The following is a 72,089-nucleotide window of genomic DNA, read 5'->3' on the forward strand; positions in this document are numbered from 1 at the left end:
TATGCTTTGTTTTATTATGCTTTGTTTTGTGTGTGGTTTTGTTTGGAATTATGCTTTATTTTGTGTGTGGTTTTTTTTTTGGAATTATGCTTTTTATTATTATGCTTTTATGTATGGTTTGTTTTGTGTGTTGTTTGCAATGAATGAAGGTTTTTTTAAATTAATATTTGTTTTGATGCTCAAATGTTTTTAATAAATAGTCATTTAATTTAATGCTTTTTTGATTGAATAAAAAGGGAACAATACAACAAATTAAAGGATAAGGGAACAATACAACAAATTAAAGGATAAGGAAACAATACAACAAAGTAAAGGATAATACAACAATACAACAACTTAAAGGATAATACAACAATACAACAATACAACAACCTAATGGTTTTCATCATTTAACCAATTCATATTGCTAGGTCCGTCGTCATTGAAAAGTTTTTTCCTCATCACATCTCTTCGTCGTAGCTTCCAATAAGCCTTTGTTTCGGGAGACATATGGCTCGTATCCATAGCCATGATTTTCATCTCTCTATCCTCTATGTCTTTTTCTTGTGCCATTTGTTGTTGGAGAGCAAATGCTTCCTCTCGTGCCTTGTCCATTTCATCTCTTTTCAAGTCTCTCTCGATTCTTAGTGTGGCGCTCTTAGCTATTTGCTCCAATAATTGTACACAATCATTGCTCGAAGTGGCCCCTCTCTTGGCCTTTGCCGCCTTTCTCCCAATAGGTCTTGGCGGACGTGGCACAAATGGTGACTCGCTTCCATTGGGGAGTCCAATGGAGAATCGGTTGATGTTGAATCGTGGAGTGGCGTCTCATTCATCACAACCGCGGACCGGTGGGAATAATTTTGAACCTCGAACAATCCTTCACAATTTCCCAACATTGGAAATGCACGAAACTTTTTTTGCCTTGCCCCATGGCACCGAACCACATTTGTGCTTGTACCATCTATTAAAAATAAATAATTGGAAGTGCAAGAAACAAAAATTATTATGCAAGAAAATATAAACTATTTTGAAATGCAAAAATAAAATTGATTATGCAAGAAAATATAGACAAATTAAAGGTGCACCAAGAAAAAAAAATTATGCAAGAAAAACAAATAGAATATGCAATTAAAAAAAAAGTGACATTGAATTGATTAAAATGGCAATTATAAATATTTTACCTCATCGGTCAAATTTTGACCGCTTTGAATGTTCGCCTTTGCTTTTGTCAAGGCATTCCTCCATTTCCCTAACTCTTTATTAAGAAGTTTCCATCTACTAGACAACGCCATTTCGGTCCGAATCGAACCCGATCTTTGACAAAATTCTCCATGGATTTTGCTCCACATGTGATGAAACTTCATTTCATTACCCGTGATAGGGTCATGACTAATGTTCACCCAAGATTGACACAACGCAATATCTTCATTCGTTGACCACGAGCCTCCGACTTCAATACAAGATGCCATTTGTTTTTTTTTTTATACAAATGGAAAGTAGTAGAAAGAGAGTAAAAAATATTGGAAGGAGAAGAGTTTGTATGGAGCATTGGTGTGGAAGTGAAAATGTGAGTGGAGATGAACAAAAAATTGGAAGGAGAAAAGTTTGTATGAAGAATTGGTGTGGAAAGTGAATAATGTGAGTAAAGAGTAAAAATATGGGATGGAGAAGAAATTGTATGAAGATTTTAGTGTGGAAAGTAAATAAAATGGTTAGGTATTTATAGAGAAAAAATACTGAATTTTTGGGTATTTTTTAAAAAATTCAGATTTTTTCGATTTTTTGCAATTTTTTAGCCAAAAACGAGGATCGTCGGATTTCTAGAAAAATTCCATCGAGAGTCCCCGTCGCGCCACGTGCACCGCACCCGCCGCTGGACGCCGACGCCACCAACTCGGCTTCAGCCCGGCAAGACTTGCCCTTGGGCTTCTCGGCTCAGAGGGACCCGCCACCAAAAACCTCACTGAGTGAACTTGCGTCGGCAGCCTTTCCCTAGCCCGACTGCTACTGGAGATGCTCTAAGGGAAGGGAAAAGTAAAAGATAAATGAGTGGACTATATATATGCGTATTGTTGAAACCTTCCACTTGGCAGAGCCCACTATAACAAATCCCAAAACTTTTCATCTCAAATGTGTGAAACTGTAATTTCGTTTGTCATATTTGAGCTTCTCATATTTTCTTGAATAACAAGGGTTATAAATTTTAAAATTCTTTGACATACGCTTTTCTTTTGAATAAAAATGTAAATATGTATCCCTCAATTGAAAATTGAAAGTTGAAATGAGAATGTCAACATATTTTAGCCTAAGGCCTTGACTTGTAGACAAATAGTGTCAAGTTCGAACTCCAATAGGACCTTAGAGCACTTTCATCGTAGAACTCACCTTGGCAAACCACCCCCTCCCCTCTCACCAAATTAAAGAAACCCACTCCATCTCACAAATTCAGCCCGAGCATATGGTGGGCTCCAGGAAGACTGAGCAAGGCCGAAGGCAAGAATAGCTCAAGCTGTTGCCTAAGGGCGCTGATGTCAAAGAATTTTTTTAAATTTTATAAAAAATCTGAAAAATTACCAAATAATTTAGAATAATTTTTTATACATACCTAGCAATTTTTATTATTATTAATCTCATATATAAAAATAAAATTAATCCCATGTGAATAGTAATTATCTTTGGATTGCCATGACAATGGGTGGAAAAAGCAAACAAAAATATTTCTAGGGCGGGCACTATTCACATGAATAGTGCATGCCCTTACTTGTCCTTCCCCTTTGCCATGGCACGATGGGTGGAAGTGCTCTTAATAGTGTGAGAAATCCTCCTCTTGGTTTTAGTTTAGACTATCGCTTGTATTCAAAAGAAAATTGGAATGAAAATAAAAAAAATACTGAATCAATGAGAATCTTTTATTAATCTCAAGTGAAATATTGAAAAATTGCACTGTGCACATCTATTAGTATTACCAAAGAAAACGACTTTGATTCATGTGTTGCTATCACTATTGTTTCTTGGTATTATTGTTTGAATGAACATTGCCAACGATAGAGGTGATGGCTGCTACCAGAGCCGCTGTGAAGTTAGGGTCAGCTGTGATGGCCGCTGTTGCTGCATTGACTTTGTCAGCCAAGGAGTGTGTAGAGCTATCCAATCCCTGGAAGCTAATGAACGGGTTGACACTACCTATTTAATAAACAGTTGAAATAGGTGTTCTAGTGGATTGGCGGGTTGACGCAAAATCTATCTGTTTATAAATGAGTCAGCAGTGGGTTGACCCGAAAATGACCTGTTTTTTAATCATACTAGTTCGTGTCATGTTTTTACCGTATGGGTTTCAAGTTGTGTAACGGGTCATATCGGAAATTGTCACCCCTAGTTTTACCTAGCCTTGATGTGCAGGATTAGTGGGAGCAGTTTAAGTTTTTATTTTTAAGTAGTTGGCTAGTTTTTAATTCAGTTTTTGGCTGTTACACTCATAACCTTTTACTAAAGTTAAGTGTTTTCAATTTATAACATTATACATTGTTTAATTTTCTTCAGTTGATGAGTGATTACAGTTGCTTGTTCTCACACAGTTTTGCTAGCTTTACAGTTGTTGTTTGAACAAAGTTCGCAAAAGAGTCATTTTAATTGTGAGATTTTGAAAATCTCTTATGGAGGGCATAAGAAAGCTCTTAAAACCACATGTAACTGCCGTCAAGATTATGTAACAACGAAACTGCGTTTGCAAGATTACATACATTCTTATGCCCTAGATGTGACTGCCGTCAAGATTGAAAATCATAATGAATGTAACAACTAAACAGTGTTTGCAAGATTACATTTATCCTTTAACATATCCCTGAATGCTTTTAAATTCTTGATTCTCAACATTCTTACTTCTTCATGATTTACAGAAACTTGGGGGTCTTCAAAACTGCTTTGAACGTTAATGATCTTGATTTTTTGGGAAACAAGAACATAATTCCACGTGCTATCCAAACTCTTGTGAAAAAACTTATGAGCATGTATATGCTTTAGTGTTTGTAAAAGATACCTACACAACAGATTACAAAACAATATGTTGGGGGAAAAAAAGACATGAATATATTATACCAAATTTGATCGCAGCACCAAGAAAATGCATCCACATGGACATTTATCATCAATCTTACAATATCCTCCTCATCCATCAGCAGTTCATCTAGAAGCTGATCGAACCAATCATAACATAAAATTCAGAATTTTTGTGGTTCATAATAAGTCATGAATAAGCTTTCAAGACTTCCACATGATCTATCTTGGAAGTATGGGAAAACAGGTTCTTGGTTGAGTCTTCAGCAGTTCATCTAGAAGCTGATCGAACCAATCATAACATAAAATTCAGAATTTTTGTGGTTCATAATAAGTCATGAATAAGCTTTCAAGACTTCCACATGATCTATCTTGGAAGTATGGGAAAACAGGTTCTTGGCTGAGTCTTCTTCCAATTGATATGTGTCAAGCTCAATGTGACTTGATAGTTCCATGTCAGTCTCTCCTTTAATTGATAGTGACCTGTGTAGAATATGTGATTGTGTAAACTCTATATAGGCCTTACAGTGGTTTTTTTCAAGCTTCAATGATTATTGGACCAAGTAGGAGAATGTAAGACAATTATATATGTCTTGGCTCATTGGGTGTGGTATCATGATCATTATATGGATCTAGAAGATTGGCATTGATCAAGAGGTTTACATCAATCTAACATGTGGCTTAGATATAATTTAGTGTTTAAGATAAACAAAAGAGCTAAGGGGTATTCTACTTAATTGTGGATTGAAAGACCTTAACTTAATGCAACAAGGAAAGCTAGAGAGTTTCTTGATGGGCAAGACTCTCTAGCCGATACATATAAATAGAGGCCCCTACTCATGAAGAATGTCAGTTTAATTTCCTCCAAATTCTTATTCAATATTTGTAATTATGTTCCACTATATGTATTTTTTGTCGAACTTTCCATTATATTCTCTAGAAGAACCAAACCTAAGATTCTAAGAAGAAGAAAAATTAGGTTATGGATGTGAGAAATATGATAATAGCCACTTTCTTTAATTTGGTTTGCCAACCATGTATGAAAATTTCATGAAACAAGGCAAGATTTGGATTCTTTAAATCATGCATGCCAACATGATTGATATGATACGAAATTGTATTGGTATGACTGATCTATGAGAGACTCACAAACAATTGCATGATTTGGGTTCGTTAGTATCATGCTACCTCAATTGGGGACTTGGTTTTTTTGTATACAATACTTAGCAATTGGCGTAATCGGAAGTTATGTATTTTATGAGAAAATTGTTTGACTTCTATAAGGGAAGGGAAAAGTAAAAGATAAATTAGTGGACTATATATACATATATATATATATATATATATATATAACTAAGCAACTCTTCGAACACAATTTCACAATGTTTACAAAGATGATTCTTCTAAGAGTGATTAGAGAGAATCTCTAAAAAACTGAAAGTGTAAATTGTATTCTGCTTACAACTGAGGCCGAAGCCAACTTATAAAGAGGGAAGCAACTATGGTTACCAAGAAAGTAACTTGGGTAACCGAAAGTAACTCGGGTGGTGAAGGCAATAATGAGAGCATGGGAATAACCCAATTCAGCTGTCAATTTTGTCTTCATGCGACTTTTACTTCTGCTTTCGGCAACTTTTACTTGGGGTGAAATGTCGGGCAACTTTTGCTTTTACTCTGCCGGCAACTTTTGTTTTAGCTTGGGTGAACTGTCGGGAATCTGGACCGAGCGCCACGGGAAAGCAAGGCGGCTGCTTTACAAGATGCTTCAATCATTTCCACCAGGGCAATTATTGTGTCGGCAACTAGCTTGTGTCGGCAATCGCTTAGTCGACCCTAAGTCATAGGCATCATAGGGCTGCCGATCGCCTTCGTCAGGCTGTCTTCATACCAAGATTTTTTCTTGGGCTTGGGCTTCTCTGGTTCGGGCTCTTGCATGGGCTGGCAACTAGATGACGAGGAGAATCATTGTCCTCATCATCATCCATTTGAGAGGCTTGATGTAGCAATCAAGGGCCATTTCTCGATATCGCTTTAGATTTTCCTTCGACTGAAAATGCAGAAGTGATCGATCCAAAGAGGAGAGACCGGAATCGAACAGGCGTGGAACTCGGGTCAATCGGAAGATCATTGTAGACGATCGCAATTTCACAACTTCAAATTTATCCTACCATTTGACCAATATTGGCGGGCAAGAACTCGTATCAATAGTAACCCTGTAAGATCATTTGAGTATCCAGGAACCTTGTACCGCAAGAAACAACATCTGCTTTGGAAAGAATAGGTCAACTTTGGTGATCTTGGCTTTATCGTGATGTGGCGGATGAGCGCCAAAACTGCAATCGAGAATTTCTTCAATCGAGCCGTGCTTGTCCCACCAATGGAGGAACCAGAAGGGAAAAGGACTTTTAAACTTATTGTCGAAATTAATGAACCAGAATGGCTAAAATCCTCGGACTGGTGGAGGAAGATAGTGTACTGCTTCAATATAATCAGAATAATTATATTGTAATTTAGACGATCAAGGGTTTTCAATCTGGTAGGGATGACTACCTGAAAGACTCTTGGCTTATAACTCTGTGTATGTAAAGGGAATGATAAAGGATGATCTCAGGGTGATCTCGATCCTTTATCGGCTTAATTTCAACTGACTGGGTCTCAAGCAGTATGTCTCTATAATACTTGAGGGTCTTATATGGGCTAGGAGGCATATAATGAAAACCAGGAGGAAAATAGTGCCTGGCAATGGCAACTGGGTCATAATGGATATCATAATTTGACTCAATGACAAATAAATGGGAATTACTCTTAGGCAGATAAGGAGACGACTTCTTGAAAGGAATTGAAGGGCCTGCAAATGGATCATAACTGGAGACTAATGTTGACTTATAATCTGGGACCGACTTGGCCGATCTGTTGAGCCCAAGGCGGAGAACTTATTGGCAATCTGAGATTGGCGAGGCAACTTGGATTGGGGTGCAACCAAGGAAAGGAACTATTTGCTGGGGAGACTCAGGCTTAGGCTGGCTTATGGAGGCGGGAAGGATTCGAGCGATCGGGACGATCGGGATGGCTTTTGTTGGGCAACTAATGGCTTTTGGGCTGACTCTTTCTGTTTGTCTTTTTTGGGTGCCATTGTGTATCCTGCAAAAACTCTCTTGTAAGAAAATCAGGAATGGAGTTCTCACTCCCTCTCAAATATTCAATATCAAAATCAAATATGCTCAAAATACTTTGCCATCGTACAAAAATCTGTTTAGATGCAATGTTCTGGACATCTTTTTCTAAAACATGTTTTGCAGACTTACAATCAACTCGAATAAAAAACTTTTGATTTAGTAAATCATCTTGAAATTTACTGATGCATAATACAATAGCTAATATTTCTTTCTTAATAGTACTATAATTATATTGCGACTGAGTCCATACACCAGAATGGAAACGAACGATCTGTTCTGGAGAATTTGGACAGGCTCTTTGCTTAAGAATGCCACCATAACCTATGTCAGAGGCATCAGTTTCAACTATTTTGAAGAATTCAACTGAGGGTATACCAAGACAGGGAAGTGTCTTGACATGAGCTTTTATTTGTTTGACGATTTCTGTATGGGTGTTTGACCATGGCGGAGGATTACTCTGCAACCTATCAAACAAGGACTTACACTGTTTTCTCAAATTCTGGTAGAAGTCGGAAACATAATTAAGAGATCCTAAGAATCTCTGGAGTTGACTTTTGTCAAGAATTTGATTTGGGAACTTATCAGCAAATTGGATGACTCGATTAATTGGAGAAATTTGCGACTGACAGATATTGAAACCAAGGAATCGAATGTTGGTTTGAAACAACTTGGTTTTCTTGGCAGAGACAACTAGACCATTTTGTTTGACAATCTGGAAGAACTTATTTAAGTGTTTCCAATGCTGCTCAACTGACTCAGAAAAGATAAGAACATCATCAATATAGACAATGGAGAAATGACTATAAGGATTGAATATTTCATTCATGATGTTCTGGAATTCACTAGGAGCATTTTTTAAACCAAACAGCATAACATTCCATTCATAATGACCGAAAGGAGTAACAAATGCAGTCTTATACCTATCTGACTCATCTATTTGGATTTGCCAGAAACCACTTTTAATATCAAATTTAGAATAGACAACTGCTTTTTCTAATCGATTAATTAGGTCTCGTTTATTAGATATGGGGTACCTAATCCATTCTAAGACCGAATTAAGGGGCTTATAATTGATAACTAGTCTGGGGACTCCTCTTTCTAGTTCAGCATTTTTCTGGACATAAAAAGCAGGACAGACCAAGGATTTAGGCCCGCTTGGGATTGCTTTTTTGGTTAAAAATCTGCTTAACTTTAAAGTTAAGCAGTTTAAGGTGTTTGGTAAAATTAAAATATCCGATTATTTTAAAGTGGTTTTGAAGCAGCTTTTAAAAGTCGACTGGTTGCTTTTCAAAGTCGCTTTCAAAAGAAGCAGAGATGAATATTTAATGAATTTTTTTAATTCTCAAAATATCATCATTCATTTTTTAAAAATGACACCACCTCCACTTTTACATCCAACTCCACCACTTGCACCACCACATTTACTACCTCTACAACCATCGCCACCACCACCACCACAACCACCACATCCTCCTCCTCCTCATCCTCCGCCACCACCACCTTCAACATCACCTCCTCCTCATTCACCACCACCGCGCCACCACCACCACCGCTGCCACCACCACCACCACCACCACCACCACCACCATCACCACCTCCTCCAAAACCTCTACATCCACCACCACCACCATGTTGCCACTACCACCACCACCACCACCACCACCACCTCCACCACCACAACCATCAACTTCGCCTTCATCTCCACCATCAACTCCACTCCATCACTATCACTACCACTACCACCACATGATTAGTGCATAACACTTTTAACATCATGTCTATTTTAGTCATTATTCACAGTTACAATAATTTTATATTAAAATTTACCAAACGGTTTTAACACTGCTTTTTGTACTAACAGCACTTTAAAAATAGTGTTTACCAAACATGGAGCTGCTTTACTTTACTAATTATTTTTAAAGCACAGCAGAATCAACTTTTTTTAAAAGTGACAGCAATCCCAAACTAGGCCTTACTCTTACGAATTATTTTCTTTTGAAGCAACTCATGGATTTCTTTTTTACAGAATTCCATTAACTCTTGACTCATTTGGATTGGCCTAGCTTTAGTGGGAATATTTTTCTCACTAAAGGATTTGATATAGGGGAGACTGACAACGTGCTGTTTCCTATACCAGAAAGCATTAGGCAAATCAGAACAAATTTCATTTTTCAACTGAGTTTCAAATTGTTGAATCCGCAACTGTAAAGACTCGTCTTTCAACTGTTGTTCAATTCTTTTAAACTTAATTTCTTCTTTTAGAAAATTCAACTGCTTGACTTTTCTAATGACTTGCACGGACTTAGAGACTGATTGTTTCTGCAAAGCTCTTAGATTATGCAACTCAGGCTTAGAAAGGAACTCAAACTTAATGTTTTCTCCTAGATAAGTAGACATGACACCATCATAATCTACCTGCAGAGGATACAATAGGGAGATGAAAGGCAAACCTAAAATGACTTCATCAGTGATGTTCCTAACTAAGACAAATGAGGTTTTAAAATAGACTTTGTTTTGACATACATGGGCTTTTGGTATTTCATAATTCAACTGAAGGGATTTTCCTGAGGCTGTACTTAAGGATTCCCTAGACTTCTGGTAATACTTAGTAGGAATTAGACCTTCTTGGATGCAATTAAGGTCGGCTCTGAATCAAATAAGGCAACTGTAGTGAATTCAAAATTTTGAACAAATATAGTTACTTTAGAATACCATTTCCTAAAGTTAATTTGGTGAATAAGGTTGACAGCTTGTTTACTGTCAGAAGGTTCATCATCGGAGTGATGAGGACTTTCTGACTGGCTTCTAGACTCAGAGGGTTCCTTTTCTAGGAGGCGAACTAATTCTTGTCTAATCGTATAATTTTCAGTTTGTAACTTGTGACTTATTTGTTTTAGCTCAACTATTTCCTTTTTTACCATTTTTACTTCTAACTGTAAATCTTGCAACGTAGCTTCTTTCTTTTTGGCAAATTTTTCTAAGGTATTACTTAGACTTATGGGCTGGGGGGTAGAAGGACTTGGGTTCTCCTGACTGATGACTTTTCTTAATTTTTTCAAATATTCAGATTTTAACTCAGGGTTTTCCACTCGGCTTATTAAGTCGATTAACAACTCTTCATGTTCTTCTGTTTAGTAAGAACTGAAATAGACTTCAACCTACTACAACACTTATCTGTGCAACCAATTTGAACTGTGGGTGAGCTCAACTGTGAATCAAAGTGATCAAACCTGACTCAACTAGCAACTAGTGACTCAGTGTAGCTTGCTTCAGAGTCTCGCAACTCCAAAACTTTGATTAACTTTTCTTTATCTTCATCTGTGATTTTCAACTGCTTAATAGTGTCTTTGACTTTACATTCGTACGCATAATGACCGAACTTTTGACATTTAAAACATTTAACTTTGCTTTTATCTTTATCTTTACTTTTACTAGTGCGACTATTCTTTTGCTTATTCGGCTTTTTAGACCAACTTTTCTTAGGAGCGTATTTCTTTCGTCTGTAAAAATCACGTGAATCATCATTATGTCGAGAAAACTGTTTTCTACGAGAATAATGGCGACTCTTACGAAGATGACTAGGCTTGTTCTTTCTAGACGGGGGAAGGCTGGTAAAACCATACTGTTCGCAGAAATTTCCTAACTCATACTTAGCAGATTTCCTGTTGGACTGTATCTGTTTACCGATTTTAAAGTCTATACACATTTTCATGCCAACTTGATTAATTGTGCTTATAATATTACCATATGTTAAACTATCCCAATCTATATGACCTTGTTCATTACTGAGGGTGGTTCGAATCTTATGGGCAAATAGGTTTGGGAGACCGTTAACAAATTTTTCTTTCCAGAATGGTTGATTACTATCATCCCTAAGCATGACTCTAGAGATGAAGACATCTTTATACCACCTGAAATCAGACAACTTGGGGCATCTAAGGTTACTTAACTGATCATGGATTCTAGAAGTGGTGTTGCTAGGGGTTCCAATGAAGTGCTCAACAATCGTGTAAAACAGAGTGTTGACTCCGTCTTCTATACCTTGACCTATTTGTTCATCAAAGATAGGGAGACCGTCTTCATTAAGTTTTATAGCATGTATGATTAAATTTTTAGACTCAGGGGTAAAGTGCTTATCCCACCAATACCTGAGAGTACCAGTGAATCCGGTAACTAACAGGGGTACAATTTCATCGCTCAAATCTGTGATTGGTGATGTAACTATTGGCGACCATGGACATGTGTTGCAACTTATTAAGGATTTCCTGTTCAGACAGACCATCAATATTCCATTCATATAATTTGTCGGAAGAAACTGAAAACTGGGTTTGAAAGTTTCTTTCTTCAAATTGAATGTCTGGAGGAGTTGGTCTGGGATACCAATTCTTAGTTAAACTGGTAGGACTTATATGTCGTTCTACTTTCTTAAGTCTGGGTTCAACTTGGACTTCTAAGTTTCTAAAGGCTTGCTCTATTTTGGAAATGTTACTGGTTTCGGAATCTATTGACATAGGCTCAGATTCAGAAGGGTTGACAAAAGAATCTAGTGTTTTAAGACCAGATTTTTCGGCTATTGGGGTCAACTGTTCTAACATTTCTTCTATTTTCTTCATTGTGGGTTTGATCTTAAGAGTGGGACTCGACTTAAGATCCTGGAATTGTACTAACGGCTTTTCAACTTTTAGCTTAGACTTGACTTCTGGGGAACTAACAATTTTATCAATTTTTGTTTCAATTGTGTCCAATTGTTTCCCTATGACAAATAGACTCTGGTTGGTGTAATTGTTTTGCTCAATTAACCTTCTACTTTCATCGTTATTCTCGACCGCTTTAAAGGAACTGGCAGGTATGAGGCTATTCCTATGACTGATAACTATGGCATCGACTGGTGGATGACTAGACTCAACTACCGTTCTGTCTAACAATTTCCATTTTTCCTTAGTTAAGGTTTTTAACTCATTAGACATATATCGGCTTTCAATAAAATAAAGGTAGAAAATTTCAACTTTGGCTGACCGCATGTAATCTTTCCATTCACTAAAGATTTTGTCGCGGACTTCTCTAGCAGGGTAGGCTTGGTGATAACTATCTCGTCTATGCTGATTTTCTGGGGACTTAAGGTGCTGATTAAGACGTTTCCAATCAATTAAATTTTTTTTATTAAAGGTTCTTAATTGATTATCAACTATAAAATCGGACTGTGTGGGTGACTCGGGTGAGTCAGACTTATCATCTTGGTCAACTGGTGCCTTGCCGTAACAAGGTTGGTTTACTTGAGAGGATTTTCTCAGGGACTCAAGCTTAAACTCAATCATGGCCTTTTCTAACTCTAGGTCTCGTTCTAGAGTGGAGGACGAGGCAGTAAAGGAATGCCGAGCTGGGGCATGCCTTTGCATCGATCGGGTTGGCAATGTTGTAACTGGACATTAGACTTTTTTAAAGGCTGATTTTCAAATTTAATTTTAATTGTGCCATCTAGGTATTGTTGGATGTAGTCTAAATTGCTTAGACTACGTTGGATGGGAGCTGGTTGGCTCTCGGTGACTAGGGTCCAATCTTTTGGAAGGATGACCTCTGACCATTTAATGGTCTGAGGGACTTGGATATGGGCATCTGCAGTGTGACTCTGGATTAGAACTGTTTGGTCTTTTGGGCTTTTATTTAGGGCTTGAAAATTCATATTAGTGCCTGTAACCTTATAGTAAATTCTGTATACTAAGGCTAAAGGTTGAGTGCCTGGAAGGACATCATAACCTTCGGTCTTAATATTCAGAGTGAGGGCTTTTAGGATGTGTGGATCACTAAGACTTACAGTGAAATCTGGGTAACAATCGAAGTGAACCGGACCATTACACAGACTAGACTCAATGACTCCTAGAGTACTATCACTGAACTTGGTGAATCTGGCATCACGTAAGCAGAGAAGGATTGAGGCTTGTAATCCTAATCTGGTTAGTGGTTTGACTGCCACTTGAACTAGACCTATATGCAAGAAATTATTACCATCAGACTTATGTTTTCTTACAGACTCAAGATTAAGCAACTGACAGGTTTCATGTTCTTTGCTTAAGGCGTATACTTGTTCAACTATTTTGACATGTGTGGTACTATTAAAACTGGAAGGCAACCAATGTTTCTTATAAATTTTTTGACTTGGGACTTTAGGGATATTCCAATCTCTAAAATCTAATTGTTCTTTGCTATTAGACTCAAATTCAAATTGTTCTTCATTAACTATCTCAGGAAGTCGGCTTATATTGGTTTTAGAACTGCTTGAACTACAGGAATTTGTTCTAAATAGACGACTCATGACTACTCAAATAACTCGCTTTAGACTCTGAGGAAGAAGATGAACAGTGGCTTCCTAGACTTAACCGTTTTCTCAACAAGAAACTTATTAACCTTTCTCAATTTTCTGTCTCCTGCCCACCAACGCTGCCCACTACCCTGGGGACTTACAGTAGGAAAAAGGACTCACGGGTCAGACCTTAGAGAAGGATCAACAAATGACTCAAAAAGAAAAAGGGAAGAAGAAGAAGACAATCTGTAGAAATTCTACTCAGAAGCTTAAACCAGCCACTTGGCGGGGATGAGTAGCAGACTTAGACAAACGATCAGTAACTCTTACGGCTCTGATACCAAAAAGAAAGGACCAGAGATAGAAGAAGAACAGAGAAGAAATGCAATGCAAGCAACTGATTCAGTTACAATGCAAGCAACTGATGCAGTTAAAATAATGCTTATAAAGATAACTGAAAATAGCAATTTTATTTATATACTCACAAAGTACTCACAACAGCAACTAAGCAACTCTTCGAACACAATCTCACAGTGTTTACAAAGATGATTCTTCTAAGAGTGATTAGAGAGAATCTCTAAAAAACTGAAAGTGTAAATTGTATTCTGCTTACAACTGAGGCCGAAGCCAACTTATAAAGAGGGAAGCAACTATGGTTACCAAGAAAATAACTATGGTTATTTGAGGGACACCCCTTATAGGGCCCACTCCGGATTGTATTTCACCAATTCAAACCGTCTATTTTGTAGATACACATTCAAAGATCATCTCTACAAAAAATCACTTGAATTCGATATCATTTGATCATTCAATTGAGTTATTGAAATTTTAGTACTTTCTTGAAACACTGTGTTCATTGATTTTGTAGGACACAATTGGATGTCGAAACAGTTTCCAAATTGTCTAATTTTTTGTAAGGATGATCTATGAATGAAGACCTAAAAAATAGATGGTTTTGATCATTGGAAAAAAAATTGTAGGGTACCTAAAGCGTCCCTCAAATAAAATTATTTGAGGGATCCCTCAATAGAAGGGGACTGTATATATATATATATGTGTGTGTGTGTGTGTGTGTGTGTGTGTGTATTGTTGAAACCTTCCACATATACCACAAATCCCAAAATTTTTCATCTCAAATATGTGAAACTGTAATTTCGTTTGTCATATTTGATCTTCCCATAATTTCTTGAATAACAAGGGCTATAAATTTTAAAATTCTTTGACATACGCTTTTCTTTTGACTGAAAATGTAAATATGTATCCCTCAATTGAAAATTGAAAATTGAAATGAGAATGTCAACATGTTCTAGCCCAGGGCTTTGACTTGTAGACAAATGGTCTCAAGTTCGAACTCTAATAGCGCCTTAGAGCACTTTCACCGCAGAGCCAAGCCTAGGCAAAAGGCCCTCTCATGTTGAAGAAACCCACTCTATCGCACCAATCCAGCCCAGGTAGATGGTGGTCTCCACGAAGACTAGGCAAGCCTAAAGGTAAGAACAACCCAGGCTGTTGCTTGAGGGTGCTACATTCAGTGAAGGAAAAAAATTATTAAAAAAAAAACTGAAAAAGCACCAAAAAATTTAGAATCTGTTTTTTCGTACATACCTAGCAATTTTTATTTATTTATTAATCTCATACATAAAAATAAAATTAATCCCATGTGAATAGTAATTGCCTTCTGGATTGTCATGACAATTGGTATAAAAGCAAACAAAAATATTTCTAGGGCATGCACTATTCAATTGAATAGTGCCTGCCCTTACTTGTCCTTGCCCTTTGCCATGGCACGATGGGTGGAAGTGCTCTTAACAGTGTGAGAAATCCCTCTCCCGACTCTAGTTTAGACTATCGCTTGTATTCAAAAGAAAATTGGAATGAAAATAAAAAAAATACTGAATCAATGAGAATCTTTTATTAATCTCAAGTGAAATATTGAAAAATTGTACTGTGCACATCTATTATTATTACCAAAGAAAACGACTTTAATTTCATGTGTTGCTATCACTATTGTTTCTTGTTGTAATATTGTTGTTGGTATTATTGTTTGAATGAACATTGCCAACGATAGAGGTGATGGCTGCTACCAGAGCCGCTGTGAAGTTAGGGTCAGCTGTGATGGCCGCTGTTGCTGCATTGACTTTGTCAGCCAATGAGTGTGTAGCGCTATCCAATCCCTGAAAGCTATCGAGAACCGAGAATTTCGATTGGCTGGAAAGGGCTTGACCTAGAATTTGTGGCACAGACATCATGTTTTGAGGAAAACTTGGAGGCAGCTGGTTTGGCTGACCAAGTGGCATCTCTGAGGAAGTTGGAGTTCGAGTGAGGTCCAATGTGACAGTGGGAAATGGGGCTGAAGCTGAGAGTGTTGCCAAACTTGGTGGGCAGTTTGGTAGGGCACTTCTTGCCAGGAAGCTGTTTGAGCTTATTAGGCCATCAGCACTAGGCATTGAGCCTGATAGTAGCATTGATGCTGCTGCTGATGTTGTAGACGCCATTGCCATTGCCGCAGGAGGGAGTGGATGGTTGTGGTGGCCTTCGTAGGTCGTTACCAGTATCGTTCGGTCTTCTGCACATCTTTGTACCTGTCAATTACGATTCCAATTAGGTCCAGTTATTAACATGTTATGCTGTCAAACTGTTAATCTAAAAACAAGAAAGAGGTATGTACTTGTTAACCTAAGAACAAGAAAGAGAGTATGTACCTGTTTGCGAACTGCGCAACCAGTTCCCATGGTACAACGATAATAAGCTCGAGGGCATGGGTTTCCTTTAGCCATTTTTTGACCATACTTTCTCCATTGGCATCCATCAGATATCTGCAAGAGAATTTGATATTAGGATGATGAAATCCATATTTCTCTGTCGTTGAATTATACTCCAACAGAAGCATGTGTGTTTTAATTTCCTGTTTTCTGTTTGGGTTATTGAGGTGTGGTTTGAAATGATCAGAAAAGAACTTGCTTCTGAATATATATGTACTGCATAATTTGTCCACACCCATCTCATTAAGAAGACATTTCTTTCAGAGTTTTCCAATTAATGTTATAATACGTTTACTAATATTGAAGATTGTAATCTGTATCACACATTCAGATGAGAATCAACATCATCGATCAATGGTCTATGTATACAGTTTGACAAACAAATCTCAACTATAGGATAGTTTCTTACCATGGACGCTTCAGATCGTGCCCGAACGGAAACGCGGGCTTTCTTAATCATGGACATAGTTTCTGATGAGGCTTGATCCACGTCCCTGGGACTCATCATCTTGGAGACTTTCTTAGGAACCCACCCTTGAAACTCTTGGTCAGGGCTATCTTCTCCCCCATTAGTAGTACTAATTCTTCCACTAAGATCCCTGTGAAGTACATGACTAGTATTCTTGCAGCACTCCATTGACTCAACGATGTCGTTTCGTGGAGGCGACCCGGAACAATCTTGGGATCTGCAGCCTTCCAAAGAACACTGTGAACGCTCATCTTTCTCAGCCCTGCCCATATCCATAAATTGCCTTGGAACAATATGGTTGAACCCGTTCATCATCTGCTTCTCTTCTACCACGACTGATCCATTATTGATCATCTAAGCAAACCCATGAAGTTGCGGATATTAGTGAAATTAAAGAAATATATATTATGTAGTCAAGGAATCAGATTACTATATATATACCTTGTGTTGTTCTGGAGTTTGATGATCAGCCTTCTGATTTTGCTGGCGTTGCATCAATGTCACAATTTGCACCTGTAATGCCTGGTAATTGTTGTTCACCTGGCTAATCATAACTCTCAATCGCTGATTTTCTACGTTCATACGGCCTAATTCAGCCTGAAGAACTGCCAACTGCATGAAAACCCAAAATTAATCTCTCACATGAATATATATTAATTCATCTAAATTAATGAACCAACAAAATTAATAGAAATTCAAGCTCCTATAGTTTGTAATTATTTTAAACCACTAGTCCCAGAAAGAAAAAAAAAAAAAAACTGTCCAAATATTCCATTTATATATATGTGCCTACCTCATTTGTTCTATGCTTGTCTTCCATATTATGGGACGATGAAGTTCCATCATCCATGGATGATTTGTCGCTACTGGTGTATGTTGTGAGAAGATTTAAACCAGTCTATAATAATCAAAACCATGACAAAAAAGAAAAACAATTAGCACTGATTCAGGTGGTATAAGAAATTCAAAGGAAAAAAAAAAAGAAGACTCGGTAAATATATTGGACGAACTATACGACTAGAACTTTTCATACATTTACGTCTGGTAGTTGCTTTTCTTGACCAACGCCGCGATGATCATGTGCGCCTTCTTCTTTAACCTCAACCGTCTGATCTCTCATTTCCATCAGACGACCCTTGTTATCAGCAAAGAAGTCCAACTCATCAACAACCCGCTTCCCGTGATGATCGTGATCAACGGCTGTGAATTCGGGAGAAAGTAGAGGCTGCTCGATTGATCTGCAGTTGTGAATCGAATGATCACTAGCTGCAGATTCCATGGTTTGTGTAAGAAATGAATGAAATGGTGTTTTGGAGGGTTTAAATTGAATTCAGTCTATTTCTATATGTGAAGGATTTGGTTTGCTGCGGGTGGTAGGAAGAAGAAGAAGAAGCAGAAGAAAAAGAGAGCTGTTGTGGACAGGGCAGTCGTCTTGGTTTGTCCATAAAATAAAAATATATAAGAGAGAGAGAGAGAGAGAGAGAGGAGAGAGAAATGAAGGCCTAAGAGTGAAGTTTGAAGTCATAAGAGATGCAATAGACTCGGCTTTAAAAGGGTTTGGTTGGACTAAGACCAACCAACATGTGTATTCTGAAATTGAGTGAGATCGATCTTAACATACAACAACATCATGAAATATGGTAGAGAATAGAGGAGTGAGGTCAGGTGGTGCGTCAAGCCACCACGTGGCTACACATTCGGGAGAGAGAGAGAGAGAGCGAGGGGTAACACTTCCTTTTATCTGTTATATTTTCTTTTATTTTTCATTTCCTTTATATATATGTATATATACATATAACAATTGTGGGAAGGGATAAAAGCAGCAGGGTGGTACACGCGTGTTACTAGCACAAGTCAATAAGACCTATATGCTTAATTATTACAGATTTTTTTTAAAAAAATTGGGAAATTAGTTTTCACTAATAGGTGTTATTGACATTCCAAAATGGTCATCTCAACTCCACCCTAATGAAAAAAAGAGATATAGAAGTGCACATCCTGATCAAATGCACTCGCTTAAGTACCTAGAAATAAAGCGTATATTTGCAACGATGTGGTCGGAGATCATCTAATGGTTGCAAAGTATTTATAACATTAAAATTATTGAATAATATCTAATGGTATATTTTTAAGCGTTCCTGCAGTTTGTTATGGTGGTTTTCGTTCAACCTCACGTTATCTCATACCTAAAACTCATGGAAATTTTGCTAGGGCTTAATCATAATGATAAAATTCATTGAAAATTTTCAAGTGATAATGATAAAACTCATTGAAATTTTTCAGGAAAATTAGAAAGGAGCTGGTAGATGAGAAATGTTGCTAATTTTGTTGGAGAGAAAATACAAGAATGTATGTAGTTGTGTGTCAAAGAAGTGAGTTTGACTGATTCCTGATGTGCATTGGGGCTATTGGTCCGGCGCAATCCATGTGCTGGGAAGAAAAGGCAGAGTCAACGATATAGACGGCCAAGCTCCCTTGCGACTATACTGGGTCCCACTTATGTTTTCTTTGACCGCCCTCGTTTTGGATCAAATCAATCATCAAAGAAAACAAAAGGCGTACCAAAGAAGTTAACTGTAGTAATTTTGGTGAGGTAAGGTGTTCCAATATTCAAATATTGTCATTATATAGTCACCCGATGGTTTGAGTGAAATGTGATATGATTATAGCAGTTGAGAAAATGAAGTATATACGTAATGGATTGGTTGAAAGAGGAAAAATATGTAAAACAAAGGTAAGTTGTATGTCACGGTAGTACTCAATGAAATGTTGATGTAGAGTACTCGTTTTACCGGCCCATGTATTATAATATGAATGGATAACATGGTTTATATTTCAGGAATCTATGGTACAATATTAATAAATATAAATATATGGTCTAACATAAGTGAATTGATAACACCACGTAGCATTATAATATTTTTAAACTTAATATAGTACACCTATTATAATTTGATTAGGGTAAATTTGTAGCATCATACTAACATGCATGCGGTTTTACCATCGCGCATAATGATTTCTTATAGAATAGCGACTAATTATAATTAAGATAATGTGTATATATTTCCTTAGTTTTAAAATAAATAATAAGATTAATAGTAAAGAGACTTGTAATTTAAGTAGTTAAGTGCATTAACCAAACATATGAGTATCTGTATCTACATTTCTCTCTCCCAATAATATCACCAAAAATCGACAAAAACGTAGTTAGCATTTTTATATTATGATTTAAAAATAGAGTTTGGTGATTTCTCCTCTCGACTTGCCACGTTTCTTGATTCTCTAATTGATTCCTCACATGAGATATTTGGCTAATGCTAATCAAGTTTCAAGTTTCAGAAATAAATAAATAAATGAGAGTGTTCATATTATCATACAATTATATGATCCCAAAATTCCCTTGTACACATTTGTGTATGCATTAAAAAAATATATAAATCCATCAATAATTTTGATTAAGAAAAGTAAGTCCCTATCTGTCTCAAGTCTTAATTTGATGAATATATATCCCAACATTGCATCATCCAAATGAAGTCAAAAGTACAAAAAAAGACGTAACTTGGAAATGCTATGCTCACATTATCTTATCTCTTAGATATGATTCATATGGTCACGACCTTCTCACTTTTTCATACTTTGCCTCCGTCCCGTAATAATTGAAATGGAAATTATTAGAATGTTCCAATATCACGGAAAGTCTAAAAGTTATCCTCTGTGAGTCGGGATTCACATTTTCATTTCATGTTGTCTATGTGAATCTGGATATGGAATCGGAGACCATCCAACAATTTAAGCAGATTTAGACTTGAATATTATATATGTATATGGAGGCAATACATGACAAATAGTTCAAAAGTTATACAAAGAAAAAATATGGTGTCGTGGATGTATCCTATATATAATTGCGCACTTTTTTTAACGTCAATGTGTTTAAACCACTTGAAGCAGGGATAAATACTCTTAACCACTTAAACTGCTTGCGTTTGAATATTCTTACATAGTTTAGCATTATTATATATGCTCGTGTAAATAATTGACTTGGCCTATCATATAAAAATTAAGGATGATCATATAGATTAATTTTCAACAGTCAACTCAAAATGTACACGGTCTACAATCTAGGTGATGTGCATATAACCCTGCCCGACGCATTAAGACTGAATCATGTCCATTCTCCTTTCTTTAGTTTTTAAAAAAAAAAAAAAAATTTAAAGGTTCTTTTGTTACATATGTTTAAGATTTCTCATCATATTTCGTTTATAATAATACAACACAAACTTGAAATATGAGAAATTCTTTCAATAATCACCTTTTTTAATTAAACCCTTTTAAAATCTGTGTGGATTTTGCCAAACTTGAGGTGTGAATGGCACCAACGACATTGTGGTTGGTGAGTATTGAAAGTTAATTTGAAAGATAGGCAAACTAATAGAGACTATATAGTATCAATAACTATTCAGTCGTGCTTATACGTAATACGTACGTGATAATACTTCAGGACCACACTAGTCTATGTATAATTACTCATATTGCTTGTATATATAATTGTGAATAAATATGACTGCACTTTTAGAAAACTGCAGAATACTCTAGAAAATCAATTTTATTTTCTGCATGCATGGCTGTGAAACCTTTTGATTTTCATATGGCTGCTTTTAGGCACCTTTTGATTAATAAGTTGGTGAAAGTCACTTGTCCAATTAAGTACAGCCTTCGGGTCCATTCAAAGAGTCATATATATACATGTACTACTTGCACGTAGGGTTGAGGTATGCTTGACTCTCGCACCACTTTAAGTCAGACTACAAAATAGGTAGCCTTCGATTAATTAAAGACTAGTGTAAAAGGGATTAGTTGGCAGCAAAGCTTGCTCACAACTCTTAAATGGTTGTAGAGTTAAGATTGATGCTCGTGTTTGTTGGATAGTTTGACATGTTATATATACGGATTTATTATTAATCGATTTGGTGTTTATTCTCATTATCTCACTCTATAAACGATGAAATTAAACATATTTTTCAGAAGTGATAGGAAACATACCATAACATATGACACAAGAAAAAATAAAGCCATAGAAGCATCGCATGAGACATGCTTCGTGCCCCTCCTCAAGCTTAATAGAGTTGCACATAGATAGCCCCCTCCATGAGAAACGCCTTGAAGTGGCCTTCCACACAAAAATACACCAACCACCGTCACCTCTAATACATGGGACAAAAAAATGCACAAGGATGATAGTGTTGGCCTCCTCATTTAAGATTATAAAGTCATTTACAATTATAAATTTTGGTCTTTCCAATTTAAAAATCCTAACTCTGCACTTCTCTTGATCCCATTTTTCCCGTGTCCTCCCCGTCGCCTATCTCAATTTTTTGACACCTCTATTAACATAACAGTGTTAACAGCCTGGTCCAAACAATCCCAAGATCTCCTTTCTAGAGGCGGCCCATGGGGTGTGCGAGGTGTGCGACCGCACAGGGCCTCCAAATTTTTCCAAGTCAACCCATTAAATTAACTAAAACATAAAAATAAAAATGAAATATTAAATATCACCCCACAACACCACATGCAAGGCACCAAAACCAAAATTGAATTGAATATTAATTATCAACAAATTCTACGACTTAGAGAGTAGAGGCCCTAATTTAATTCATTTTCCTCTTCCAACTCTCACGCTGCAACTCTTCTTTTTATTTATTTATTATGGTTTGAAACCTGTGTTTTCCTCTTCCCAACTCTCAAGCTGCAAAACCATTCTAATATTCTTTTCTCTTTCAGTATGTCTTTCTCACTCTCCTTCATCAAAATAAAGCCATTTCTCTTCAATACCAGTGTACCACCCTCTTCCATCAAATTCTTGGATTGTAAAAACCCAAGGTTTAGCCCTTTCCCCAAAATCACAGTTCTTTTCTCCCTCCCTTATTCACATGAGAATTCACCAAGCATTGAAATTGGAAAATCAATTTATCAGCTCTGTGATTTGGAATGGTGACTAAAGAAATTTTTTGAGAAGCTCTTTCCGAATGTGTTCTTCCCGTGTCAGAAATTTTTGTTTCTATATGGATTTTTTTTTTCCTACTTGTATATATAGGGCCTCGACATCCATATTTGCACAGGGCCTCCAAAATCAATGGACCGGCTCTACTCCTTTCCTCCCCATTTCTACCACAATTTGCGAAAGGTATTGGTGGCTATTGTTATTGTAAAATATGTAATTAGCATACAAAACTTTCTTGTATGGAATCAGCCCAACAAGTTCAGACCCACAAAAAAAAAAGGAATCATCCCAACAAGTGGTGACGAACATAATTGATTGCAAAAAAGAAAATACCCATATTAGTTGTGTCCCATATTTACTCAAAAACAAATTTATATTCATATTTCCATTTATTCTTCCATCGCAAAGTTAGTACTTGTCTCTGAGTTATATGTGATGACTTTGAAAAAGTCACTAAATGTGTGTATATTATTTGCATAACACAAAGTACTACCTCAAACGTCAACGGCATAATTCCAATCAAAAATAAAATTTAATGGCATAATGTTTTAGAAAAGGGTTGAAACTTGACCGACTAATTAATTATTTTGTTGAGGCTCAATGCTTGCTTGCCCTATTTTTATAAACAAGAATCATGCTTACCAAATGCAAACAAATAAAGATTGCCGTGTTGACATAAGATTCTATTCGGCATGGCATGCAATTACTTGCAGAGTAACACAAAGTGTGGAAGTGGAGGTTCAAGAGTTAGGTCGAATATTAAAGAAAAAGTTTATGGAGTTTGAAAAAATTGTAGTGAGAGACGGTGGAATTTAATAAGACAGCATGGAGAGAGCAGAAAAACATGGAAAAAAAAAGAGTACTCTACCCTATGATACATTTGGTAGGGAAATATTCATTATTGATAGGGGCTAGGGTTGGACCAAGATGGTGGCCAAATTAAGAGCCCCCGTCGGGTTGGATTGGATCACCAAAATTAATTAATATAGGAGTTACAATTTTGTCAAAGCAAAGGAAATAAGTGGTTTAACTTTCACTTTTTGCGTTTGGTTTATGAAAAAAAGAGGTTTGGGGATGGAAAATCAATTATTTTTTCATGTTTGGTAAGTTTAGGCATGGGAAATGATTGTCTAACACATAGAAAAATAGGGGGGAAAAGAGGAGGGAGGAGGTTTTTGTTGGGTGGGGAGGGGGTGGTGGGGGCAGTGTGGGTGGTGTGGGGGTTTTGTAATGAAACCCTCCTTCCTTTCCATGGAAAACTTGGGCCAGCATTAAATACATATTTGTCATTTTGTCCCTATTATTTTTTTATTTGATTTCATATGGTATAATTGAAAAATTAAACAAACTTTGTTTTATATTCCAACGCAAAACAAACATGAAAAAAAATGAAATAAAGTGGTATTTTCTGGTTACTTTCCTGGCATTAGCAAATATGGGAAAGGAATCTTTCATTTCTCATTCCTTAGGAAAAGACATGAGAAATTATTTCCCATCAAATCGTCCGTTAAAGGTTTGAACATAGAGCGATAAAATTTATACAAATTTATAAATAAACCCAATCTTAGACATGTATTTATAAAAAAACCAAAGCACTATTTAAACATAGAAACACACCCAAAATCAACCCCAAAGTCAACTTTTTGGGTGTGTTTATAAATGAGTTTTGAGTATGTGTAATTATGGGTTTTGGGTGTGTTTATATGTTTAAATAGTGCTTGGGTTTTTTTATAATTTCAACCTTCATTTTGGGTGTTTTAGTGAAACTCCCTAAAATTTACAGCTAGACAATACTCGAGTTTTTTTATTGGACCAAATTCCCACCAATCATGTGTACTTACTTGGAATGAGAGAAGTAATTAAGGAATCAAAGAACTTAGGGAAAATAAGGAATTTGAATTGAATCAACTAGCCTCCCTAGATCCAATTCCTAGTTTTGACGGTATTGCATTACTAATTTCAAAATGAGACCCATATATTGTCTGGTTCCGTATGTTAGTAAAAATGGGAAAGTTATTAACTAAAATAATTATCTTTCTTCTCGAAGCCATTCCCGAAAAGTGAACATATCATTTTTCTCAAGCTCTTAATTGGCAAGACAATTTAATCGGTCTTGCAACATTATTTTCAAGGCAGCTACTTGTTTATATCTTAATACAATAATGTTATATTGTACTTCAAAGTTTTGGTCCTTGACCAACTAAATCAGTCAAAGATCGCAAATATAACGCTAATGCTGAAGACCTACTAGAAGCAAAGGACATCTCACTTTGTCAAAGGTTGAGTCCTCCTTTAGGACATTATTAGCCTTCAAGTACCATTTCCAAAAGTGAAATTTTTTTTTTTGACTAAAACCTAAATTTACTTTTATTTTAAGGGTAATTCTGCACCCAAAAAACAAGTATTTAGGGTGCTCAATGCAAGTAAGATTCGGATTTGGCATGACTGACCTTCTTCCGACTAGGCTTCCTCTCCTTTGACTAATGAAGACCATTTATTTTTTTCTTTTCTTCATTCTTCTCCTAGAGAATTCTGTTAAGCCAATGGTTTTGGCATATGATCTTATGTGCAAACGGTTCCCAGTTTTCCCACCTTAAGTTCGCTCATTATACTCGGTTCCAAAAAATTTGTCCTCATGAATTTTGGGGCTAAATAATTTTTTGGAATTCAATGTGGTCAATGAGAAAAACATTTAATCAAATTGGTCATGGTGTTCCTAAAATTTATAATTTATAGACATTCCATTATCTTTCGTTAATTGTAGTTTTTATTTTTTATTTTTTAGGAAGTACCTTTAGTCTTCTTCCTCTAACTCAACAAATTATGGTATATTGAGCTATTAGGGTTTAACAAATTGGGGAAAATCTTGAGTTGAAATCAAAATTATGAAGTATAAGAAAAATAAAAATATAAAAAATCAAACCAAATTAAAATAAAATCAACAACTTACCAATATATTTTGGTGTTCTATCACCTCGATTACATCTCTTTGTCATCCGAAATGACAATACGGTTCTCACTCAATTGATTCAGGCTTCAATATAGCATCCAATCCATGACCAGTGTCTTCAACCAATTTCAACTCAAAAATATTTGATTTTTGACACAGGTGCATTTGAGTTTGCTAAGCGCTTTTGCGTCAAGGGTGGATGCATGGATTTATCTGACATGTCTGCTTGTTGTTTGCTTGCTTGTACCTCACAATTTTGATTTCAATCCAAGATTTTCCCTAATTTATTAAACACTAATAGCACAATATACCATAACTCATTGAGTTAGAGGAAGAAACTAAACGTACTTCCTAAAAAAGAAACTGAGCGTGCTTCCTAAAAAAACTGCACTTAACGGAATGTCTATAAATTGTAAACTTTGGGAAACACAATGATCAATTTGGCTATTTTTTTTCAATGACCAAAAAGGTATTTAATCCTTAATTTTTGAACATTTTATTTCTTTAAGACCTAAACTATATACAAAACATACCAGCTATGGTCGCAATCACTACCTTTGTTTTCTTTTGTTAATTAAAAAAATATCTGTCATCTTAAAAGGTTTTGAACAAATTAATAAAATAAACGTATAGAGAATTTGCTTATGTGAATAGCAAAAAACTTGATGCAAATTATGCAATTCTGATGTAAACTCAAGATTTCCCCTAATTTGTTAAACACTAATAGCACAATATACCCTAACTCATTGAGTTAGAGGAAGAAACTGAACGTGCTTCCTTAAAAAAAATTGCACTTTAACAGAATGTCTATACATTAAGTTTGGGAAACACAGACCAACTTGGCTAAATTTTTTTTTCAATGACCAAATTGAATTTTCATATAAAACCAGTGACCAAAAAGGTATTTAATCCTTAATTTTTAAACATTTTATTTCTTTAAAACCTAAACCATATACAAAACATACCAGCTATGGTTGCAGTCGCCACCTTCGTTTTCTTTTGTTAATTAAAAAAATTTATCAGTTATCTTAAAAGGTTTTTAACAAATTAATAAAATAAGCGGAGATATAAGTACCATACAGAATTTGCTTGTGCGAATAACAAAAACTTGATACAAATTATGCAATTGATCCGTTCTACATATATGTTACGTTAATTTTTGGGATTTCTGTAAATTGAAAAGCTTGAAGATACAGCAGTCCTAAGCAGGGGCTAGGATAGGACTTAATAGGCAGCAGTCTGCAGTTTGAACTCAGAATAATGATATTCGGGTTATAGATAAAATCATGAAAAATTGTTTTAACTGTTTTTACAACAAATGAAACCTACAATCGTGCCCTTCTCACAAGGTTGCCATCAACATGGCACGGATTTTGGCTCTGAGATCATCCGAGACCTCAGTAGCTTGAGAGGGCTGAGATGGAGCTCTTCCAATTTGATGCGACTTTGAAAAATCCACAGAAGCTTCCCTTTTAGCGTGATCACCCTCACTAGCTTTTGATTGATCTACTTTTGTATAGATCTCCCCTTCTTCTAAATCCGCTTCTTTTTCAGGCTCGGGTTTCCTATGCTTTCCCGATCTGCTGTGGTGCAGATGCTCATCTTCAGAGGAGTTATCGTGCTTATGCCGCCGCCTATAATGCTGGTGCTCATCATCAGAAGAGTCACTATGCCTATACCTTCGTCGGGAAATCCGATGCTCATCATCAGACGAACTATCATGCCTATTCCTTTTTCGAGGCTGATGTTCATCATCAGAGGTATTTCTCTTATGCCTCCTCCGCGAGTGCCGATGCTTCTCATCATCATAACTGTCATTCTTATGATGGTGCCGAGAATTTCTATCCTTAGAAGAGGAATGCCTTCTGTGTTTATGCCTATCCCTACTATGTTCTGAAGAATGATGAGACCGACGCTTCTTCCTCGAGTGCTTGTGAACCCTTTTATCTTCTTCTTCCTCTGCCTTTTGTTCTAAATCATTGTCACTTTCTTCTTCTCCTTCATGCCTTTTAGATCTGGCACGGTAGCTCCTCTTTGATCGCCGCTCATTACAATCATCAACAGAAAGCTTCTTCTCAAACTCCTCAACCTTATCTGAAATATCAGCTTCTAATGGAACTGAACTGCCTTCTCTTTCTTTGGCTGAAAGATTTACAACCTCATTACCTGAAGAGGAAATCCCAGATTCTGGTGGTTCAGCCGATAAGCCACGCAATGATTCACTTTTCAATGGTGCAGATCCACTTTTTATCATGGCTGCAAACATCTTTGCTCGTTTCAATCTCTCAGCCTTCAGTTTCTGCTCTCTGGTCAAGGATGCTTCAGAGGAATCAGCCTCATTTGCGGCTGCAAGCGCCGCCGTCTCTGCAATAGCCTTGGCAACAGGGACGGGAATGCGAGGCTCCCCAGAAAAAATTTCCTTTTGAACGGAAGTTTGAAGTTGAGATGTATGTAGACTCCCCGAGCTCAAATCTCGCCCACCCTCATTGCTATGGCCTTGACTTATAACACTCGATGACTTTGGGAATATCTCTACACCCGGATTCTTGATGCCTCTTGTGGCTGCCTGAAGAATAGCTGCAGCTGTATCCAGACTGACTCCAGACTGAGGTTCGCTAGCTTTAGTAGGCGGATCATGTCCATCCTTCTTTAACTTGCTAATTACCATCTTAAATTTCTCTTTTCTGTCATAATCAAAAGGTAGATCATGACCAGCAGATCCTGATGAGGCGGTATCACCTTCCTTAGCAGTTTTCTTGTCCACTGCATGCCCCACTGACTCATGCTTCTCAGAAACCAATCCTTTGCCAGGTAACTTGGGCTGTAGGAAAAGAGACAGTCATAAATATCAGTAATATGGAAACAATGCAGCATCAATCAGTAAGATACTAACAACAAAGAATGTGAAGGAAGAATGACATAAACAAACCTAAATTTTCACAACATAGATTTAACTCTATATGCACTTAAAAATTAGACTTCAAACAATTACCACTATCAAACTCTCTGGTAACTCACAAAAGCCAAATTTACAAATTCTCACAAACAGCAATTTTCCAATGTACACAGATTTGCATCTACTTAAAGACCCTTGGTTTGCTAGTAAACCATATGCAGGCTGGCAACCCAACGGCTTTTAGGTAGATGTACATCAGTTCTTATGTGCATAGGAGAGTTACTCTTCTTATCAAATATAAATTTAATAACTTCCAACTGATATCCAAAATGTACATGAATGATAAACAACACAAGGCAATTTAAGAAAATAGCCTACTAATACAAGATGACATATAGAGGAACATATGCACCCTAAATAGAATAGCTGGATGATTCACAAATTTGGGGGCAAAGGCACCCAGAATTCTTTCATTTTTATCAAAAGAAACTCAATCAAAAAGCATAAAACCATTAAAGACATTACAGGATCAGCACATACGCACCTCCTGAGCTTTTTGAAGAACTGTTAAATAGTAAGAATGATACTGGTTGGATGGCATAAGGAACAGAAACCTTCCATGTTTACAATTCTGCTCAATCAAAACAGCTTCAAATTCTCTACCGTTTTTCAATATGAACTCAACTATTTTCTCAACCACTTTCTTTTGATCAGGCGGTGGCTCCAAAATGGGTAGTTCAACCTTGGGTGTGCTAGGCATAGCAGGAGCATGTGACTTATTGGCAGCAGTGGAAACCAATCCTGAGGCATCACTTCCTTTCTTTGTCCCACTAATAGCTCCACCTTTAACTGTGCTAACCGTGCGATTATGTTTAATGACACTAACTTTTTCTTTCAAAGGAATATATGAACTCTTGGAAACAATATCATTTTTCCCAGCTACATTTCCAGAAGATTCTATCTGTTCTGATCCATGAGGAACAGATGCACTAACAGCACTAACAGCATTAACAGCTTCGACGGACTTGATCTTTCCCAATTCAGGTGCATCCTCAATTATACCATCCTCATCCTCTCCAGACCCATATACAGAACCAAGCAAAGACAATGCACCACCTGTCTGGTCAATCCCACCATCAGCTTTCTTCTCTTCGTCTAGAGATTTTCCATCAGTATCATACTCCAGGAGTTCTTGGTGATCGACAAGAAACCTAAAGTAGGCATGAAGGTGATGATCAGGCATCAAGAACCCAAACGTAGGATTGTCTCCTTGTTTCACCCTCAAAATAATTTCTGATTGCCCACCATGCTTGGAGACAAATGTAGCAGTTCTTGCAATGATCTGATGTAACTTTTCTGTTGGAGGCTAAGGGAGACAAAACAGGAAAATAAAAAAATCTTTCAGAACACGGAGAAATTCCACAAATGCAGATTTCACCTCAAAATAAAAAGACAAATAAATACCGCAAAAGAATACCTAAAATAAACACTCTGAACCTCAAATATGTCAGATAACCACAAATATCAGAAAACATAACTCTACCAAGATATGTTCCTTCCAATTTGCTCACAAGCAGTAAAGATTCAGTAAATTTCTACAATCCTAATCCCACCTGCACAGCCCCTTGGGTCACAAGAACTGCATGCCTTCTCCGAGCATCTGAAACTTAGACATGGTAAGCCTTAGAATAACACATGCACCCTAGCAATTATCATCTGGCAGCATTTGTTAACTATCAAACAAACAATAATATACAGGTCATATGAAGTTGTACAGAGACAAATAGGAAACATGAGGGAGTAGGCTTACAAGGTTTTGAATTAAGCTTTCCGGCACTGGAAAGGCTGGTTGAAAAACAGGCTCAGTATCATTATTCTTCTGCTCAGTGAACTCATCTGGGTTTCCATATGAGAAGCCAACAGTATGATAGCCACCAGCATCTGCCTGCTCTGGATCATTACCTGTATCTGGGACATAAAAGGCTTAATAATCATAATCTCTTACAAACATCAATTTTACCTGAAGCGGCGTCATTGATACACACAGCCAACTGGCACAAAACATGGAGGCAAAATAAAATAACAAGAAAAGCTACAGTTAGATAAGGAATATTCTTACTCGTGTCTCTGATATATGCAACTGTTGCAAATTATATTCCATCCTGCAAATTGAAAAAATAATGCAAAAATAATAGCACTAATACAAGATAGTCACCAAACTCCGTCTCTCAATCATAGTCTTACACTCAGCCCCCAGAAAATGAGGCAAGAAAAGAACACCTCTTCTCAGGATCTGGCTCATTTCCAATTGCGATACAAAACAACAGGGCCAATGAATCAAGATCTAAGGTCTATGTGGGGCAATATCTTCTGGGGGTCTTCATAAAGCAAAGTCCACACTTAATTCAATCACCATGAATACTATTACCATCTGATAGTTGCACGCCAAACATCAAGCTAAGCCCACAAATCCCTTCTTCTTTATTTTCAGGCAGATAAATGTTTGTATTCATGTAGCAAACAAACAATTTTTACGTATTTATTGGATTCTCGGCAAGTTAAAACCACATTACCAGGCAGGAAAATCTTAAAAACCAATGCATTTCAAGTGCAAAAACTATTTTGATTTTAATGAAACCTTACTAAGCACCAAACAAAACAGCAGCATGGCAAATTCATCTATAAAGCATAAAACTAATGCAACTATTTCCCGTGTGCTATCTTGACAAACTAATTTTTACCCCTTAATTTTCCTCTACAACATCCCTCTTCTCAGAAACCAAACAATATCTACCAAATAACACATCCTGAATATGAAAGCAATTGCTTCACCACTCTCTTCCCTTAAAAGTATCATTTCCTTATGTTTCAATAACCAAAACTTAACTAATTCAATGCAGATCAATCCAAACTATAATATAAAAAGAACAATTACTTAAATTCAAAATAAAAGCTAACAACTTTTTCACTGATTTGGACTAATTTACCTTGTTCTGGTTCTTCAGACGGCGATGGCAAATCGAGGTACCGCTCCTGATCGAGCTCGAACTCGAGAGCGGCATCAGGTTGAGGCGGCGGCGAGGAGGATGAACGCGTGAGATGTCGTCGGCGCGTGATAGGGGGTAGAGGGCCGGCGAGGAGGTGGCGAACATCGTAGCGGTCGATGAAGAGCGAGTTCCACTCGACGAGGGCGTCGCGTGAGTTCACGAACGAGGCGCTGGCGTCGTCGTCGAAGAACAGAGCGTGGCGGCCCACCACCTCTAGATCCATTTCTTCGCGACCGTCGTATTGGGTAGGAATTTGAGACACAGCACAGAGAGAGAAGATGGGATTAGGATTTAGGAACCAGGAGAAACCCTAATTGTGATTTTCTCAAGGGTCGGGATTCGACAAAGGACAAGGTGGACCTATTTTGACTCTTTCTCTCTCTCTTTTTTTTTTTACAAATTTATAAATAAACCCAATTCTATACATGTATTTATAAAAACCCAAGACTATTTAAATATAAACATAAAAATCAACCCCAAGTCAACTTTTTGGGTGTGTTTATAAGGTGTTTTGGATGTTGAGTTTTTTATAATTTCAACCTCCATTTTGGGTGTTTTAGTGAAACTCCTTTTTTTTTTTTTTTTTTAATCACTGAATACACTTTTCATCCCCATCCTCATAGTTTAACGAGTTTCTACTTTCGTCCTGATAATTTAATTTGATTTCAATTTTATACCCGTAAATGTTTTATTCATTATTCATTTATTAGATTACTAAAGGTTTACACTAGGGCTGGGCATTCAAACCGGTAACTCGGTCAAACCGCTCAAACTAAATCGATGATTTGGGTTGGTTTGGTTTTTTTTTTCAATATTTTTTTGGTCATTGGTTTGAACCCAAATCAAACCAAAATATATGATTCAGTATACGGTTTGCAATATTCAAAATCACAGTTTAACCAAATCAAACCTATAGTATTAAAAAAATATTATATATATAATATTATTATAATAAATATCTATATATATAATACATAGTTTCAATATTTTCTTTTTCTTCTCTCTCCATCTCTCCGTTTGTCTTGTCTTCATTAGTCATTCTCTCTCTATTTTTTTTCTCCTTACGACGTCTTCACTCCATCTCCCCATCTCCCTCTTTTTTTCCCTTCTTCTTCTCCATCTCTCCCTCTCTTTTTTCTTCTCTCTCTCTCTCTCTCTCTCTCTCTCTCTCTCTCTCTCTCTCTCTCTCTCTCAAAAAGCCAAAAAACCCAAACCGAACCAAACCAACCCATCAAGTCCAATTAGCCGAAGTGGTTGATTTTCATCAATTATGATTTGGTTTCGATTTCCAAAATAGCCCAGCCAAGGCCTACAGTTCGATGTTCGGCTTGAGCCCAAACTCGAACCAACCCAGACCAAGCCCACCCCTAGTTTATACCATTGATCAAACTCATGAAATTTATTTATTGTTAATTTCAGGCTTTAACCAAAAAATAAATAAATTCAAATACCAAATTTCATTTGATAAATTTCAACAGTAAAGCGAAAACGTCGGACACGTGAGATAGAGTAGTTGATCAAGATAATGTGTTCACTCCTTTCACTTGAGTTGGATCTCCCTCCTTGTATATTAGAGTAACTTAGAATATTGTTTTATCAAAACATCTACAAACATTTTGTGGCATTGAAGGCATTGATGATATTAACCTTGGATTGGTGTATCTCTCAAGGTTTGCTTTGCTGGGTCCCAATGTCACATCTTATAACTGTGCGAGTGTTGCATGCTGTTGAGGCTCAAAAAATCCAAGGTTGGGTCCAAATATATTTCTAGCCTAGTACAACACCTAACTTGGGAAAAAACCTAACTTGGGTATGCAAGAATTCGTCATATATACTTGCACACATGCCACGCTAAGCAAATAAGCAACACACCTCGCTACAAGCTTAAGTGGGCCCAAGCCACGCGAATGCTGGGGCTTTGAGCATGTTATGGTATGGATGATTACGAGCATTCACGAGGCCCATTGATGGGCCAAGAAGTGTAAGTTTTGGGCTGCTTTGGAGCATCAACACTCGAGCTCATTTCTTGAGCCCAAACATATGGATAAGAATGAGAGAGGAGGAGTGGCCCAATAGCTTAGGAAAATATCCAATGGCTTGCAAACATTTGGAAAAATCCCACATCAGCCAAAATATCCAACACCTTGATCAAATAGGCTGTTTCCAGCAGCTTAAACTCACAGGCACTGGAAACAAAATACCAATAGCCCACCAAAGATCGTGAAAATATCCAGATCTGTTAAAACCAGATCGAAGCCAAGCCATCAAAACCAAGCAAGCCCATATGCTGATCACCTTTTTTACAAGCACCCTTACCCATTCTTTCCTTTTCAAGCTTTAGTGAGAAAACAAGAAGCAAAAGTGGGTGGCGCCTCACCCACATGGAGGAGTCCAGTTGCCTGAGGACCTTGGAACTGCAAAAAGCTGCTTGTCTATGGGTTTAGGCTAGGGAAATTTCACCAAACAAGCTTAAATGGAAAAAAGTGAAGAAAATGGGGAGGGAGGCTTGACAAAATTAAGGTTTCCAGTGTCTATAAAAGGAGCCACTTCCTACCCAGCAAAGGAACTCACCTTGGTTGCTGCAAGCCTCCCAGCAACCATGAGAAGGGATCAAAGGCAAGCATCCCCTCTGGAACCCTTCAATTTCATGTTTTGTTCTTCCATCTTCTTCCTTTCTCTCTCAAAACCCACATCTAGAGAGAGCAAACATCACCTCTCATCCCTGGAACACCTCAATTTCGAGCCTTATTGCTCTATTGCTTCCCTTTTTCTCCTCTGTCAAGTCACCCAGAAGCCTGATGAAACTTTTGTCGAGCTGCTGGAAATCTGCTAAAGCCATCCATGCTTCTATCTTCTTCCTCTCTTTCTGATAAATACATCCAGAGAGAGTAAGCTTCACCTCTCATCCTTGGATTACTTCCCTTTTTCTATTCCGTCAAGCCATTACAGAGCCTAACGATTCGTCAAGCTGCTGAAAACTTGCTCAAGCCATTCCTCTTCCTAATCTCTTCCTATCTCCCATCAACAAATCCTCTCAAAATTCTATCTCCTCCTTACTCCAAGCCTCCGTTTCTCATAGAAAACCCAAGCTTTCTTTCTCTCATGCTAAACTCACGAATGCTCAGCTCCCATGCCACAAGTTTCTCATGTCAAGCCATAATATTTATCTATAAGCAACTGTTGGTTTCATTGGTGAAGAAGACTAAGGTGCTTCCTAAGGCTTAGCTACCCTTTTGAAGCACTCTTAAGGTCTGATCCTCGAACTCAAACACAGGCGCAATTTCACACATTTGGCTCTTTACAGCAGCCCAGGCCCATCTATGGCTGCCGAAACGAAAAAGCCCCTACACATGCCAGAAATTCCTAAGCTAACCAAGTCCCCTACGGTATCAATCTTGGGGTTTAGATTAGTAAAGATTTGATTGAGTTATTTTCATTTTGTTTTTTTGGGCCTGAATAAATTTGATGAACTTAGGTTTCATTTGAAGACGTTCCAACCAATATTTTTTCCACAATCAGCAAATTTCAAAACGAAACTGTAACTCATTATTCAGAAGTAGAACAAGAGCAACCAAATTTGTACTCATGGAAAAATGCTTTGGCTTGTGTATGTTCTGTTGGCATGTTACAATTTTACAAGCTTTTCGTTGTGTTTGTATAACTCACATGTATAGGTTGAGTATAAACAGATATTTGTGTAGTTTCTAACCGCTACTCTACAATGCCACTGTCAACGAATTATGGTAAATATTCGCCAAGCCAAGTGATGATACAGCAAACTGAAGACATTCACATAAAATCAGACAGCAACAGATGAATGGGGCAAGTGATCAATAAATTGAATTGTCGATTGCAGATGTCTATTGTTTGTGCTCAAACATGACTTCCCAGTCTCTATCAGTTTGGAGCAAATTGAAGATATTTCCTGACTTAGCTGCCAAATAGAGTAGACAAAAGCAAATAAGACAATGAGGGGAGAAAATGAATACTGTATATGATTTGAAAGTCCAAGAAACCAAAGAAACCAAAGGTGCAGACATTAAATTGGTTCAGCGATCGAAGAAGAGGAAGTCATTTTCTTCAAAAGTTGCCTAAGCAGCATTTGCCTCAGCCAGGTTTGTCCCCACATCAGCATGGGAAATGTAGGAAGCTAATCATATAGATTGCCTCCAATAAGACGTAGAGCTTTTGAGCAATAGCTTCTAGTAGCGGGTTATCTTAAGCATTTGAGGCTATGAGCAGGTTTTGGAGGCCGAATATGGAATTCCAGATCCCCATACAGTTACTGAAGGCCACCACCAGCCACGGTTGGTTTTGGAAACAGGAAAATTAACTTTCGAATAAGAGTTGGACCCAGGAGCTAAATGTTTGACTATGCAGCCAAAAGACACTCGGAGCCTAGGAATGTGTTTGGATGGAGTACAAGAGTACTATGAAATTTGAAAACGATGGTATGTTCTAGAATTTTTGAAATTTTTTATTTTGCAAACCTATGAAGAATAATGGAATTACATACGGAGTTTGAAGTTTATCTTTATGTTCAGGTATCAATCTATAGGTGCATGACCCCTAAATTCCAAGCTCTTTTCCAAGTACAATTATGAATTTCTTTCTTTATGAATCCCAATAAGGAAATTAGTATATGGCATTCTAGACATTCTAAATCTGTCAAAGTTCCAAGTTTCTTTTCACCATCCAAACACACCATAAAACTATCACACCTCTAGGCAGCTATGACAAACATACGGTACAAAATACAAGATTTATGTGATCAAGCCATCATATTAGAACCTTTTTCTGGATTTAAAGTTCCATTCGTGGCAGTCCTCAGAGGTGTGACAAGGAAGAAAATCAAAGTTGAAAGCATCACAAGATCAACGTCCAGCCACTCATGAGTCCCACTTCACATGCATACATACACTTGTAGGGCATTTAATGTACATCTTCCACTGGTGAACTGAATTATTGTGTTATTTGGGCCCTTTTGGTAACATTATCGTTTTAGGTTTTCAGTTTTCTTTTTCAGTTTTTTTTTTTTTTTTTTTTGGTTAGAGATAATGGGGAAATATATGGGAGAGAGGAAAGGGTGGAGTTAGGGTGGTAGGAGAGAGGTCGGAGGTGTGAGAAATGTACATGAAAACAAAAAAAAAAAAATTAAAAATTAAAAAAGTTACTTTTTTTAAAGTTTTTGTTTGAGTCATTCTCCTCATTTCTTCCTCATCCCTCCAACCACCCTCCCTTCACCCATCTTCATCCTTCCTTTCCATTATATATTTTCACTCTCTCTAACAAAGAAATAAAAACGAAAAAGGTTACCAAAAAGTCAGTTCAGCAATTTCATTGGAACTTACAATCAAAGATGATGCAATGCAGTTGCAAGCTTCAAGCGCCATGCTCCCACGAGCAGTCTAAGTTTTAATCAATCACTGCCACAGATCAGCACCACAAAAATAGAAGGGCAAAAAGGAAATCCCATATTGAAAGTCATTGTTACCATGGAAGGTTCTTGTTGAATAGCATCAACCAGGTTTTGAAGAACAAACTGGCACAATGAGGCAAGCTCATGCTGATATGATGAATCACCAAAGAACAATACGTCATTTCCTAGAAGCTGAAGAAATAAAAAACAGTATATTAGCAGCCACATGATAACGAAACTTCACATGAAATACAAGACCTATAGCAAAAGCACAAGATAGTGCACACAGAGGTACCGTTTTTGTAACATCCCACATCGACCAATGAGTTCCCATGACTCCAAAGCCAATGAGCTCCCAAAAGGCCTCGTGCTAGATGGAGGTGGGCATGTACATATAAGGCACATCACCCCCTTTCCGTTGGTCGATGTGGGATGTTACAGTTTTCCCACATTTTCTAGGCATTCCTGGCATTTAAGAATATTGTTTGTTTTAACTTTTAGAACTTTGACAAATGCAAACTTTTGAGATCTAGGAATTTCCACAAAGAACTGAATTGTGTACCTTTCCATTATCTGCATGATAAGGAAGATTTTGTTGAGATAGTGCCGCTAACAGTGAAACAATTGCACAAAAAAATTTCACCCTCATTCTTGGAGTCATCCTATAACAATATCTTACAACATCAAAACAATAAGTATGTACAAATTAAATTGATGCAAGGTTCTCAACATTAAGGCTCACCATGACTGTGAGTTGATCAGCAACACCAAGTTCTTTGGTAAGTACGTAACTCCATGCTCAAGATTACCTTCATTTGGAAAAGATACAAAATAAAAGATATAAAAATGTTACTTAATATGATTTGATTGGGCAGGTGATAACTCAGAAACTCAAAAAGTGAATGGACAATGCTAATTAGTTTATGATACTTCGGCATGTTTTATAATTTGTCAAATATTAAGGCAAATGCTAGGTTGACCATATTATTGTACTACATTGTTTACCGCCTCTCTAATAGAGGTGGGACCTACTTGTATCGGTGAGCCCTACCTCTATTAGAGAGGTGGTACACAATGTGGTACAATAATGTGGTCTCTCTAGCATTCCCTTTATGAAAATGTTTGAACTCCTTAATAGAAGAATCAACTTTTAAAAAATAAAGTACTGTCACCCTTTTTTACATAGTCCAAAGTTAGATGACTTTGGCATACAGTGTGACTTCCATTACTGTTTTTCAGGAAAGTTGCATAAATACCACTTGGACTATTGGGGGTGCATACATTTACCACCCAATAATTGTTTTTGACAATTTGCCACCCACACTTGACTTTTAGTGTTAATGTACCACCTCCATCCAATTTTCTGTTAAATCATGTAATGTGCACATGGGCATTCTACGAGGACAGTTTCGTTAATTGCCTCAATAATTAGAAGACAAATTTTTTCTGTTGGACCGAAAAAAGATAAGAAAAAATTCAAAAAGAAAATTACCAGCCCCATCTCTCTCTCTCTCTCTCTCTCTCTCTCTCTCTCACACACACACACACACACACACACACAAAGCCAAAAGCAAAGCACTAACCCCAACAATGGGTGCCAATCTCTCTACACTCACACTACACAACCTTATCCTACACACAGCACCATTGCCTCTTTTGTGATTAATTCCTTTCTTTATTGTTGACACATGAAGCATTGAATTTTTTTAACTACTTGTGTTGTATTTGACTTGTTCTACATGGCACAAGGTCTTGATATATGATTTATCTGTACTTGCATTTGATAGAAGTTGAGAATCCAAGGACAAAAAGAAAGGAGTTTCATTAAAAAACAGATCAGAGAAAAATTAGAAACTTGAAGAGAGAGGGGGGCCTGCGTGAAGGTGGGTTTTTGGGAGGGGCCAGAATGGGAAGGGGAGGGAGGGGGTGGGGGTGGTCGGTGGAGGGGCTGCCTGGGAGGGGAAGGGTTTGAGTGGGCTGAGATGTTTTTCTTTTTATTTTAGTGTTTTTTTTCATTAATTTATTCGAGGGACAAATTTGGATATTTATAATGAAATTGTGGGGAATGGGTAACAATGAAGTTTAGGAGGCCAACTGCCAAAAGAAAAGTATTGGGTGGTAGATGCACACACCCCTAATAGTCCAGGTGGTATTTGTGCAAATTTCCCTTATTTTTTCCAAGTTTTCTGGTCATTGTATAAATCATTTATAAGAAGCATGACAATTTTTAACTTGCAGGAATTCCTCAAAAGACTACCCAAAAACAATTTGCAGGCATTCCTCAAAACACTACCCAGAAGAAAGATAAAATACAGATGCAATATAATCTACACGTTATTGAGATATTACAGAACTACAAGCAAAATGGAAATGAAGGAAAAAAGAAGATCGTAAAAACCTGGAACCATAACCAAGAGACTAAATAATTTTTGAATTGAGGAGAGTACTCCGTCAGCATCAATTGGTGTTCTGGAGCCTGCACAAGAAAACCAGAATTTTCTTTTTCTTTTTAAATTCAAATGCTATGACCCCAATGGAATGTGAAAGAGAGAGAGTAAGCTTATATGCATAAAATGAAAATAAGCAACAGCATATACACACACACACACAGATTTTCTAGCATGGAGCACCACTGAGCATGGGGGCCATTGATTGTGAAAGTTAATGTGATCAATAGCATCAAGGGGCATCATGCATCTATGTCACACCACATTCATGTACAATAGGGTGATCATCATGCACACATAGTTATGCAATGTGATGGAGTTAAGAGTAGGAAGAGAGTAGGAAGAGAGTAGGTTTGATATGTAGGAACCAGAATGGCACAATGCCCTGTTACCATACTGTACTTCAGTTTTGGACAAGAGTATATTGGACAATTTGTTTTGCAATTGACAGAGAGTTCTCTCAATACATCTACAGAATTTTTTTTGTCTGCCCAATACTGTGGCATATCACTGAAGACCATTTATTAGGCATCAAATCATGTCTGAATGCATGCTTGGTTGATGGAGGAGGTAAGTCGCACCAACTCCTTAAAACTTTATTGAAGAGGGGGTAAAGAGAGGGTTCTAGAATGGTGGTTCTGAATAATATACTATTGTCAAATGAAAATTTCACTTTAAAGGAAGGGTTAACTAACCATCCAGTACATCTAAAATTTGCAAAGAGTTGATTGCTGAATCAATCAGTCCATCCGAATGGGAAATTAAGCCACCCAGTAGAGCTACCTGAACTATTAATGCAGGAATGAGGAAAAATATATGGTTAAGTTGATACACAACAACACGATCACACCAGAAGAAAACATTACCTCTGCAGTCTCAAGATAAAGATTTAACTGTCTAATCTGGGGTGAAATAGAAGGTAATGTGACTTCAGAAAATGCTATGCAGGATTTTACAAAACCAAGATGCCTATTCCCATCTTTCAAAGCCTTAATCGCTAAACAATTACTGGAGTGAATAAGAGTTTCCTGAAAGTAAATTAAGTGTTGAATTAGCAGTAGAAAGGAATATATATAAATGAAAGTACATATATTTGATATTATGGAAAATTGTCTTCCGATAAATTATCCGGGTTGGTATTAAAACAAGTACTTCTCATCATTGCGTCTTTCAACCCAAACTTATCATCAGACAGTTCAATGCAGTTACATAGAATCAAATCACTAGTATCGTTAAAAACAGATATTGGACTTGTCGAAGTTAACAACAAAACATAATCAGGAAATAAAAAAAAACCTTAAGCCCACGAATGCCACCAAAAGATCCACGACATTCAACTAAGAATGCCAACTGACTCTCCATCTCTACCCCATAATCAACCTATCAATGAAGAGCAACAATCAATACCAGACAATCATACGAATTGCTACCACAAAAGAGTCACAACATTCTATTATGTAGTTCAAAATTAATCACCAGAGATACAAACTGAGAAATCAAACGTGCTGGTTGGTTAGTATCATCTTTTAGATTCCCAAAATTTTCGTCCTGATGTAGAGCCTGAGAAATTTCAAGAAGAAACTGTATGGTTCGTGGATCACGTATACAACCATTCCTGCCAAATGAATAAGCAAGCGTTAAACTGCTCCCAGGAAATTGAAGGGCACATCATTCATATATACAGAAAAAGAAAAATCTAATTTGAGTAGTTTCAAAAAGTTCTGAAGTTCGGAAAATGTTTGTCTTTCAGAAGGCACAATAACAGTGAGGTGAGGCATTAAGTAGATAAAGTAGAAAATGAATATAAAGTAACTAAAAAGGCACCTTATCCCTATATCAAGGATATGCATATTGACGATGCTTCGTGAACTTCCATACATTAGATCCAAGATCTTGAGAAAATGATTCTACAAAATAAAAAGCACAACTAATTACCCATGGGTAGTTCAACAAGATCTTATTGTTCAAAACTACACACCAATTATATAACTACAAGCAAGGTGATCATTACTTTAAAATTCCTTGCCATCATAGTATTAACACTGCCTGATAGGAGGGAGAGAAGAGAGAGAGAATACAACCAGGAAACCAGCTACACCATAAGTACAAGGAAAAGCATACCATGGAAAATATGTCTTCTAAATCCTTGTAATAAGAAAGAAGCTTCACCAAGATGGACTGCAAGTTTGCCATTTCATCATCAGCAATCTCTTCACTGCATGCTCGTTTTGAAATACCTTCTAAAATGGAGTTCAGATGGTCATCCTGGCATATAATTAGATTCAGAGGAAGAAAACCGAGACAACATGTAGATACTAATGTGGTATACACACGTTTGCATTCATCAATGCGAAGTTAACAAAAAACAAATATTACAGTTAGAATAAAAATCTTATAACAAGAACATCGAAGAGAAGTCCCAAAAAACCCCGAGAGTGAAGACATTCCAATTAACTCAGCTCAACGTCGTCATATTGCCCATTAATCTTAACTAAATGTGGGGGGAATTGTCAATAGTGTTTAAGTCTATAAGTAGCAAGCCGAATTTCTCTTATCAATTACCCTTGATATATACAGATGAGAAGGAAACTCAAAACTGCATAATCTTTTATTTTACCCTTCATAGTCCGTACAAGCACTCCACTTTTTTCTGGTGTAACTTACATCAAAACTAGGAGAAAGTCACTATTCATTTTACAAATTACATTTGGCATTATGATTTAAATTGTGCAAGAAATTGGAGTTGTTCTTAGACAATATGATTTAACAAAGTGTTAGTTTCCATTTTACTTACCCGCGCAAGACCTAAAGTGCTGCACTTTAGTACAATTTAAGTTGAGTATACATTGTTGGTCCAATTCCTTACAATTTAAGCTTTTCCGGCAATTCTCCAGCATGGTATTGGAGCTCGAATGTCCACAAAACCTTGGTTCAAATCTTAATGTCTCCACTTGTATATTCCTTCTCTAACATGGAAAACTCACATGTCAAGCACGCCTACAAGTAGACATAGGGATGGGTCTTAATGGGTTTTAAGCCTAATATTTATTGTAGCTTACTTCCTCAAAGTTTAAACAATAAGGACAACTGCTTATGGAGGCAGCTTTAGAAATACGAAGGTTGAAAGAGTGTTGTTTATAAGAGTTCAATGAGTTGCTAATTGGTTTTTTTGGGGTTTTCTGTTAGTTTTTTTGTTTTTGTTTTGGTGGACTGCTTGATCACTTTCAAGTAATATCATATTTCTCTGTTTCATATCCCCCCAAAAACAACAACAACAACAACAACAAATAGATTAATTTAAAGTAAACAAAGAACCAGTCAACCAGAACGGTGTTACAACCAACTGGAACTTTCGATTCGTCTAATAAATATGAAAACCTACTAAGACGCACCATATGATTTTGAAGGATAATATCCACATAAGCATCCGCAACCTTCAAGTACTCATCAAGGCCATCATAATGAACAATAACCTGATTTATCATCAAATAAAATGCATAAATTAAGTTTAAAATAAAAATGCTTAACCGGATTCCTTAGAAATGAAGCACTATTAAATATTAAAAAAGAAAAGGTAAAATAACCAATGAAAAATAAAAACTAAGCAACTGGAAACAGATCCCTCTAAATACCTGGATGGCTTTGTCCACCACAGCATTGGCAGTGTCAATTTGAGATCTTTCACACAGCCTAAATCCAAGTAACCTGTAATTCAAGCACTTTCCCAACCCAAAAAAAAAAAAAGCAACAGAGATGATTCAAGAACTGCACATTGAAGACGGTTTTTCATTGATAAACTTGGACCTAACATCCAGATTAACCCAGGAAGGGCGACACATCAATAATGCAATGCTTTACGTGTTCCAAAGTTATGACTTGACCACCTTCTAATGAACAATACCTGATCAAAGGAATCATCATTGCTTAACTCAATGAGACGAAGGATCTCCACAGCCCTTGAGCTAACTACTTCCGATGGAAGTTGTTTGAGTAGATGATGAAGAACAATTGAGACATATGGGAACCTTCCAAACAACTCCACTTGGTTGTCCCCAAGTCCAAGCTCAACGAGCACATCACCTACTTGTCTCTTTCAACAGATTAAAATTATGACTACATCATTACACAATAAAGACTACTACTTCATGTCACAAAAGCTATTCATGATTTGATAGATTCAACTACCAACTAATTCATCTCACACCAGCATCATGTTTGGATATATTCAAAAACATTCTCTAAAACTTTTAAGAGATGAAAGAAGGCTTTGGAGTGAGCACAATGAATATGAGACTCCCAACAAATCCGACATAGTTCAAATGGTATAATATTATGTTCTGCTTTATAATTACTTCAAAGGGTTCATACCAGCATATTAATGCTTATTAAATCCTAAAGCACCATGCACTACCAATACCACATAAGTTTTCAAAACAAGATATATCCAGGGCAATGGAATTTTGAATAATGCCATTTAATATAGAGTGCCGAAAACAAAGTATTATTACTACATGCAGTACATACCTCGGACATGTTCTTAAATATGCATTTCATGATAAACTCAATGGTGGGTTCCATCAGACCGACAAGCAATCTTTTGTTGTCACTCAAATTTCCATGACTGGTTTCCTCTGCTGATATGACCCGCATCAACACAATTTTGAAGTCATTTGCACAAGTGAGCAGGCATCCTGTAAAATAATTGCCAAACATGAGACTGTAAAGTATTTATTATTAATACTGTTAGAAGTAAATAGTAAGAGTAAATAGTAAGAGGATGTTGTTTACCAACGGAAGGTTCAAATATATATTATTCAAGAACTCTATCAATCTGAGGTCCAAGCTAGGCTAGAATGCATGAATGATTTTATAGATTTGAGACCAAGTTATACATGTTTTAGCATAATTTTGGTTTAAGCAGGAGCACAATTAGATTTCACCTATACTAGAAACTTTCTGGTCAGTAAACCTTATCACCTATAGAAGTGGCAAGCACCAAAATAAACTGATAATTTTTGAAATTAGCAACAACAAAAAAATAACGTTTAAGAAAGACTATAAATAAAGTATTGAGAGCAAAACAAAAAATTCTTTCTAGCGGCTATTTATGCATTCAACCATTATCAGTTTTGACTCTTCTAAAGGTTGTTCTCTGACAAAACTATGATGAAAAATAATTTTTTCATCAAATGACAGGGAAAGGGGGTTTTCAACTTGGGACCTCAGGTGCAAGGGGTAAACGCTCTTAACCACTAGAGTTGCAAGCCCCTTGCAACAAGGATAAATGAATTGAAAAACACCCCAAACATCAATCTATTTTAGTTCAAAAAGGAAGTTAATCAAACTGAAATTTTGATTCAGTTTACAGTCCACCATTTTCTCTGCACCTTACTAAACATTGGATTTTTGTTTCAAGACAACTCCTACCTACAATTGCATTAAAGTGATGATTGGAAATTGGAATGGATGAGAATAAGCATATAACAGGCCACGTGTCTTGGTGAGATGAGTTGTGTTCTGCCATACATATTTTTTATTTCAACAGGTCACTAAACCTATCTGATTGGGTCAGTTATCTATGCCCTTCTGCCACAAAGTGCTACTGGGAAAGCACATCACGAACAGTCGTGTCCTTCCTCACTAATCCTATTTGCATTATTCTTGTCTTCTCTGTTTCTCTTTTCTTTTTTTCTCCAAATTGAACCAAATCAATCCACCACCAGTCACCAGTAAATTTATCAGCTGTGTTGTGACTATAAATGTAGTACAGAAAATATATACCTGTATCATGTGAAGGCAACTTCCTCATACAATGGGACATATACAGACGGCAATAGGCAGATGCCAATGGATCTGCTAACCCTCTCGTCATCATTACCAAGCGCCGGAGACTGTCAAGAGGTTGGTCAACCAAGAAACGCCAGCAAGGCAATAATGCCAGCTCCAAATAACTGAAATTCATATCAAATTAATACCTGGATAATTCCATATTTAGAAAAAGGGGATGTGACAGAAGGAAGAAGCAAGAAGGAAATTCTTGCACGTAGAAACTACAAGTAAAAGAGCATAGAAAGAAAGTTGATCAAAAACATTGGAAGTCAATCAGGCAGTAACAATCAAGTACTGAGATCTTATAGCACCCTATCCCAGTTTTGGTTCTTGTTTTTTTATTTATTTAGAATATCTAAGGCTTTAAGCTCAAAATATTAATGAAATCTTTTCCTTCTCATTTTGTTCCAGAAGAAAGTCTCATCCTTGTTCCTGTACCCTTCTCTGTTTCTTTAATGCATGGTCATTTATTTATTAAAGAAAACTACCAAAGATTACAACATCATTAGAACAGAACAAAAGGCTGCATGCATTGCTACAGCATTTTTAAAGAGAGAGAGAGAGAGAGAGAGAGAATGAACAAAAAATCATAAAAATAATGAACAAGAACTTACATGCGTGGAAGAAGCTCTCGGACAGCACCAATTTTGCAGAACCAGTTCTTGCAAGTTTCTTTGGCATCAGAGCAAACATCACTTGCTGAAAAGTTCTCTGCCGTAAACCAATCAAAACTTCAGGAAAAAAACATCATAAAACTGATACAGTAAAACGACACCAACAATCTGCAAACCAATTGAAGTTAATTAATGTTAGGAGAGCAAACAAAAATGATAACCAATAGTGGAGATAAGGAAGACTGGCAGATAAGTTTGCTAGTTCTCCAAGGCATCTATGATACATCGCGTCCTGTATTAAAGTTATGTATATGACAGTCCACTTTGTCTGCTTTTTGCAAAATGATCAGGCAAGTTAAGTTTCGCTTTCAACCATGTCAACATGCATAAAGATTTATTCCATACAAACCAGCATATAAATATGTGGTACTTCGACATATTCTAGAAATAGGTTCAAACAAAAAGACTTCAAAAGTATTGCTGCTAAGGAAAATAAAACAACTGACACAGAGGAAGAAATTTAACAGCAATACCTGGTAAGAAGCAGAATTTGGTTTCATCTTCATCAAATTCAGCTTTCAATTTGATGCGTTCCCATACCATATCCCCAAGCATATCCAAAATATCCGTAGCAAGAGCAAAGAGTGTAGGATAGCATTGTAAAATAGATGTATCCATCAAAAGCCTAGCGACCTGTCAAAAGAAAATTGCTTTAGAAATGATAAAAGGTAATAACATTTACACAAAGAAGCAGCAGCATATACGCCTAAACCTATTTCTCTCACAAGATGGAGGAACATGAATTAGTAATATGATCCACGGACCTATCAAACTTTTTTTTTTAAGACAAACTAAATTTACATAAAAGTGGAAATGAGAAAACTGGTTATGTAGTGCAATGAAGGAAAAACTTTAAGCTTGAGTTATAAACATGTATAGCTAAATTAACTTCGGAATGGCCTAATTCTCAGACAAGATGGATTCTTAACATGAATTGGTAATCTAACCTGTTGACCTTTCAGAACTCATAAAAAAATGACCTTTTGCATAAGAGGCTACGGCTAAAATCTAGTGTTTTATGCCAAATAAATGGAAATATTAAAGCTCGAGTATAAGCACATATATCGCTAAGTAACTTCATAAACGATTTCATAGTAAAGGATGAAGATGCAACGAAGTTTTCAACATATAATGAAATAGTAAACCTATGTAATCTTTTTTCATACCACAAACTCTCTCGAGGTAAGATACATTGTGCAAACCGAATTATCAACAAAAAATAATAAAATTACTTTTATTGATATTTTCAAGGATGTCACACGATCATCAGCATGCCATGCACGAGTTAATTCAGCTTTAAGTTCATGCAATCGAGAAACATATTCCTGCCCTGTGATGACCTTGCCACCCTCTTCTGCAAATTTTTCCGGATCGTCCAGTTCCTCCAAATGCATACTTGTTGAAGATTTCTCATATGCTGTAAATTCACATCATTAACAAAGAAAACCAAGTGATTGTTATAGCTGCTTTAACACATCGAGTATTGGCAACAAAAAGCTGGTGAAAATGATACTTTGTAGTTAGACAAAGGAAAGGAGGCTGACATACTTTTCCTGCCTTTCACCATCACATCGGACATCTGTAATTATTAAGAAAAGGAAAAAAAGGGTTACAAGGTAGGTTACAGCTTTCAATAAGGGACATAAGGAGAGGGAATAGCTGGGCCACTTTAAAATATGATAATACCAATTAGGGAAAAATATAAAGATTTATCAAAAAGCTAATGAATGGGGAAGCTTATAAAAGAGATATATGATAAGAAAATTTTGAATTCCCATAGCATACTTCATACTTTTGAAAACTAGCAAGCAACAAGTGCAGTAACATTAATCCAGGAAACCCAAAAATAAAACTCTATTTCAATATGAAAAACATATAGAATCTGAAACCGATGTCAGAAACATAAGCCTCACCTGCTAAGATATTTCATGCTTTTGTTTTGAAAACTAGCTAGCAACAATTGAAGTGGCATTCATCCAAGAACCAAACTCTAATTCATTACAAAATATACAGAATTGAAAATGGTGTCAGACACAAAGGCAACCCAGATATACTAGCTTGAAAATTACTCAAGATACCATCAAGCCACAGCAGATTGCACAAAATTTGAATATAGCACAGAATGTGGAACTCAAAAAAAATCAAGAAGCATGAAATGCTTACTGAAGAAGTTGAAACTGTTTTGGAGACTGGAAACCTCTGCACCAGGGATCTCTTAAAAGAGGCCCATTCTTTAGATGGATTTTGAATAGAAGCTTCACTGGAGAGCCCTGCCCCAGAACTGGTTTCAATGTCTACTAAATCCTCTCTAGCAGCTTTGGCATTGTTATCGGACCTTCTTAGCGGGTCAAAAAACTCCGTATTCCCATGTTCCACGACCTCAACCTATATCAAAATACTGCAATTTCTAAACAATCCAAGACTTTCAAAGATATCATAATCAAAGCACAAGACCACAGAAGTAATCAGATTTACTATAATTTGACATGGAATTTTCACACTTGGAGAATACAAATGAGACATTGCATCCATCTATGATTAAAAAAAACAAATTGTGCTCAAGTAGATGATAGCTCAACCTCAAGCTCACGTCTGTCTAACAAACCAAATTGCTCAAGCAAGTAAAATTGTTTTACTATATCCGATCACGAATTTGAATTTCCTACACTTTCTATGCAACCAAACAGATGCTTAATGGCAGAGGTAACAAAATAACGAAAATTTGAATAAATGATCGATGTGATTGTAACCTGGAGGTGAGGTAGAGACGATGGAGCGGAGAGAGGGTGATCGTCCGCTCTTACTCGCGGAAGCGCGTGGGCTTGCCTTTCGGCACTGTAATTGCGAGGTCTGAACTCCATGGCGAAGCAAACTATGAGACCTTGCTGCTTCTTTTTCTGTGGAGAAAGATGCCAAAGGTGGTATCGCGACGGCCGTTTGCCGTTGTGGCCAGATGTCGTTTTCTTGGGAAAATGGCCATAAGAACTAGAAAACGTCATGTCGTGGAGAAAGCATTTTTCGTCAATTGAAAGTGTCTGTTAAATCTTACATTTTCCCAAGAATATAGTTATTAAATCATAATTTAATTTTCTCTCATAAACAAGTCACAAAAATACATTGTACCGTAGATGTATCTAAGTTCTAATCACCAACATAAATAAAAATTTCATTGTACAATAACATAAAATCATTTTAAATAATATATACCCAATTAGTACTCATGTGTTAACAATTAATATATATAAATAAATGTCTTGGTTAATATACTTTTCAAGGACTTAGAGCATGTCCACCCAAACAGTCTAAGAGCAGCTCCAGCGCATGCATCAAACCGAGCAGGAGGCCCCCCGAGCAAGCCCAAAACGGCTCCAGCGTGAGAGAAGAGGCCCGGGCAAGCCCAGGTCCCACCAACCCGGGCAAGCCCAAGGGCAGTTTCGCTGGCTTCAACCCGAGAGCGGTGATGTCGTGATGTCACGCTGATGTCATCCCTAACATAATCTAATGGGCATGCGCCATATGTCGCAACCAGACGCCCGATCATTTTTTCCGAAATTGACGGTTCATGTTTTTGGCTAAAAATTCTGAATTTTTTTAAAAAAAAATACCAAAAAATTCTGGATTTTTTCCCTATAAATACCTAACAATTTTATTCACTTTCCACACTAAATCTTCATACCATTTCTTCTCCTTCCAATATTTTTTACTTTCCACACCAAATCTTCATACAAACTCTTCTCCTTCCAATATTTTTTACTCTCCACTCACATTTTTCTACTACTTTTCATTTGTATCAAAAAACAAATGTCATCTTTTGTCGAAGCCAGAGGCACGTGCACAATTCAGAAAGATATTGCGTTGTGTCAGTCTTGGGTGAACGTTAGTCATTGCCTTGTCACAAGCAATGAGATGAAGTTCTCTCATATGTGGAGCAAAATTCATGGAGAATTTTGTCAAAGATTGGGTTCCATTCAGACCGAAATGGCCTTGTCTAGTAGATGGAGAATTCTAAATAAAGAGTTAGGAAAATGGAGAAATGCTTTAACAAAAGCAATGGAGAACATTTGAAGCGGTCAAAATCTATCCGATGAGGTAAAATATTTATAATTTCCATTTTAATCAATTTAATGTAATTTTTTTTATTGCATATTCTATTTCTTTTTCTTGCATTTTTTTTTTTTTTTTTTTTTGCATTTCCAATTTGTTTATATTTTCTTGCATAATCAATTTTTTTCTTGCATTTAAAAATTGTTTATGTTTTCTTGCATAATCTTTTTTTTTCTCTTGCACTTCCAATTATTTCTTTTCAATAGATCATACAAGCACAAGTTTGTTTTGGTGCCATGGGGCAAGGCAAAAAAAGTTTCTTGCATTTCCAATGTTGGGAAGTTGTGAAGGATTGTTCGAGATTCAAAATTATTCCCACAGGTCTGGCGGTTGTGTTGAATGAGACGCCGCTCTTCGATTCGCCATCAACTGATTCGCCATTGGACTCCCCAATGGAAACGGAGTCACCACTCCCACGTCTGCTGAGACCTATTGGGAGAAAAGCGGCAAAGGCCAAGAGAGGGAGCAATTCGAACAATGAATGTGTACCATTTATGGAGCAAATAGCTAAGAACACCGCACTAAGAATGGAGAGAGACTTGAAAAGAGAAGAAGCGGACATTGCACGACAGGAAGCATTTGCAATTCAACAGCAACAGGCACAAGAAAAAGACATGGTGGATAGAGAGATGAAAATCATGGCCATGGATACGAGCCATATGTCTCCTGAAACAAAGGCTTATTGGAAGCTAAGACGAAGGGATGTGATGAGAAGAAAACTTTTCCATGACGACAGACCTAGCAATACGGATTGGTTAAATGATCAAAACCATTAGGTTGCATTGAAAGATTTGCCATATGTATTAATTTGTTGTATTGTTTCCTTTTTATTCAATAAAGAAAGCATCAAATAATATGACTATTTATTAAAAACATTTGCGCATCAAAACAAAGATTAATTAAAAACAAACCTTAATTTATTGCAAACAACACACAAAACAAATCATACTTAAAAACATAATAATAAAAAAAGCATAATTCCAAAAAACATCATACACAAAATAAAGCATAATTAAAAACAAAGCATAATTCCAAACAAAGCACTAATCTTGACTTCATCCACTATGATTGCCTTTCATCTCCCACAAGTGCTCGATCAAGTCAAGTTGACGTCTCTCGTGAACATATAAAGATTGCATTTCTTGATAACGATCAATCATAGGGTTGTTGTATCGACCATCCTGAAGTAACGGTTTGGGCTCCATTGGTTGTCCATTTGGTCCCATCGGCCTTTCATATATTCTTGTCAACGCCGTGTTCATGGGATCGAGTTCAAACACTTCTGAAGCATCGTAGTCATACTCATCCTCCACAATCATGTTGTGGAGGATGATGCAAGTCATCATAATACTCCGCAGCACCTCCTCATCTAGCATCCAAGTAGCACCCTTAATAATTGCCCAACGAGCTTGCAAGATACCAAAACACCTTTCCACGTCTTTCCTATAACATTCTCGAAAGGCAGCAAAGCTTTTTTCCTTCTTGGATTAGGGATTTGGAATTGTTTTCACGAATGTCGTCCACCAAGGATAAATTTCGTCGGCAAGGTAGTATGCACCAGAGTATACGGTATTGTTGACTTGGTACGTGATCTAGGGGGATTGACCAAGGACATTGAGGTCATTATGAGATTCGGCAACCTCGAAGAAAGCATGCCAAATCCAATAGTTTAATGAAGCTACGGCCTCCAAAATTATACTTTTTTTGCCTTTTCGATTCCCATTCTCTCCTTGCCAAGTAGTAGGACAATTCTTCCACTGCCAGTGCATGCAATCGATGCTTCCAATCATTCTTCGGAAACCTCGAGCCTCAGCTTTTTGGAGAAGCCTTTGCAGGTCCCTTGGTGTGGGTTTGCGAAGGTACTCACTCGTGTGCAAATTTTCCACTGCATCACAGAATGTCACCAAGCACTCTAGGACAGTTGATTTTTCAATCTTTGCAATCTCATCCACCTGCTCTACAGATGCCCCATAAGCAAGCATCCGCAAAGCATTGTAAGTTTTGCTCTGGAAGAAGACCCAAAACTCCAACAGCATCATACTTTTGAATGAAGTATGTGTCGTAATTACAAATATCATGCATGATTTTTTGGAACAAATGTGGCTGCATTCTATATCTATCTCGAAACTTAGAAAGAGAATATAACGAATTTGGGATAAAGTAATCTTCCAAGAGATTCTTACCCCGAGACTCCCTATGTCTGTCCACATTCGGAGCACAACAACGGCAGTGTTGCCTTGATTGATTAAGCATACACACCTCTGCTGCAAGCATTTCTTCCACTTCTTCATCGACCTTCTGATCTTCAACAGCATGTTTGAGCCGAATTTTTTCCTCTTCTTTCTGTTGCCTCTCCAACACCCTCCTCAAGTTTGACATTGAGAGTATAATATGTTTTGTAAAATCTGAGAAATGAAGAAATAGATAAGAGATGGCGTGAGATGTATTTGTTGATGGTGTAGTTTTATAGAGGGATTTAGAAAATAGAGATGACACGTAGTACAATTTTATATGGTGAAAATCTTATCTGAAATCTGATATTATAATTTTTTTAAAATATATGAAAATCTTATCTGGCATGGGACACGTGACACATTTTTAGATGGTGAAAATCTTATATGAAATCTAAGATTATAATTTTTTTTAAAAAATATTTGAAAATCTTATCTGACATGAGACATGTGGCACAATTTTAGAGCGTGAAAATCTTATCTGAAATATGAGATTATAATTTTTTTTAATGAATATCCGAAAATTTTATATGGAATAAGACACGTGGCAACTGAGATTCTCATCCGAAAATCTTTTCTGAAAAATAATGGACAAGTAGCAACCAAAAATCTTATTCGAAAATTTAATTACAAAAGATTATCAAAATTAATGGTTTAAAGTATAAAAAAAAATAGGAAATAAAGTACAATCAATAGTATTTGCCTTAACCTTAGCCTTTTGGGGTAGAACCACAAATGGCAAGGCTGCCACTATTCACGTGAATGGTAGTAGCCCTTGCCTTGCCTTAGCTTTAGCCTTAGCCCTTATGGGTGGAGATGCTCTAAGACTAAGGCTAAGGTAAGGCAAGAGCTGCTACCATTCACGTGAATAGTGGCAGCCTTTCCATTTTTGGTTCCACCCCAAAAGGCTAGGGTAAGGGCAAAAAAAATATATATATATATGCAACAAAATATTAACTTGTTATGTATTTATAGGGAAAACATCCATAATTTTTTTTGTTTTTGTTTTTGTTTTTTTAAATTGATCTTTTTTCCATTATTTTCAATTATCTTTTTTTTTTACTCATTGACGTCGGTGCCTTTGGACTAAAGCCCAGGCAAGATCTGCCCTTGGGCTTGCGGTCTGCTTCTTATGCGCTGGAGGTCCAAAACCCTCAAAGGGCCATTTAGCCAGGGCAAGAAGCCCTGCGCTGGAGGTGGTCTTAGAAGGTGTTGGGCTATTAAGTCCATTGTCATTTGGTTTTGCTCTCGATTGTGGAACCTAAAACTCTTTCATGGTATTTTGAACTTTATCTTTTTATTTACTATAACTTTCACCAGCACATCTTCATTTCATGGACTAGTTAAGATTTAAAATAATTGTATATAAATATAAATGAAATTTTTACCCCAAAAAACTATTCGTGAAAATTTGACAAAAACAAAATTATATGTGAAAATATTGATAGTGTGTATTTATATATATATATATATATATATGAATCAAATACATATTGTTAAACTATCTGATTAAATACGGACACTTGAGAATTTTTAAAATATAAATTTTTTGACAAACTATTTATTTTATATTTTAAAAGCTTACAAGGTCAGAATGAATAATTGTGGATGCAGCTGAATAGAGAAATAGCATGTGACGACTGTTTGATAGAGCAGCAAATGCGTACAACTCTTTCGTACTTGGTTGATGTAAAGCCAAAGTTGTGGTTGCCCATCTGACTTGTTGAGGGTAAACTTTGCAAGGAGATGAAAATAAACCTTGCATGCATCCGAGAAGAAGCACTGAAAGTAACTCACAACACTCTGTACACTTATTAACGTTACCGAATATGGTTTTGTTCAACCTAAAACGTAGCTTTGTATTTTAGCATTGGATTAAATAGATTGTAAATATTCAAAGCGCTTTAGTGGGCTCAAATATGTTTTGTATGGTGTATTTGGAGGCATGCCGCTATTGGTACTGTTAAGCTCAATATAAAATATGTAAATCAGATAGAAATGAAATGAAAGTCTTTTGCACCTTAAGGTGGGGGCTTCAAAGCTTGTTGTGGTTTAGGGGTGTGCAGGTTCACGGCCCTAGCCAGGGTTAACATAGAATCTTAACTCCTTCTCAAGCAATTGTGCTCCAAATGGGGAACTGGACTGGATTGATTTTTTTCTATTCCTAAATTGATTAAGGACTTCAATATTCCTCTTGCATGAGGTAAGAACTCAAATAACGAAATTTTGAGATCGTAATTGAACCAAAATAACTTTTATTAATGAAGAGAGAATTGGGTCTGAATGGACAATACAAGTTAAAGAAAGAGAGAAAGAATCTGATCGGATTGAAATAGCTTTAAATCCGATTGATTGGAGTACAATGAAACTTCTTAAATAATCACAGTTGAAATCGAATGTCAACTAAAAATCATACCATCTATGGAAGAAGGCAGAGTAAAATAAACAAAAGTTTCAAGCAAGAAAGCTGTTGAGAAACTTGAGACCAAGTTGATCGAGTTGATATATATTGGAGAGATAGATTGGGTGTTCTCTTTTTGTGTTCAATTTTTATAGTCCCTCCCAATTTCATCGTGAAGGCAACCAAGTAGTCTTGCCCGGATACTAGGGAACAACTTTCCTTAAATCACTACTGAAATTAAGCAGCCATGGATTTGCTTCAAAATGATAAAGTTGAGCTAAAATCCAGCAATTTAAACGAGATTGGATTTTGTTTAAGTAGTAGTTTGAGTAGCATTTAATTCTCTCACCTAATCCGAATTTGCAAACTAGCCCATGTGAGAACTAGGGGGAAAGCTCTTCGAAGAAAGCTTTTCGATGATTCTGTCCTTGCACACGTGGCCACCTTTTGGTCATTCCATTGGGTATTTTATTCAATCTGCAACCTTCCTTGGGCTAGAAAGATTATGGGCGTAATTGATTTTCCTAGCCATTGAATTGGCAGAAGTCAATTTTGCCCAAAAAATGTGCCCCCAGTTTTAACTAGCTTGCTTAAGCTTGTTGAAGTTTTGAATTAAAATCTCATGTTGCCTTTCCTCATGCCCCTCAACTTGCCACGTTGCCTTTCACGATTCATAAACAACTGCTAGGCTAATGATAATCGCCAAGCCTGGAATTAACTCGACTTCCTTTTGAAACCGAAATGCTCCCTTAGTCTTCTTCACCTTGTTATACTTGTGAGTTCAAGCAAAAATCAGGCAATTTTGCAAAAGAAAAGGCCCTAATGTCTCTTTGAGAGCTTTCATTCTGCAACTCTCCTTCATGCCTCAACTACTCCAAAATCGGAGAAGGGAATGATTCCATAATTCATTTCAGGCAATAATGTTGACATGCATTAGAGGTTCATGATCATTGAAAGGTACAACATTTGGAAAACATTGTTGATGAAAAAAAATTGCACAACCAATCAAATTGCGTCGAACCAAGTCAACCCATCTCTCATTTTGGTGCTTATATGGAAAAATGAGTGTAAGTGAGAGGAGGTTGATGGGCGGGAATGGGTTTAGGGGTTTCTTGAACCAGCTTTCAAAAGGGTCGAAAGGGGATCACCCTGCCTTAGCCCACGGATGGGTACAATCATGCCCATAGCCGCCCCCATCACTTAAACTTTTTTGTTATTGTCAAACTAGACTTTCATTCATAAGAAAGAGTTACAAATAAAGCCTAATCTAGCAAAGATCCAAAAGGCCCAAAGCAAAACTAAACCCTAGCAACTAAAACAAAATAAGAAAATGCAACTGCCATGACATCTCTGCAACAGGAGAAGCAGCAGGGCCAAAACAAAACAACAAACTTCTAAACCAACACTACAAACAATAACCTCAAATCCACTAGAACAAGGCCTTAAAATTGGTAAAACATAAAACAAGAAATTTATAATAAATTCACTCTATTGCGATGCACTTCGCACCCATCGAGCCCAAACTTACATCCAAGGGAGCAACAGCCACACAATAGACGAAATCGAAGGCCTAAGCCAGCCCATAGCCAGCATAACTAACAAGAACCAATTTGTGGAAGCTGGTGGTGCAATCACCCGAGTCGAAACTCTACCAAAATTTTGATTAAGATTAAGACGCGAAGACGCATGTTGAAGATGAATAGCTGCAAACTTGGATTGATGTTGGAATGAGTGGGGAATGAGAGGAGTAGAGCAAGTGATGTGGGCTATAGTAGTAGGGATTTGGGGGATGAGGACCATGGAGGTGAAAGAGGATGAAAAACCAATATAAGGGTTGGAGATTTATGTGAAATCCTGAGCTAAAATGGGTTAGAGAGGAAGGAGAAAACAGAAACAGCATAAAAGAAAGGGCATAAAGCCCTGGACTGAGACAGAGCTCACGGAAATGCCCATTATTAGTGGGAAATTGCCACCGACACTCAAACCTGGAAGAGAGGCAGAGCACAGGGAACCTTAACTTGGTTATCCACTTGTATAGATCAAGTAAGAGTAGAAATGTAGTCCATGATAAAGTCTACCCATGTTTCATTAAATCCCAACCTCCGTAGCATTATTGTTAAAAAAGACCACTCCACCCTATCGTAAACTTTGAACACCTCCAACTTCATAATCATCTTTTTCGAACCGCTTCCTCCCCTACATTTTACAGCATAGACACTTTGAAACACTATGATAATATTGTCTGTGATCAACTGTGTACCGGGAATGCGCATATCGGATACAGCGACGATACAACACTGATACGTATCCGATACGCCACGTGAAGTATTGTAGACTTTTATGACATGTTGACTTTTCGGTACGGCTCCAATACGTGGTTGATACGGTCTGGATACGGTCGCGATACGACACCGATACGTCAAGGGTAAAAACAAAAATATTGGGAAAATTTATGGGTGATTTTGAAAGTTAATTAATATTTTGGGTTAAAATGTAAAATTAAAACATTGAATTTCAAAGACTGACTATGTCGAGAGAGGCTAGGTCTTGGGTATCATTTAGACGCTAACCAAATAGAAGAAGAAGAAGAAGAAGAAGAAGAAGAAGGAAGAAGGAAAAGAATGGGAGAGTCACAGATGTAGACGAAGTCATGGTTTTTGCACTGTGGTTCTGGCTATGGCTCAGAGAGTGTTTGGGGCCATTGCAAATCACGGCCAGAAGAACACGGCTAGAAGAGTCGGCTAGGTTTGATAGCTGGGCACAACCGGAAGAACCCGGCTGGAAGATGTGGCTGGGCTTGGAGTTCGTGGTCCGATCGAGATGTTGAAGCTTAGCGGCCATAGCAATCCGGGCTGAGCAAGGTTGCAACCGGTCTTTTCGTTGGAGTGGCCGAGTATGGAACTCCAAAATTTGGCAAAAAATATCGGCAGGGTTTTGTTGGGCTGGAGATTCGATGGCAGCCGAGATTTGGAACTAGTACCTTGGGCTCATTGGCGATTGAATACTTGGAAGGCTACGAGTCAGGCCAGAGCCCTGGTTTTTGCTAGAAATTGTGGCTAGGCTTTTTGGACTGGAAGTTCTTTGCGGCTGGGGCCTTTGTCGGTCTCCAAAGTTAGGGCTGGAGAGTTTTGGCAAGACAAAACAATTTATTATATATATATATATATATTTATATATATGCAAGTGGAGGTCTTGGGATTATTGCAAGTGTTGTGGTTGGGCGAGTTCATTTGAAGACTTTGGTTAGTCTTCAAAGTTAGGCTGAAGTTGATTGCAAGAAACTATTTGTCTTACTCACACATATATATATATATATATATATATTAATATGCGTATGTATACCTGGCAGTTCAAGTTGCCTTGTCCTATTTTTGTGCGCATATATATACATATATATGTATAATAATATATATTAATATGTATATATGGAATAATATGATGACTAATATATATTATATGGATGGCAATATAAGAGAAATCAGATGCCCAAGTTTAAGCCAATGATTCAAGTCCAGATTTTCAGAGGATTATGTGCACGTGACGAAGGGCCTCACAAGGAAAGAAATCAAGGGATTTTTTTATAGTAACTACAAGTGTTCCAAAACAATTAAGAATCAAGCATATCAGAATATCTCAATGCAATCCTACGGATTTAGAGGGGCCTTGGAAGGAAAGAAGTTTTAAAAGAGTTGACCTTTGGCCATTGAATGGCCAGCCCATGGGCTGACGAGTGCCCTATATAAACATTGCTCAACGAAGGCAGAAGACACACAACATCAGACAGACAAACCTATTTTTCGTCTCGCACTTTTCTTTTCCTAGACTTAGGATTTTACTTTTCATGCACCTAGTGTAGCGAGTTCTTCCTTTTCTTAGTATAAGTTTAAATTCTCGTTCAATTTATATTTTCTTGTCATTTAAATTCAAGTTTATTTCAATTGCTTTACGTTTCATTGTTATCGCACTTCAATTAAGTTTAATTTCAAGTGCATTTTACTTTATCGTTCTTATCGCTTTCATTTTGTTCTTGCTTTACTTATCGCTTTGATTCATTTTATCGCACTTTAATTCTCGTCTTTACGTTATTTATTTTTCGTACTTTACTTAACGCATTCGTCTTTAAATTATATTCAAGTTTAAGCACCTTTACTTTACGCACTTGTTCTCCATTTCATTACATTTCACATTCCATCTACATCCCCACCCACTCCACATCATTTAGTCGCTCACATAAAGCCTTGACCCTAAGGTAGTGAAAGAACTTAGGCTGTGAGGAGGTTCCTTGCTCGGCCGAACAATCATTTGATTAAAGTCAGATCTCGAATACAACACATCCATCTACTCACATTCCATTCAAGCCCATATTCGAGGCTTGGTGGTGGTACGCCCCGCACTCAAAAAAGAAGGACCAAAAGTTCCTTCCATGGGCCTCTCCGGCCGAAAATAGGGAAACATAATTTGGCACGCCTGGTGGGACACACTCTATGAGCGATCGAAAGGAATGACAACATTCCTACCAGCCGATGAACTACAACGGCTATGATTCTTATGGCTCGAATAGCCAATCCATCGGCTAACACTATGGCCAATATAATTTTACCCATCAAGGTGGGCCTAACAACCCATATGGCTCAAGTAGTCAATTTGGTGGCCATTATGGTGGGCACAACTATGTTGGAGGATTTTGTGACCAATATGGCGGCCATAACTATATTGGCGGATATGATTTTATGAACCAAAATGGTTCAAATGATCAAAATGGCTTTGGTATCCAAACCAATCAAGGTGGATATAGCGGTCAATACGATTCTACATATCAATATAGCTATGGTAGCCAATTCAATGGCCAACATAGCGGAAACAACAATCATGGCTAAAATAATATGATATATCAAAATTATGCGAATGGCCAACAAGGCTATAATGGCCAGTACAATCAGGTGGCTGGAGGACAATACACTTACCCAGATGCCCAAAATAATCCTTCCAATATCTATGATCAGCCTAGTTATGGCTCCCACCAAACGAATCATGCTAATGGCTATAATGGCCAAAATGTTCTTAGCGTAAGTGAGAGGCCATATGTTGACCGCATGGACAAAGAACATCAAAATTTCATAAAGGAAATATCTGAAGTGAAAGATGTATTTATGGAGATGGCAGTTTCCAACGAACTTTTGATTTAACATTTGCGTGAAATCTCTTTGCGACTTGCGACCGAAGAGCAAGTTCTTAGCCAACAAGCCGAGGGGCAAACTCTCAACCCCAACCTTGATTCTCAGTCACAAGAGGAAAATTCTCATGTGGTTGCGAGTCGGCTACCCATTCCACCTACTCATATAGAGGAAAGTAAGGTTAGTAGGGAATATAAGAGTGAGAAAGAGATGGGCAAGACGACCTTAGGATCAAATGTTCAAGTCGACCGTCTTATTGAGAGCCTGACATTGGTTGAGGAAAAGGAGTACACCCAAAGGGATGAGACCCAAAAGATGGTCACCGATGAAAATTGCAAAATGGTCCAACCCAAGGCAACCATCCTAGGGTGTAATGGCCTATAATCTAGTGAAGAAAAAGGTTGGAGCACGACTCAGATGCAATAATAATATATATGATTGTATGAGAAAAACTCGACATTGTGAGACCACAATTGCAAGTGGTCAAGTTTATAGAGCCCCAACCAAATGGACTTGGTGGGCATGAAGGGTAGGCCAAAGTGATGGCCAGAAGTCATCTGGGTAGTTATAGTCATCCTAGTATCTCAACCCATCGCCAACAAAATGGCAAGATCCGAGTCACGAATAAGAAGGGCTCCAAACTTGGAGTAAAACATGGTTATATTCGCACTTTACTTAACACATTTGTCTTTAAATTATATTTAAGTTTAAGCACCTTTACTTTACGCACTTGTTCTCCATTTCATTACGTTTCACCTTCCATCTACATCTCCACCCACTCCACATCATTTGGTCGCTCACATAAAGTCTTGTCCCTGAGATATTGAAAGAACCTAGGCTGTGAGGAGGTTTCTTGCTCGGCCGAACAATCGTTTGATTAAAGTCAGATCTCGGACGCAACACATTCATTTACTCACATTCCATTCAAGCCCATATTTGGGGCTTGGTGGTGGCACGCCCCGCACTCAAAAAAGAAGAATGACCAAAAGTTCCTTCTGTAGGCCTTCCCGGCCAAAAAGAATGAAACGAGAGAGAGAGAGAGAGAGAGAGAGAGAGAGAGACTTTGTGAGAACTTGTGAGACCGTTTGGGGCTCTTTGGTTTTATCGGATAAGAAGAGCTAGGCTTTGAGCTTCTCGTCTACACAACAGGTCCAATCTTGGCCGTTGACTGAGGGTAGGAATTAGGAAATGCTCTATCATCCATTAAAATAATATTAATGGGTTTTGGGTAATGATATGTTTGGGTGAAAAAAAGCTGTACAGCCTAAAAAAATATAAAGAATCAGAAAAGAAATATCAATTTTTTTGAATGAAGCTGTATAGCCTAATGATATATGGATGAAATATCAATTTTTAATTTGTAATTTATATATATTTTTAAATATATATTATTTTAATCACTGTATCGGTGCCATACCCGTATCCTACTTTTTGGAGATTTTCCATATCGACGTATCATATCGTATCATATCGCTGTATCCGTATCTGCATCGGTGCAACATAGACTCTGAGGGAACAAAAGCACTTTGAAACTTCAAAATCATAACGAGCATAATTGGCTTCAATCTATTGACCAAAGTTTTGGATATGATCTTGTATAGTACATAAATTAATTGGTCGGTACCTTTTTATCCTCAAGTTCTAAAAAAAACAAAAACAATTCGAGTCATTTTCATTCGACTGTCCACCTAATTAATCATATAATGAAATGACCCCTAAACTACTAAAATACCAATATTGGAAGCTCTCATCTTCAGAAAGCTTCATCTCAATGCAAGTGTTTTTTTTTTTTCTCGAAATATCTTTATTACAAGTTGGAGAGAAACTCTTACAGTAATTTAGGGAATGATGCGAGCAAGTTTACTGTTATACAACCTAGTTCTCTATCTCTATGTCCAATTAAAAAAAAAAATTTGATCAATTTGTCCAAGATTTTGTTGCCTATTTCACAATCTAAATCATTGGGCTAGACCCACTTTCACATCCATTTAATAATATTCTCATTTTTTCTAGCCATCTAACCCCACATTTGTTTTGTCGTTCCTTGTCATATGAGGTACATTGTATTGCGTTAATGTGACTCTAGAAAATTTAGACCGTTTGTTTAGTGGTGACCTGCAATAACAATCACAAAGTCTTCATGGGGACTGATTGAACCTTGGAATTTTGAGGTTGATGTCATTAGAAAACAAGAGTTAAGTCTCAAAAACTCTATTTTGACCAATATTCATCTCTTATAAACTACGCACCTAATCTGAATTTCAATAAATAGAGTGTTTTCACAAAACTTGAGATGATTAAGGATGCTTTCTGGTCTCTTGTTCTTCCTCTCTATGTGTGGTCTATTTCATTTAAGCCCAATTATAAGTCGATCTTTAACGGGAAAAGGGTTGTTCCATGATAGCATAATTTCAAACATTGGATTCTTCAATGTCATATAATCTAATTAGGAACTGTAATCTATTTTCTATTATTGATTATTAAAATGTACATGTTTGGGCCAAAATTCTGCACGCCAGCCCATTTTTGTTGAGAAGCCCATGAACCAAACATTTGGACTTTCATCTACAGGAATCAGAAGAAAAAAAAAAACAAGACACTGGAAAAACCCAGACCCTTTTGAACAAATTACAAATGTAGCCATGATCTAAAAAGAATAAAATAATACTATTTGCAATTAAAGAACTAATACACGTAGTTTTGGATAGAAGCCCAGCTTCTGAGAAGATCTCACCACTTGGTCTTTATCCCAAAAAGCAAAAACAACATATCTTTTTCTCAAGGAAGCCCCCACGTGAATTCCTAACTTTGGAAAAGTCAAAATTTTCAACTATCACAAAGGAGTTGATAGGAAGTTAATAGAGGCATGTCTTACAGGAGGACTTCTCCAATCTTTGCATCCAAAGGAAGAATATCAAAAACCTTTTTTTATACATAGAAAAGCTCTATACCAAAGAAGGTTACCTTTCCAAGAGATAAGCAGGCTACGTTTTCAAAAAATAAGTAGGGAGAAAGAGAGTTGTTCATAAATAATAATAAAAAACAAACAAACAAACTGACCATCATGGCTGATTATGTCTTTCCTTCTTTATAAGGAACAAATAGAGAGCAAAAAGAGTTGATTTTCTTTTTTGGAAAAGCAAGAAAAAGACCACCATAGGCACTGACTGTTGATGGTTCTTCTCTGCCAGAATAGATAACTTCCCATTTTTGTGGCATTTATTGGAAATGATGGAGTGGGGGTTTTAATCTTTGATTAATGGGGCAAATCTTTTCAAAAGATAAACTCAAAAAGATCCATTGATCTCAAAAGCCTTTAAACACTGAAGCAACCAAAGCTCATTGAGCCACAAGAAACAAGTCAGCTATATTTCAAATCTCTGATTTCTTCAGAGAAACAGTTTTTCAAAGCGAGATTCCTCTCGTTACAAATTTGGTTCAACACAAAGCCAAGTCAAGCGGAGTCAGGGTTTTTCACAAATATGAAAACCTCAACAAATTTACAGAAAGCATTGGTCAAGCTGAACATGCACCATAGTGTTGTTCGGCTCGGTGACCATCGCCTAGCCATTTCCCTTTAAACTGGAGAGGCCTCAATTCTGCCCGTTCAGCAAGCATTCCATGGCTCGAAATAAATTGAAACTCTGCCAAACTTAAATGTTGGTATCGATTTCTAGTGAAACTCATCGATTGAAGGTGTTGACGATCCAATCCAGATGACCAATCCAGTGATTTAGAAGCGGCTACAGACAAAATTGAAGTCCAACACTCATTGTCTTTTGGGTTCGCTTCTTCTCTTTCGAGCTTTGTAATGGCGATTCGCCTAAAGCATTTACTTTCCTTCCATTTATTCTGGCCAGAACTACCAATTTTGTACTATGAAAATTGTGAAGTTCTCACCAGTCTGAGGCAAGAAAAGAACTTACTTGGGAGATATTCCTCACCCAAATTCACAATTTCTTGTTTAAAAGTTAGTAACTTCGGGCTCAAGTTATCTATTTTTTAGAAGTCTGCAAGGATTTTTGAACCGCTAGCAGTGGCATGCTCACACACAAAAGAAAGTTGACTTGTTGACCACAAATGGTTGTCAAGCCAATGAGGAATTTTACCCTACCATCACAGGATTAAAATCTAAACGGGTGAACAGTACAACATAAGTCGTTGCATAAGATGATGGCTCTCACAATAATTGTGACATATTAGGAATTGCAAATGGGAAATGTGAGAGTCTTTGTACCTGTAGGGAGATACAAAGTAGAAATTGTTGCTCATTCAGTAGTTTTAAGGGCAATGTCCGAAGAGGCTTATAAATGAATGGTGGAAAAGGCTCTTGACAAAAATGCCAAACTTGCTTCAATGGGGTGTGTATGTCATAAACCTTGGTGATAGCAGTGTAGTTTTGGCACAAGATAGACCAAATGATCGACATCCTAATCCGAATCTTGGAATGAATGATGTGTTGCATAGGAATAAATTCAAACAATCAGTAGTGTATATGGAGCTGGACAATCATACTAGAGGAGTCTCTGGTGCATCACCAAAATGGTCAAGTTATGAACATAAACAAAAACAGATGTCTTATCCATCTTTTACTTTCTGGGTACAAATCAGTCATTTTCATGCAATCATATATAATGAAGTGAATCCATTATCCATATAGACTATAGTCTCACATGAAATACGCAACAAAGAGGACTAACCATGGTTGTCTACAGTACTGCATTATACTAGTAATTGAGTTTACAATGCAAAATACATACCAATTCAAATGCTTACCATTAATGAGTTTCAACTCTCGTGAAATAGTTATAACGCAATGCTTCTTCTGCTATGATTCACTTAGCATGATCATATGTCAGCATTTGTTGCATTGTCCAAAACGTAAGATACAGTCAAACATGGAAAGTATGGCAAATGTAGGTGAACTTGTAATAAAATCCTAAATAAAACAAGTGAGAAAGTGACAAGGAGACCAAGGTTTAGAGCTATTCATCAAGACCTAAGAAGCACGGATATGCAGCTTGACCAGTGTATCCCATGTTCAATACACGCGGGATACGTATCCGAGTCAACGAATACGGTCAATGACGAAAGGATACGCTTTAGGAAAAAAATTTGGGAAAAATTAGAATTCGACATAAATTCGAAGTCTTGAACAACACGGGATGTTTGTCTTACCTCTTTTGAAACTTTGAAGATCTTTTCTTGATCTTCTTCTTCTTTATATAAATAAAGAAGCAAAGCCGACCGCAACCACCCATCAATTCTTCTTCTTCTTCTTCTTCATCAATTCCTCTTCTTCTTCATCACCCATATAAAAGAAGCCCAGGTTCTTGAATTCATCTGGTGTGGTCGTGGTGGTGGGATTGTTGGTGAATTTTGGTTGTCTGTTTCTCACGCTTCTCTTTCTGATTTGTATTTTTGGTGTGGTTGTTGGTATTTTCACACTTTTCTCTCTGATATATGTTCTCTAGTCCAACTTTTTTACACTCCTCTCTCTGTTTTTGGTTCTGTATGTTCACACTTTTTGTCCTTATGTGACCAACACTTTACATATATATTATTATATTACATGTGTAGGGGCTTTTTCATTCTAGCAATTATAGATGGGCTTGGGCTACTGTAAAGAGTCAAATGTGTGAAATTGCCCATGAGTTTGAGTTCAAGGATTAGACCCCAAGAGTGCTTCGCAAGGGTAACTGAACCGTAGGAAACACGTTGGTCTCCTTCACTAATGAAACCAACAATGGCTTACAGATAGATTCTTAGCTTGGCATGAGAAGATTGTGGCCTGGAAGCAAAGCAGTCGTGAGTTTAGAATTAAAGAGAGAGAGAGAGAGAGAGAGAGAGAGAGTGTGTGTGTGTGTGTATGTGTGTGTGTGTGTGTGTGTGTGTGTGTGTGTGTGTGTGTGTGTGTGTGTGTGTGTTGTGAGTTTCTATGAGAAATATGGGTTTTAAAGTAAAGGAGAAAGAATTGTAAGAGGGTTCGTTGAAAAGAGAGATGTGAGGGAATAACAATGGGTGTGTTGAGTACTTTCTGGCAGCTTGACGAAAGCTCTGTCAAGCTCTAGAATGATTTACTAGAAAAGAAAATGGGAGAAGATGGAGGAATAGGGCTCGAAATTGCAGAGGTTTCAGGTATGAGAGATGAAGCTTGCTCTTTGGATATGTGTTCTTTTTATGGATAGGAAATGCCTCTTTTTATAGGCGCTAGAAGCTTCTTCTTCCCAAGAAACCCTGGATTGTTTCTCCCCTATTTGCCAAGTCTCTCCCTCTCTTTCTCTTTTCTTCCTTTGATTCATCCCTATTTTGTGAAATCTTCCTTAGTCCAAGCACTCAAAGATAAATTTTTTGGAGGCTTTAGAGCCTTCCCGCAGCTGTTTCAGTGGCAATCTCCTATCTTTGGTTACTATCTCTCTTTCTTTCCTCCCCTATTCACGGCAAAAGGTGGTAGGAGAAAGAGATGGGTAACAACGTTGGTCTGAAGGGTGCTGCGCGAGCTAATATCCTTTGGTTCTTCGAGTGGTTTGCCTTGGGTTTGTTTCTTGGCCATGTGCTGGAGACTCCCAGCAGCCTGCATACATGAGTAACCCTTGGCTTTTGTCGTGGCCCTTGTTTCCAACTAAGTGCTAGAGGCTGCAGATATTTTCCTTGGTTATTTGGGCATTTCTAAGGTGATGCTTTAACCTATTAAGGGAATGAGCTAATTTCCTAGAGTATTGGGCTATTTTCTCTTCTTTATGCTTACCCACATATTTGGACTCAAAAAATGGGCTTGAGTTTCGGGGCTCCCAAGCTGCCCAAAACTTCCATTTCTCGGCTCATCAATGGGCCTCATAAAAACTTGTAACCATCCATACCACATCCCACTCAGCAAGCCACAGGCATTCGCGTGGCTTAGGCCCACTTAAGCTTTATAGCGTGGCGTCTTACTTATTTACTTGGCGTGGCACGTGTGCAAGCGTATATGACGAACTCTTGCGTACCCAAGTTAGGTGTCGTATTGGGCTAGAAATATATTTGGGCCCAGCCTTGGATTTTTTGAGCCTCAACAACATGTAATGTGACCAACACATATATTATATCATTATTATGTTTCATGTTTGTAGCTATCACATGTGAACTTGCAGGTATCACATGTCAGCTAGTACATAATCAAACCACCCCCTTCCTTTCCACGTGACGAGTAATTCGATTTTTTTAAAAAATTTGTGGTTAGGTAAATTAATAATATTATATTTAATATGTTGAATTTTATTTATATTCAAGAACATGAGTCATTTGGATAATAATGCAAGTGCTAAGGTTAATCCTACTGAGAATAATGAAATCGAGGTAGATGATCATGCTCCATTGTGGAAGTATATTAAAAGGCTTGACAAGTTAGGAAAATGAGAAGGAAATACTATGTTTGAATGCAATATTGTCATAAATCTTACTAAGGCTCCTACTCTAAAGTCAAGTTTCATTTGTTGAAAATGTCGGGAAACAGGATTGCACCTTGTAAAAAGGTTATTGATGAAGTTTTTGTATAAATGAAAAAACTTGTGAGAGAATATGAATACCGGTTGAAAAGTGCAGCCCTAAGACAAGTGTCTTTGCCTAATATTGGTTCTCTACTTTATTCTTCTGTGTCTAATGTTGAGCAAAAGAAGAGAAAGAGAATCAATGGGCCCCTTGATATAGCTTTTCAAAAAGAGGCTAGAGAACAATGTGATGCTGAAGTTACAAGGATGTTTTATACCGATGGATTATCCTTCCACCATGCAAGGAATCCACATTATCGGAACTCCTATGTTTTTGCTTCTATGCATCCAAGATATGTTCCACTAGGTTATAATGCACTAAGAACTACTCTTTTGCAACAAGAGAAGAGCCACATTGAGCTGTGTTTACAACCAATCAAGGGTACATGGAGCAATAAAGGTGTAAGTGTGTGTAGTGATGGGTGGACAGATTCGCAAAGAAGACCACTTATTAACAGTATGGCAAATTATGAGAGCGGGCCTATGTTCTTGAAGGGAATTAATTGTGAAGGAGAGTACAAGGACAAACATTGTATTGCCAACTTTCTTATCGACTCCATTAAGAAAATTGGTTATCAAAATGTGGTTCAAGTAATCATTGACAATGTGCCAGTTTGTAGAGCTGCTGGATTACTTGTTGAGGCTAGATATCCCAATATCTTTTGGACACTCCATCTTGCTTTGAAGAGCATATGTTCACCAAAACTAAATGATGATTGGTATGATCAATGTAGTTGGATTTCAGTCATTGCTGATGATGTTGGGTACATAATTTTATTTTATTTTATTTTTTTTGTGAACCATAATATGAGATTGGTTATATATAAGGACCACTGCAAATTGAAGATGCTCTACATTGCTGAAACAAGATTTGCCTCTACACTTGTGATGATCAGAAGATTTAAGGAAGTAAAGGAAGGTCTACAACAAATGGTGATTAGTCGAAATTGGTCTTTATATAAAGAGGATGATGTTGGCAAATCAAGAGTAGTGAAGGAAAAGATATTGGATGAATACTTTTGGGATAATATTGATTATATACTTTCCTTTACAATTTATATATATGAGATTATTAGAATGGCTGATGTAACAAGCCGGTCCTAAAGAAATTGGTAAATATGAAATTATTCAGATAAAAGACCATTTTGCCCCTAAAATATTTTATTGGGTTCAAAGTTGACTTTTTGATTGGGAAAGAATTTGAGAATTTCGACAGTACCGTTGCGTAGAGCACGGTGAAATGAATTCGTAGAGACGCAGTGGGCTCGAATCGGAGTTATAACGAGAAAGATACTATCACAATACCCTCAGTGGCATAACCGTAAATATTGCGAACATGATTTGATAAAAGTTAGAAAAGCCATCATTTCTCTCTCTCTCTTCTCTGTCGCGAACCCCCTCCCCCAATAGAAGCCGCGCGTTCCACCACCGCCACCGTCATGTCCGACCACCGTTTGGGCTAGGATCGTCCCAAAATGATCGGCTTCCCCACTTGTTCTCCGACGCTAGCCGATAGCGACAAGTCAGATTTTGTAGAAAACCGACCAATTTCGAGAGAAAAATTCCAGTCGCTCGATCTTTCTCCTCCGGCCGCCATTTTTCGCAATCAAGGTATGGAAATTCATCCATTCTTCGTGATCTAGCTGATGGTTTGGTTGGATTGCATCAATTTTGGGCCTAGAATGTCTGATTTTCGAATTGGATTTCGGTCAGTTTTGGGATAACGATTTCGGCCACTTACGGTCAGTTTTTGGGGTAGGTTCAAGAACAAAAGTGGTTCCAAATAGGGTGTTATACCTACGGTAGGAGTCTTGAGCCGTGATTTTGAGATTTTTCGGCGACGGGTTATCGCTTTGGACACCCAAGCGCTACCGACGCATGGGCACTGTAGAAAATGGGCATTGTGTCCCGACGTAATCTCCTAATCCTCACGAGTACGTAAGTGTGCTCGGATTTCAATTTGGATACCGTTTGAGTCTCGAACGGATATCGCCTATTGTGCGTTATCCGGGTTCAATAGGATTGAACCGTTGGATTGTCTTGAACTTATTATATGTTAATCCGGACACCCTTAGGATCGTGTAGGCTTCAACGGATTGTAAAATGGAGTCCCGGATACTCGAAAATGCCAACCCTAGGGCTAGGTTTCATGGCTCGATCGTGCGATTGTGAGCGATCCGACCGTCAGATCTAGACCAAACTTGCAAGACGTGTGTCCTAGGCCGTGTAGAACACATAGGAACTTTCGGATCGGAATTTGGAGGTCGTGGGCCCCTTTGTCCAGGTTTGGGTAGTTTGACTTTTGGTTGACCGTTAGGCTTTCGAGGTAGTCTTACCTTCCTCGGAGGATTAACATGACCCTAGTGACAGGCCTTGGGCGTTAGCTGAGTTATTTTGATTATGTGAGATTAGGATATTAAGTTATTATTTTAAACTAGGGGAAATCGCATAAATAAGTATTATTATTTATTGTGGGAATTTAATACATATATATATATATATATTATAAAGATACAAAGATGATTGATTTCATTGTAAGTACCATCTTGTGATTGTGAGGTCCCATGTGGCGTAGGATTTTTCGGCGTGTGGACAGACCCTATACGTGGCGTTGGATGTTCCAGCGTGCTGACAGACCACATACGTGGCGTTGGATGTTTCGGCGTATGGGGAGATTATGTGATATGATATGAGATATCACACGTGGCGTTGGATTTTCCGGCGTGTTGACAGACCACATACGTGGCGTTTGATGTTCCGGCGTATGGGGGGATTATGTGATATGAGATGAGAGGTCACACATGGCGTTGGATTTTCCGGCGTGTTGACAGACCCTATACGTGGCATTGGATGTTCCGGTGTATGGGATGATTATGTGATATGAGATGAGAGGTCAAACGTGGCATTGGATTTTTCGGCGTGTTAACAGACCCCATACGTGGGAATTTTTCGGCGTATGGGGAGATTGTAATATTATGTTAAGGTCGCACATTGCATAGGATTTTCCGGCGTGTTGACAGGCCCCATATGTGGCGTTGGATGTTCCGGCGTATGGGGAGATTATGGGATTATTAGGGTGATAAATTAAAGATTATGTTCGGTGACTTGTGACTTAAAGTAAAGGATTTTAGGGAAAAAAACTATGTGTGGCTTGATCCCTCAGTATGGGTACTTAGGTAGCCTAGGGTAGTGTCTAGGTGCAGCCGCGGTGCTGACCTTGTCGTTGGTCCCTGAAGTTCGGATAAAAACTAGGCTTGATTGAATAAATATTTATTATTCTGTTGGACTAAGTGATTGTGGTTTAGCTAGGTTTGAAATCCGTTTTGGTTCGTTGTACGATTTGGGTTGAGGCCTTAAACTAGTTGTGTTTGGGTTTGGATGTTAGACACCCCATGATGGAAATTGGGAAGTTAAATTATGTTGATAGAGTAGGCATTTATAAAATTGGTGGAATTTATTATATGCTTGGTTTAGGACCTTATTTGATTTGATAGCGTTGTTGGTTACATTGCTTTGAATTATCGGAAGGCCGGAGGCCGTTTATGTGAATTGCATGTTTTTACATTGTGCATGCTGCCAGTTGGTGTTGTTAAAAGTGTTTTATGCATGTTGAAATTTTTAGGAAATGTTCAATTTATTAGGGAGACTCTGCCGAATTTTCGGCAGAAAGTCTCGTGCCCTTACCCCTTTTTGGAAAAGGTGGTTATAGTTTTAGTGAGTGGGCCCGACATTGGTGTGATGCCGGGATTTTCACAGGATTCGTCTAGAGTTTTGAGAAATTTGGGGCGGGTCTTGTCAGCTAACACAGATAAACCTTCTCTTTACTTGGTTTATGAGTGGTGGGATACCATGATAGAGAAAGTGAAGGTAGCTATCTATAGGAAAGAACACAAGCAACTGCATGAACAAAGCGACTTTTTTGATGTGGTGTATCACATTTTAGTGGAGCAATGGACTAAGAGTAGCACACCACTCCATTATTTGGCACATTCTTTAAATCTTAGGTAAGTATTATGTGCTTATTTCCTTTTAAAGGATTTGAAATTTACTTTTCATATTGTGATAATTTTATAAAATAATATCACACTTTACTTTTAGTTTTAAAAGTCCAAAATGGCTGCAAGAGGATCCAAGCCGTGTTGCTCCACACCAAGATGCCGAGATTACAAAGGAAAGAAAAAAGTGTCTTGAGAAATACTTTTCAGATGATGGACCTACAAGAGATATCAACGTGGAGTATGCCTCTGTTTCAATGTGCTTAGATGACTTTGGAGATATTGATGCTATGAATGATAGGTTTCACATGGAACCAATGGTGTGGTGGATTGTTCATGGAGCTTCAACACCAACTCTCCCATCCATAGCTTTGAAGCTACTTGGACAACCTTGTTCTTCCTTGCGTTGTGAAAAAAATTGGAGTACATATAGTTTCATTCACTCTTTAAGAAGAAACAAGTTAACACCAAAAGAGCTGAAAACTTGGTATTTGTGCATAATAATCTTTGTCTCTTATCAAGGAAGAGCCCAAGCTACAAAGAAGGTGTTACTCAAATGTGGGATATTGGAGGAGATGGATTTTATAGCTTGGGTGAAGAAGGTGTTGGGATGCTTGAAATTGCTAACCTTTCTCTTGATAAACCATCATTGGAGGTT

The 72,089-nt window shown here is 37.3% G+C and overlaps 3 protein-coding genes and 1 pseudogene across 7 annotated transcripts; 1 reads left to right on the forward strand and 3 right to left on the reverse strand.

Annotated features, from left to right (window-relative positions):
• Positions 1–15,402: 15,402 nt before the first annotated feature.
• LOC103326420 (putative WRKY transcription factor 31) lies at positions 15,403–18,213 on the reverse strand. The gene is made up of 6 exons (XM_016792938.2): positions 17,774–18,213; positions 17,534–17,638; positions 17,182–17,352; positions 16,681–17,094; positions 16,212–16,325; positions 15,403–16,091 (listed from the first exon to the last, which is right to left on the reverse strand). The coding sequence occupies exons 1-6, from the start codon at positions 18,017–18,019 to the stop codon at positions 15,498–15,500; spliced, it is 1,644 nt and encodes a 547-aa protein (XP_016648424.2). The 5' UTR covers positions 18,020–18,213; the 3' UTR covers positions 15,403–15,497.
• Positions 18,214–26,933: 8,720 nt separating this feature from the next.
• LOC103326418 (SWAP (Suppressor-of-White-APricot)/surp domain-containing protein) lies at positions 26,934–32,003 on the reverse strand. The gene is made up of 4 exons (XM_008228632.3): positions 31,572–32,003; positions 30,395–30,552; positions 29,129–29,950; positions 26,934–28,509 (listed from the first exon to the last, which is right to left on the reverse strand). The coding sequence occupies exons 1-4, from the start codon at positions 31,852–31,854 to the stop codon at positions 27,031–27,033; spliced, it is 2,742 nt and encodes a 913-aa protein (XP_008226854.2). The 5' UTR covers positions 31,855–32,003; the 3' UTR covers positions 26,934–27,030.
• A 3,185-nt stretch (positions 32,004–35,188) lies between these two features.
• On the reverse strand, positions 35,189–48,956 carry LOC103326417 (uncharacterized). 5 transcript variants are annotated; one of them, XR_016125118.1, is made up of 23 exons: positions 48,751–48,956; positions 48,164–48,385; positions 47,549–47,579; positions 47,233–47,417; positions 46,474–46,633; positions 45,941–46,037; positions 45,279–45,448; positions 44,022–44,188; positions 43,399–43,587; positions 43,130–43,216; positions 42,890–42,970; positions 41,619–41,762; positions 41,322–41,404; positions 40,974–41,112; positions 40,794–40,877; positions 40,364–40,525; positions 40,193–40,280; positions 39,449–39,526; positions 37,793–37,859; positions 37,613–37,724; positions 37,126–37,242; positions 36,983–37,039; positions 35,189–35,565 (listed from the first exon to the last, which is right to left on the reverse strand). XR_016125118.1 is itself a non-coding variant. In XM_089048077.1 (23 exons), exons 1-23 carry the CDS (start codon positions 48,859–48,861, stop codon positions 35,431–35,433), a joined length of 2,757 nt encoding a protein of 918 aa, XP_088904203.1. In that variant the 5' UTR covers positions 48,862–48,951; the 3' UTR covers positions 35,189–35,430. The 5 variants fall into 5 exon arrangements, 2 of the variants coding, with proteins under 2 accessions (XP_088904203.1, XP_008226852.2); XR_016125117.1 differs by having other exon boundaries at positions 45,941–46,040; XM_089048077.1 differs by having other exon boundaries at positions 37,613–37,712; positions 45,941–46,040; positions 48,751–48,951.
• Positions 48,957–67,326: 18,370 nt separating this feature from the next.
• The window catches only part of LOC148918915 (uncharacterized), a 4,808-nt pseudogene continuing 45 nt past the window's right edge, over positions 67,327–72,089 (forward strand).

The sequence above is a fragment of the Prunus mume genome, linkage group LG3 (genome assembly GCF_029339155.1).
Source record: "Prunus mume cultivar Tortuosa linkage group LG3, ASM2933915v1, whole genome shotgun sequence".
Taxonomy (NCBI): Eukaryota; Viridiplantae; Streptophyta; class Magnoliopsida; order Rosales; family Rosaceae; genus Prunus; species Prunus mume.

What these genes read in the sequence shown, in the direction of transcription:
- LOC103326418 (XM_008228632.3), bottom strand. Translation starts at nt 31,854, where the DNA reads ATGGATCTAGAGGTGGTGGGCCGCCACGCTCTGTTCTTCGACGACGAC. An exon ending in GTCTGAAGAACCAGAACAAG is followed by an intron (nt 30,553 to 31,571) that starts GTAAATTAGTCC and finishes TTTATGTCCCAG; the next exon opens with ATACAGGTAATGATCCAGAG. An exon ending in TTCTTCAAAAAGCTCAGGAG is followed by an intron (nt 28,510 to 29,128) that starts GTGCGTATGTGC and finishes CTTTTCCTACAG; the next exon opens with CCCAAGTTACCTGGCAAAGG.
- LOC103326417 (XM_089048077.1), bottom strand. Translation starts at nt 48,861, where the DNA reads ATGGAGTTCAGACCTCGCAATTACAGTGCCGAAAGGCAAGCCCACGCG. An exon ending in CAAATTCTGCTTCTTACCAG is followed by an intron (nt 46,041 to 46,473) that starts GTATTGCTGTTA and finishes ATTGGTTTACGG; the next exon opens with CAGAGAACTTTTCAGCAAGT. An exon ending in GTGGCATTCGTGGGCTTAAG is followed by an intron (nt 40,526 to 40,793) that starts GTTTTTTTTTAT and finishes ATTTACTTTCAG; the next exon opens with GAAACTCTTATTCACTCCAG.
- LOC103326420 (XM_016792938.2), bottom strand. Translation starts at nt 18,019, where the DNA reads ATGGAATCTGCAGCTAGTGATCATTCGATTCACAACTGCAGATCAATC. An exon ending in AGCAACTACCAGACGTAAAT is followed by an intron (nt 17,639 to 17,773) that starts GTATGAAAAGTT and finishes TGATTATTATAG; the next exon opens with ACTGGTTTAAATCTTCTCAC. An exon ending in ACAAGCATAGAACAAATGAG is followed by an intron (nt 17,353 to 17,533) that starts GTAGGCACATAT and finishes GTTTTCATGCAG; the next exon opens with TTGGCAGTTCTTCAGGCTGA.